This window comes from Carassius auratus, unplaced genomic scaffold (assembly GCF_003368295.1).
Source record: "Carassius auratus strain Wakin unplaced genomic scaffold, ASM336829v1 scaf_tig00000441, whole genome shotgun sequence".
NCBI lineage: Eukaryota > Metazoa > Chordata > Actinopteri > Cypriniformes > Cyprinidae > Carassius > Carassius auratus.
Genome location: NW_020523300.1, coordinates 9601 through 81689, shown reverse-complemented (window position 1 = coordinate 81689; position 72089 = coordinate 9601). Strand labels below are relative to the sequence as shown.

The 72089-nt window shown below is 37.9% G+C and overlaps 1 protein-coding gene and 1 long non-coding RNA gene across 3 annotated transcripts; both read right to left on the bottom strand.

The window, feature by feature from the left end:
• Positions 1–46335: 46335 nt before the first annotated feature.
• On the bottom strand, positions 46336–47103 carry LOC113068991 (uncharacterized). Its single transcript, XR_003279640.1, has 4 exons — positions 47066–47103; positions 46899–46964; positions 46545–46613; positions 46336–46371 (listed from the first exon to the last, which is right to left on the bottom strand). It is a non-coding gene; the product is annotated as an uncharacterized LOC113068991 (long non-coding RNA).
• Positions 47104–54120: 7017 nt separating this feature from the next.
• Positions 54121–57242, bottom strand: LOC113068990 (proenkephalin-A-like). 2 transcript variants are annotated; one of them, XM_026241952.1, is made up of 4 exons: positions 57161–57242; positions 57029–57076; positions 56589–56726; positions 54121–55497 (listed from the first exon to the last, which is right to left on the bottom strand). In XM_026241952.1, exons 3-4 carry the CDS (start codon positions 56721–56723, stop codon positions 54907–54909), a joined length of 726 nt encoding a protein of 241 aa, XP_026097737.1. In that variant the 5' UTR covers positions 56724–56726; positions 57029–57076; positions 57161–57242; the 3' UTR covers positions 54121–54906. The 2 variants fall into 2 exon arrangements, with proteins under 2 accessions (XP_026097737.1, XP_026097738.1); XM_026241953.1 differs by having other exon boundaries at positions 57029–57073; positions 57161–57200.
• Between the last annotated feature and the right edge of the window lie 14847 nt (positions 57243–72089).

Below are 72089 nucleotides of genomic sequence, written 5' to 3'. Positions count from 1 at the left end.
AACTCAGACACACAATGTCCAATCTGCCCCAAACTTCACATGGTTGATAAGACTCTGGAACTGAACAGATTGACATGCCCATATTCAGTTATAGTCATAGCGCCACCTATTGGCAACAGGAATTGTCATGTTGTATGCTCCGAATAACTACTCCTAGAAATTTTATGACATCAATGTCTTTTTTGTGGTCAGTCTAATCTAAAGGCCTGTGCAATGTTAAATTGTGAAGATCTTGAGTTTTCGTTAAAGGGCGTGTCCATGGCGCAGTGACAAAGTTCGATGTCTCGCCATGGGAGTAGAAGTTGTTGTAACTCAGGCATAAAATATCAGATCTTGCCCAAACTTCACATGTTTGATAAGACTCTTGACCTGCCCACATCTGGTACACATATGTAACACACCAATAGCTACAAAAAAGTCTCCTGGTACGAAATCCGAATCCCAACAGGAAGTCGATTATTTTGAATTTTCCCTGCAAAATTGGTGTTGTTTTTGCCATTTTCAGGGGTTGTACTTTAACGAACTCCTCCTAGAGATTTATTCAGATCAACACCAAACTTGGTCAGTGTAATCTTAAGCCCTTTGCGATGTTAAATTGCGAAGATCTTGAGGTTTCGTTAAAGGGCGTGTCCATGGCGGCCTGACAAATTTCGATGTTTCGCCATGAAAAAGGAAGTTGCTGTAACTCAGACATACAATGTCCAATCTGCCTCAAACTTCACATGTTAGATAAGACTTCTGCCCTTAACAGATCTGCATGCCCATATTCAGTCATAGTCATAGTGCCACCTGCTGGCAACAGGAAGTGTCATGTTTTACACTGCAAAGAACTACTCCAAGAAATTTTATGTCATCAACATTTTATTTTGGTCAGTCTAATCTAAAGGTCTTTGCAATGTTAAATTGTGGAGATCTTTAGATTTTGTTAAAGGGCGTGTCCATGGCGCCATGACAAAATCTGATGTCTCGCCACAGCAAGAGAAGTTGTTGTAACTCAGGCTTGAAATGTTCGATATTCCCCAAACTTCACGTTCGATAAGACTCCTAGCCTGAACACATCTGAAGGCCAATATTCCATTATAATGATAGCGCCACCTATTGGCAACAGGAAAATTGGCACATATAAATGACTTTGACATATTCCACTTATATTAATGATTTGAAATGCATATTTCTCACCTTCACCTTTTTACTAAAGCCACACGATTGCAGTAAGCCCGGGTGCGAGGGCCCGTTCATCGCTGCTTGCAGCTTTAATTAGGGCCCGAGCACTGCAGTGCGAGGACCCTATTGGAATTGCTCCGTTTACTCTTTTTCTTCTTCTTCTTCTTCTCCGTCATGAAGCGCATTTTTGAGGGCCTAAACATGCTCCAAAACTCACGAAACTTTGCACACGCATCAGGACTGGCGAAAATTTACATCTGATATAGGTTTCAGAAGTGGGTGTGGCAAAATGGCTCGGTAGCGCCACCTGGTAAATTTCAACGGAGTGCGCCTCGAGCTGTGTTTCACGTACATTCATGAAAATCGGTACACACATGTAACACACCATTACCTACAAAAAAGTCTTTTGGTACCAATTCCAAAACCCAACAGGAAGTAAGTTATTTTGATTTTCCTGTATGATTTTTGTGCAGTTTTTTCCATTTCCATGCCTTGTACTTTGACGAACTCCTCCTACAGTTTTAATCGGATTATCTTAAAATTTGGTGAGGGTCATCATAAGACCTTTGTGATGTTAAATTGCGAAGGTTTTGAGTTTTCGTCAAGGGGTGTGTCCCTGGCGGCCTGACAAAGTTCGATGTTTTGCCGTGAAACAGGAAGTTGCTGTAACTCAGGCATGCAATGTCCGATCTTCCCCAAACTTCACACATGTGATAGGTGTTCTGTCCTGAACAAACACCCATGACCAAATTCAGTTATAGTCATAGAGCCACCTGCTGGTAACAGGAAGTGACAAGGTTAACACTGTTATGGAATCCTAGGAACATATTAAAAAGCATCAACAAGTGTTAAATAGGCTGGCAACATACTAGATACATACTAATACATGCTAGCAACACTTGGCTAAGTGCTAAAGCATGCTAATAATGTAGTGAAAAAGGAAGTTGCTGTAACTCAGGCAAGCAATGTCTGATTTTCCCCAAACTTCACACGTGTGATAGGTCTTCTGTCTTGAACAAATAACCATGACCAAATTCAGTTATAGTCATAGCGCCACCTGCTGGTAATAGGAAGTGACAAGATTAACAATGTTATGGACTCCTAGGAACATATTAAAAAGTGTAAACAAGTGTTAAATAGGCTGGCAACATGCTAGAAACATAATAAAACATGGTAGCCACACTTAGCTAAGTGCTGAAGCATTCTACTAAGTCAGTGAAAAGGGAATTTGCTGTAACTAAGGCAAGCAATGTCCGATCTTCCCCAAACTTCACACGTGTGATAGGTTATCTGTCCTGAAAAAACACCCATGAAAAAATTCAGTTATAGTCATAGCGCCACCTGCTGGTAACAGGAAGTGACATGGTTAACACTGTTACAGACTCCTAGGAACATATTAAAAAGTGTAAACAAGTGTTAAATAGGCTGGCAACATACTTGATACATACTAATATATGCTAGCAACACTTAGCTAAGTGCTAAAGCATGCTACTAATGTAGTGAATAAGGAAGTTGCTGTAACTCAGGCAAGCAACGCCCGATCTGCCCCAAACTTCACACGTTTGACAAGGGTCCTGTCCTGAATACATCAACATGCCCAGATTCGGTTATAGTCATAGTGCCACCTGCTGGCAACAGGAAGTGGCATGTTTAACAATTTTATGAACTATTAGCAACACAATAAAATATGCCATTGTGTGCTAACCATGCTAGAAATATTTTCAAACATTCTAACAACACTTACTGTGTGCTAAAGGATGCTATTAATACTATGAAACAGGAAGTTGTTGTAATTCATGCATACAATTCCCAATCTGACCCAAACTTCACATTTTTTATAAGAGTCCTGGCCTGAACACAACTAATGGCCAATATTAAATTATTATAGTTATAGCGCCACCTGCTGGTAACAGGAAGTGACATGGTTAACACTGTTACAGACTCCTAGGAACATATTAAAAAGTGTAAACAAGTGTTACATAGGCTGGCAACATACTAGATACATACTAATACATGCTAGCAACACTTAGCTTAGTGTTAAAGCATGCTAATAATGTAGTGAAAAAGGAAGTTTCTGTAGCTCTGGCAAGCAATGTCCGATCTTCCCCAAACTTCACACGTGTGATAGGTTTTCTGTTCTGAACAAACACCAATGACCAAATTCAGTTATAGTCATAGCGCCACCTGCTGGTAACAGGAAGTGACAAGGTTAACACTGCTATGGACTTCTAAGAACAAATTAAAAAGTGTCAATAAGTGTTAAATAGGCTGGCAGCATGCTAGAAACATAACGAAAGATGCTAGCAACACTTAGCTAAGTGTTAAAGCATTCTACTAAGGCAGTGAAAAAGGAATTTGCTTTAACTAAGACAAGCAATGTCCGATCTTCCCCAAACTTCACACCTGTGATAGGTTATCTCTCCTGAAAAAACACCCATGAAAAAATTCAGTTATAGTCACAGCGCCACCTGCTGGTAACAGGAAGTGACATGGTTAACACTGTTACAGACTCCAAGGAACATATTAAAAAGTGTAAAAAAGTGTTAAATAGGCTGGCAACATACTTGATACATACTAATACATGCTAGCAACACTTAGCTAAGTGCTAAAGCATGCTACTAATGTAGTGAAAAAGGAAGTTGCTGTAACTCAGGCAAGCAATGTCCGATCTTCCCCAAACATCACACGTTTGACAAGGGTCCTGTCCTGAATACATCAACATGCCCAGATTCATTTATAGTCATAGCGCCACCTGCTGGCAACAGGAAGTGGCATGTTTAACAATTTTATGAACTATTAGCAACACAATAAAATATGCCATTGTGTGCTAATCATGCTAAAAATATTTTCAAAAATTCTAACAACACTTACTATGTGCTATAGGATGCTATTAATACTATGAAACAGGAAGTTGTTGTAACTCATGCATACGATTCCCAATCTGACCCAAACTTCACATGTTTTATAAGAGTCCTGGCCTGAACACAACTAAAGGCCAATATTCAATTATAAGTATAGCGCCGCCTGCTGGCAACAGGAATGACTTATTTCATACTAACTTAAACATGAGATGTCTGATCTGCCTGAAACTTTGCATGTTTGGTAAGAGTCCTGGCCTAAATACATTTACATGGCGATATTCAGTTATAATCATAACGCCACCTGTTGGCAGCAGAAAATGTGCCAAAAATAATTTACTATTTTATAAGCATATGGCCCAACGTTCACGGTTCCTCCTATGGGCACCGGGTGGTGGTGAGCCTGGTTGCGAGGGCCCGTTCAACGCTGCTTGCAGCTTTAATTAGGGCCCGAGCACCGAGGTGCGAGGACCCTCTTGGATCTGCTTTGTTTATTATTATTAGGGCTCGAGCACCGAGGTGCGAGGACACTCTAGTATCAATCAATCAATCACCTTTATTTATATAGTGCTTTAAACAAAATACATAGCGTCAAAGCACTGAACAACATTCATTTGGAAAACAGTGTCTCAATAATGCAAAATGATAGTTAAAGGCAGTTCATCATTGAATTCAGTTATGTCATCTCTGTTCAGTCTAAATAGTGTCTGTGCAATCAAGTCAACGATATCGCTGTAGATGAAGTGACCCCAACTAAGCAAGCCAGAGGCGACAGCGGCAAGGAACCGAAACTCCATCGGTGACAGAATGGAGAAAAAAACCTTGGGAGAAACCAGGCTCAGTTGGGGGGCCAGTTCTCCTCTGACCAGACGAAACCAGTAGTTAAATTCCAGGCTGCAGCAAAGTCAGATTGTGCAGAAGAATCATCTGTTTCCGGTGGTCTTGTCCTGGTGGTCCTCTGAGACAAGGTCTTTACAGGGGATCTGTATCTGGGGCTCTAGTTGTCCTGGTCTCCGCTGTCTTTCAGGGCAGTAGAGGCCCTTTCTAGGTGCTGATCCACCATCTGGTCTGGATACGTACTGGATCCGGGCGACTGCAGTGACCCTCTGATCTGGATACAGACTGGATCTGGTGGCTACGGTGACCTCGGAATAAGACAGAAACAGACAAATATTAGCGTAGATGCCATTCTTCTAATGATGTAGAAAGTACGGTGTTATGTGAAGTGTTTCCGGTTTCCAGTTTACCTAATTAATGCAGCCTAAAAATCTTTTAACGGATTTGGATATTAAAAGCATATTAGTATGTTATGTGTATGCCAGGTTAAAGAGATGGGTCTTTAATCTAGATTTAAACTGCAAGAGTGTGTCTGCCTCCCAAACAATGTTAGGTAGGTTATTCCAGAGTTTAGGCGCCAAATAGGAAAAGGATCTGCCGCCCGCAGTTGATTTTGATATTCTAGGTATTATCAAATTGCCTGAGTTTTCAGAACGTAGCGGACGTAGAGGAGTATAATGTAAAAGGAGCTCATTCAAATACTGAGGTGCTAAACCATTCAGGGCTTTATAAGTAATAAACAATATTTTAAAATCTATACAATGTTTGATAGGGAGCCAGTGCAGCGTTGACAGGACTGTGCTAATATGGTCATACTTCCTGGTTCTAGTAAGAACTCTTGCTGCTGCATTTTGGACTAGCTGTAGTTTGTTTACCAAGCGTGCAGAACAACCACCCAATAAAGCATTACAATAGTCTAACCTTGAAGTCATAAATGCATGGATTAACATTTCTGCATTTGACATTGAGAGCATAGGCCGTAATTTAGATATATTTTTGAGATGGAAAAATGCAGTTTTACAAATGCTAGAAACGTGGCTTTCTAAGGAAAGATTGCGATCAAGTAGCACACCTAGGTTCCTAACTGATGACGAAGAATTGACAGAGCAACCATAAAGTCTTAGACAGTGTTCTAGGTTATTACAAGCAGAGTTTTTAGGCCCTATGATTAACACCTATGTTTTTTTCTGAATTTAGCAGTAAGAAATTACTCGTCATCCAATTTTTTATATCGACTATGCATTCCATTAGTTTTTCAAATTGGTGTGTTTCACCGGGCTGCGAGGAAATATAGAGCTGAGTATCATCAGCATAACAGTGAAAGCTAACACCATGTTTCCTGATGATATCTCCCAAGGGTAACATATAAAGCGTGAGGAGTAGCGGCCCTAGTACTGAGCCTTGAGGTACTCCATACTGCACTTGTGATCGATATGATACATCTTCATTCACTGCTACGAACTGATGGCGGTCATATAAGTACGATTTAAACCATGCTAATGCACTTCCACTGATGCCAACAAAGTGTTCAAGTCTATGCAAAAGAATGCTGTGGTCAATTGTGTCAAACGCAGCACTAAGATCCAATAAAACTAATAGAGAGATACACCCACGATCAGATGATAAGAGCAGATCATTTGTAACTCTAAGGAGAGCAGTCTCAGTACTAAATCCTGACTGGAAATCCTCACATATACCATTTTTCTCTAAGAAGGAATATAATTGTGAGGATACCACCTTTTCTAGTATCTTGGACAGAAAAGGGAGATTCGAGATTGGTCTATAATTAACAAGTTCTCTGGGGTCAAGTTGTGTTTTTTTATGAAAGGCTTAATAACAGCCAGTTTGAAGGTTTTGGGGACATATCCTAATGACAATGAGGAATTAATAATAGTCAGAAGAGGACCTATGACTTCTGGAAGCACCTCTTTTAGGAGCTTAGATGGTATAGGGTCTAACATACATGTTGTTGGTTTAGATGATTTAACAAGTTTATACAATTCTTCCTCTCCTATAGTAGAGAATGAGTGGAACTGTTCCTCAGGGGGTCTATAGTGCACTGTCTGATGTGATACTGTAGCTGACGGCTGAATGGTTGCAATTTTATCTCTAACAGTATCGATTTTAGAAGTAAAGTAGTTCATAAAGTCATTACTGTTGTGGTGTTGGGAAATGTCAACACTTGTGGAGGCTTTATTTTTCGTTAATTTAGCCACTGTATTGAATAAATACCTGGGGTTATGTTTGTTTTCTTCTAAAAGAGAAAAAAAGTAATCAGATCTAGCAGTTTTTAATGGTTTTCTATAGGATATGCTACTTTCCCGCCAAGCAATACGAAATACCTCTAGTTTTGTTTTCCTCCAGCTGCGCTCCATTTTTCGGGCTGCTCTCTTTAGGGTGCGAGTATGCTCATTATACCATGGTGTCAAACTGTTTTCCTTAACCTTCCTTAAGCGTAAAGGAGCAACTGTATTTAACGTGCTAGAAAAGAGAGAGTCCATAGTTTCTGTTACATCATCAAGTTGTTCTTAGGTTTTGGATATGCTAAGGAATTTGCAGTCTTTTGTGGTAGAATTGATGGTTCTTCGATACTTGTAACAAGAAGTAGAATTTACAATTTTGGCTATATATTTTTTACACAGAACTAAATAATGATCTGAGATATCATCACTTGGCTGAATAATTTCAACACTATCAACATCAATTCCATGTGACAGTATTAAATCTAGAGTATGATTTTGACAATGAGTAGGTCCTGAAACATGTTGTCTAACACCAATAGAGTTCAGAATGTCTATAAATGCTGATCCCAATGCATCTTTTTCATTATCGACATGGATATTAAAATCACCAACTATTAAAACTTTATCTGCAGCCAGAACTAACTCGGATGTAAAATCACCAAACTCTTTAATAAAGTCTGTATGGTGCCCTAGTGGCCTGTATACAGTAGCCAGTACAAACATAACAGGGGATTTATCATTAACATTGGTTTCTCTGGATAATGTTATATGAAGCACCATTACTTCAAACGAGTTATACTTGAAGTCTGCCCTCTGAGAAATCCTGAAAACGTTGTTATAAATTGAAGCAACTCCTCCCCCTTTGCCTTTTAAACGCGGCTCATGTTTATAACAGTAATCTTGGGGGGTGGACTCATTTAAAATAATGTAATCATCAGGTTTTAGCCAAGTTTCTGTCAAACAGAGCACATCTATATTATGATCAGTTATCATATTATTTACAAAAAGTGTTTTCGTAGAAATGGATCTGATATTCAATAAGCCAATCTTTATCATTTGTTTATCCATATTGCATTTGTTTTTTATTTGTTGAACCTCAATTAAATTGTTAACCTTGGTTTGGACGTTTTTTGTATTTTCTAGTTTGGGGAACAGACACAGTCTTTATAGTGTGATATCTAGGTGAAAGAGTCTCTATGTGCTGAGAATTAACTGACCTCTGTGACGGGAGGCAGCTAGCAGACGGTCGGTTTGGCCAGTCTGTCTGCTTCCTGACCTGGGCCCCAGTTAGTCAAGTATAAACACTAAGACTATGTGCCATATTTCTAGACAGAAGAGTGGTGCCACCCCAGGAGGGATGAAGACCATCTCTTTTAAACAGGTCAGGTCTGCCCCAAAAGCTCGTCCAATTGTCTATGAAACCTATGTTATTCTGTGGGCACCACTTAGACATCCAGCCATTGAGTGATGACAATCTGCTATGCATCTCGTCACCACGGTAAGCAGGGAGGGGACCAGAGCATATTACAGTGTCTGACATCGTGCTTGCAAGTTCACATACCTCTTTAAAGTTATATAATAACTATGAATAACAATCTTACTGTATTTACGTTTAGCATTAGCCAGCACTTTTAAATTTGCCAAGATGTCAGGCGCTCTGGCTCCCGGTAAACATTTGACTATGGTGGCTGGTGTCTCTATATTCACGTTCCGTACAATAGAATCACCAATAACTAGAGCACTTTCATCAGGCTCATACGTACGTAATGGAGCACTCTGAGAGCAAGTGAAAACCCGAATTCTCAGACCGAAAATCGCAGCTTCAGTCAAAATCACACTGCTCTGCTCTCAATGCACTTTAGTCCCATTCGCAGTTTTTGGGGTGGCAACCAGGGTGGCAACTGTACCCTTGTGGACATGCCACTGGTCCACGGTTCAGAAATGTCCCAGTGCTCCCGATGGCATTTGAGCGGAGCTCTTTCACTACAGCGGACACGCGCACTCAGTAGACGGGGAGAGGTAGAATGACAGAAGTGATAATGCACCTATTACAAAAAAAAAGAATCACGAGTTTCACACAACTGTATACACCATTAAAGGGGAAGCTATAGCCTACACTATACACTATAGATTACGGACTTGCGAAACAACAAAACAAGTGGTTATACCGAGGGTATATGCAGATATTGATCCTTAGAATTCGTAATATGCAAATGACCAGGGGAAAAAATAAACATACGGCATATCCTTAGCGTGTGGCCAAATTACACCACTGGTGTTAACACGATAAAATTTCATGCATTCCGTTTAAAGACTTTTGACCCCGTCCACCTTCCATACAGCCGGCCTTTCAGCAATCTATAGCTATAGCGCAGGAGGACTTAATGTCAAATACTGATCAAATCAATCCACCATCGCAAACAGTGATTTTTTTGTTCTGTTAAATGCATTTAAGATGTTGGGTTTTCCTCAGTGTTGATATTTTTTATCTGTAAATGTTAGAAAGTCATACATATATTTCAATTTTGCTGTCAGGATTGGGCGAGGCTTACTTGAGTGAATGAGTGCTACTACGTGCATGCAAACTAAACAGATGGAATGCAATAGAATAATGGCGCAATAATTCTGGATAAAATTTGGATCCTGCTAAATATGTGTTGTTGGACATTAAATGTGACACATTTCGAATTTTAATCCTACATATAAGTTATTATTATTATTATTATTATTATTATTATTATTATTATTATTATTATTATTATTATTATTATATCAAAGCAGCAGTGGTGAAGTAGGGGCCATATGCAAGTATACGACGTATGCTTACTTTTCCCCCGTGGGATTTGCGTATTACGACTTTAAGGATCATTTTAAGACTTAAGACTTAACCGACCTTGGGGAAAAATCCATAAAAGAGGAGCTGACAGAGCCTGCAGATCCTATTCCTCTAATTGAGAATAGATGACTTAAAAGTTATCTGACAAACTTAAACAGCTTAAATGGATGGCCTGCCAGGCCTTCCAATCGAAATAAGTCGCAAAATGAATCTGTGCTGGGTGGAAAGGCCTAAGCCGTCTCATGCCTGCATAATTGAAAACCAGAGGGTAACCTCCTTCTGAAACACCTCTATGGTAACGCTCAGCAGATATGGCAGCCACATAAACCTGTGGCAGGTCCTTAAGGGTAATGGAGATGTTCACTCAGACCAACCTTACTCTGAACCGAATCGTTTGGAAGCAAACAGGTTGACTGGAAGGCAGAAGATTGGTCCTGGGCTATTCTTGGCTAGAGCGTCCCCACCCAGAGGCGACGGAGGAGACAAGGAAACCAGAGCGGGCAATGCGCAAGCTCGTAGCAAACAATCCACTTCCGCTCAGCCGAACCTTGCCATATGAGACTCACCCAACTGAGGGTGCAAGAGTAAGTCCACTCCTGAGGTCAGATGACACGGGACATGAACTGCTTTGATCAACAGGAACCTGGTCTGCATCCAAAGAAGAACACATCTCACCAACCTGACAGGGGGCGAGAGTGTAATCCTCTCTGACCAATGTATGAGACCACCATGTTGTCAGTCCTTGACCTAATGTGACAGCCACTCAATTGGCGTTAAAGACCAGTTCAATGGAATAAAGTATTGGCAAACTTCATTCAAAAGCAAACCTAAGGAACTTCCTGTGTCTCCTGACGATCTGGATGCAGAAGTATGCATCCTTATAAGAAATATTCTGAAGCAAGTGAATTTTTTGACTTATTTGTTTCAGCTCAATGCAGCAGCGGAGCTGAAATAAATAGTAATTAGTCGGGCAAAGTAATGTTTGGTAGCTTGAAGCGCCAAAAATCACAGTGCACAACACGTCTGTGTGGGACTCAGAGTCTGCGTCTAAAACAGTACACGAACAAGAGTTGGAAGCGTAAGCGCCAAATCAAATGAGCATGTCTGCATCAGTGCAGCGCAGCCGATAACAGAGAGAGAGCAAACCCCGCCATCTCACTGTTATAGCTTGCTATAATCACGTTAGCTCTTCCATTTGTTTCATCTCGACGCAGCAGCGGAGCTGAATGAAGTAGTCAGGCAACTATTATTGGTAGCACTAAGCGCCAAAATAATAGTGCGCTACACAAGCGCGGTAAAGTTAGTTTTAGGTTTGATATTCGCTGGATATTCGCCTAGGCTTGCTTTAGGGACCGTCTGCAAATATACCTCTCAGTACAGAACTAAGTCCAATAATTAATACAAAGTATGTTTCCAACATCACAGTAAATGTCTTGTGGGCAAACTGACACAAAATATTTAGCCAATATGTCCCTACTAACAACATCTCCCTTACTGTATGTACAGTACAAACAAATTATTTTCTTTAAAAATTTACTATCATTCACCAAAAGTTTTTTTTTTGGTTTTTATGTTAATGTTTCAAAGGTTGTAGGACATTTGTAGTTACAAGACTGACTTACTACAGGTGAAATTTTATCTCCCTTACTGTATGTACAGTAAATAATTATTCTTATAAAACAATTACTGTAAATCACCAAAAGGATTTTTTCATGTTCCAATGGTTGTAGTAAATTTGTGTTTACAAGACTGAAATACTACAGGTGAATTTTTGCCAATATCTTCCTTACTGTACGTACAGTACATAATAATTATTTAAAAACAATTACTGTAAATCACAAAAAGGGTTTTCTCATGTTCCAAAGGTTGTAGTAAGTTTGTAGTTACAAGACTTACTTACTACAGGTAACATTTTGCCATATGTTTCAAACGTTGTAGTACACTTGTAGTTACAAGACTGACTTACTACAGGTGAATTTTTGCCAATATCTCCCTTACTGTACGTACAGTACACTCTTATTCTTAAAAAAACAATTACTGTAAATCACCAAAATTGTTTTTTCCTGTTCCAAAGGTTGTAGTAAGTTTGTAGTTACAAGACTTACTTACTACAGGTGAAATTTTGCCATTATCTCCCTTACTGTATGTACAGTATATAATAATTATTTAAAAACAATTACTGTAAATCACCAAAAGGGTTTTTTTCATGTTCCAAAGGTTGTAGTATGTTTGTAGTTACAAGACTTACTTACTACAGGTGAATTTTTGCCATTATCTCCCTTACTGTATGTACAGTATATAATAATTATTTAAAAACAATTACTGTAAATCACCAAAAGGGTTTTTTTCATGTTCCAAAGGTTGTAGTATGTTTGTAGTTACAAGACTGACTTACTACAGGTGAATTTTTGCCAATATCTCCCTTACTGTATGTACAGTACACTCTCATTCTTAAAAAACAATTACTGTAAATCACCAAAATGTTTTTTTTTTTACTGTTCCAAAGGTTGTAGTTACAAGACTTACTTACTACAGGTGAAATTTTGACAATATCTCCCTTACTGTATGTACAGTATATAATAATTATTTAAAAACAATTACTGAAAATCACCAAAAGGGTTTTTTCATGTTCCAAAGGTTGTAGTAAGTTTGTAGTTACAAGACTGACTTACTACAGGTAACATTTTGCCATTATCTCCCTTACTTTACGTACAGTACACACTCATTCTTAAAAAGAAATTACTGTAAATCACCAAAATTGTTTTTTCCTGTTCCAAAGGTTGTAGTACGTTTGTAGTTACAAGACTTACTTACTACAGGTAAAATTTTGCCATTATCTCTCTTACTGTATGTACAGTATATAATAATTATTTAAAAACAATTACTGTAAATCACCAAAAGGGGTTTTTCATGTTCCAAAGGTTGTAGTAAGTTTGTTTTTTCAAGACTGACTTACTACAGGTGAAATTTTGCCAATATATCCCTTACTCTATGTACAGTATATAATAATTATTTAAAAACAATTACTGTAAATCACCAAATGGGTTTTTTTTCATGTTCCAAAGGTTGTAGTAAGTTTGTTTTTTCAAGACTGACTTACTACAGGTGAATTTTTGCCAAAATCTTCCTTACTGTAAGTACAGTATATAATAATTATTTAAAAACAATTACTGTAAATGCCCAAATGGGTTTTTCTTCATGTTCCAAAGGTTGTAGTAAGTTTGTTTTTTCAAGACTGACTTACTACAGGTGAATTTTTTCCAATATCTCCCTCACTGTACGTACAGTACATAATAATTCTTAAAAAAAATCTGTAAATCACCAAAATGTTTTATTTTCATGTTTCAAACGTTGTAGTACACTTGTAGTTACAAGACTGACTTACTACAGGTGAATTTTTGCCAATTTCTCCCTTACTGTACGTACAGTACACTCTTATTCTTAAAAAACAATTACTGTAAATCACCAAAATTGTTTTTTCCTGTTCCAAAGGTTGTAGTATGTTTGTAGTTTCAAGACTTACTTACTACAGGTGAAATTTTTCCATTATCTCCCTTACTGTATGTACAGTATATAATAATTATTTAAAAACAATTACTGTAAATCACCAAAAGGGTTTTTTCATGTTCCAAAGGTTGTAGTAAGTTTGTTTTTTTCAAGACTGACTTACTACAGGTGAATTTTTGCCAATATCTCCCTTACTGTATGTACAGTATATAATAATTCTTTAAAAACAATTACTTTAAATCACCAAAATGGTTTTTTTCATGTTCCAAAGGTTGTAGTAAGTTTGTTTTTTTCAAGACTGACTTACTACAGGTGAATTTTTGCCAATATCTCCCTTACTGTATGTACAGTACATAATAATTCTTTTAAAAAAATGCTGTAAATCACCAAAAGGTTTTTTTCCTGTTCCAAAGGTTGTAGTACGTTTGTAGTTACAAGACTTACTTACTACAGGTGAAATTTTGCCAATATCTCCCTTATTGTATGTAGAGTATATAATAATTCTTTAAAAACAATTACTTTAAATCACCAAAAGGTTTTTTTAATGTTCCAAAAGCTGTAGTAAATTTGTAGTTACAAGACTTACTTACTACAGGTGAAATTTTGCCATTATCTCCCTTACTGTACATACAGTACAAACTTATTCTTAAAAAAAAACAATTACTGTAAATCACCAAAATTGTTTTTTCATGTTCCAAAGGTTGTAGTACGTTTGTAGTAACAAGACTTTCTTACTACGGGTTAATGTCTGCCAATATCTCCCTTACTGTATGTACAGTATATAATATTTCTTTAAAAACAATTACTGTAAATCACCAAAAGGGTTTTTTCATGTTCCAAAGGTTGTAGTACGTTTGTAGGTACAAGACTGACTTACTACAGGTTAAATTTTGCCATTATCTCCCTTACTGTACGTACAGTACATACTTATTCTTGAAAAAAAATCTGATGAATCTTTTTAATCTGATGAAAATTGCTTTAAATTGTTTTATCATAAACCTCTTTTACTGAGTGTTTATTGAAGTACTTTTTACCGTACAAGTTTTTCTTTTATTGATGTGACCAAATAAATTTTCCAATAAAATAATGTGTGAGATTTCATCTGTTGATTAAATTAGTAAAAATGTTTTCTAAATTACTTTAGGAAAGCATATTCAAGTAATGGAACATTTTCTTATTTTTTGACCCTGGAACACAAAACCAGTCTTAAGTCGCTGTGGTATATTTTTAGCAATAGTCAAATAATCTGTGTATGGTCAAAATTATAGATTTTCTATGCCAAAAATCATTAGGATATTAAATGTGAAGATCATGTTCCATGAAGATATTTTTTTTTTACATTTCCTACTTTAAATACTTCAAAACTTAATTTTTGATTATTAATACTGATTGCTAAGAATTCATTTGGATAACTTCAAAGGTGATTTTTTTTACCCTCAGTTTTCAGAGTTTCAAATAGTTGTATCTCGGCCAAATATGGTCAGATCCTAATAAACCATACATCAATGCTTATTTATTCAGCTTTTGTATTATGTAGAAATCAAAATTTTGAATAATGAACTCTTAAGACTGGTTTTTGGGTCCAGGTTCACATTATGTACTTCTTTATTGCATAATGAATTCAGTTAACGTACATATATCTTAATGTTTTATTATATAGTCAATTCTTATGTTTGCTTTAGGGTTAGCCCTAACCCTAACCCTTGCATGCTTAGCAAGGGTAGACATACATTCAACAAGTAGGACCAGCTAAATTGAACAGATTGGGGCTTATAAACAAAGGGGAATGAGGATAATAAACTCAACACAGCTGGGATAAAAATGAAGAACTAATCAAGGAACATAATGGTAACAGGAAGGACCAAATAAGGGCATAAGGAAACACATTTGGTGTGCAAAACATGGAACAGGGTCTGACCATAGTCTATATAAAAATAGGGGTCTGACATGTTCCATTATGCGCACAAACATACAAATTATGCTTAAAATATTTGGTTCAAAGGATCACAAACTGAACTGAGTCAGTTCAAAGTAAATGATCAACAGAAACTCAAAATGGCATTTTATCTGAACAACATTAATTATCTACGTTGAGTTCACAAAAAAAGTTGTGTTAAACATAATGAAAATGTAGATATCTCAAAGAATATAAAGAAAGAATGAAAGAGGAGAAAAGTTAATAAAAGGTTACCTTATTACAAGCTTACTAAATGTGCTGACTAAATATCATAGCACATTCCATATATATATATATATATATATATATATATATATATATATGTGTGTGTGTGTGTGTGTGTGAAAAAAGCTTCACAGTAATACACCTTTTTTCATATATGTACTGTATACACATGTGTGTAAAAGTACTTCTTGTAATTACTGTTTTATTTTGTATTAGTAATCAAATGTTTTAAAGATTTAAAATTCAAACTAAAATGTATTTATTTATTTTTAAATGCATTTATGTGGCCGCATTTAGGCCTAACTAATTTCATTTTGAAAGATGTGCAGTGCCTGAGGGCTTTTAATTTGAAATCAACAGTGCATCATTCTGTTGCTTTCTCAATCGACTCGATTTTTCCACTTACATTACCGCAAGTAAGATTTTTATTTAGAATTTTACTTTTGACATTCATTAATTTGTCTTACCTTCAGAGATCATAACTGGTGAGTATAACAACAATTGCTAATCATGACTTTCAGTTGACTGTCAGCAGCATAAAAACTTGTGATTTTAATATCAAAGAGATATTGCCCATTATGTTAACATAAAAGCAACCAAGAATATATTATCGATTACTGGGGTTCAAAAGTTGCTTATTTACCAACGGAAAAAAGTGATGCAAATGTTTTTTATAGTCTATTTCTAAACCATTGTATTTTTATGGCAGTCATCAGTCTTTACCCTTAACTGACAATGTAGGTTAGGGTTTGATTAAAATTCTTATAAAAATGGAACGTTACAAAAAAAGTCAACTTATTTGAATAAGTACATAAAAAATGTACCTTACATTAATACTGATTTAAAAAAATTGACGTTAAGCGGTACATTATCTGTATCTCTTGTGGATAATATTAGTATTACAGCCCTTATCGTTCACTTGACAAAAGCATCAGAAGTTAAGGAAAATTGACATGTTGCAAGATATATGCAAATATATATATATATATATATATATATATATATATATATATATATATATATATATATATATATATATATATATATATATTTTATATAACATTATTTCATGAGGGTCTGAGTATGATGTTTGCAAATTTTTGTTCAATCTGGACGAGGGGCATTGGGAATAAGGCTCTGAGAAATAAATCATTATTAATAATTATTATTATTAGTAGTAGTAGTAATAGTAGCATTTTAATATGAAGAAAATACAATTTATTGAAAATGTCGTTTCTACTACATACAGTACAACTGTATTTCTTGTAAACTGTTTCACATTGTAAATAATTGATTTCTTAAGTTAAGTTAGTAGAGCGGGTATTTATTTGTTAGTTTTTAAGCCTTCAAATTCAACAGTACACATTATTTTTCTGTTTTATTTTTTTTATTGTCATATTTTCTATTACATTTTTTTTTTTGTACTTTAACATTGTCTATTTAATAACTTTATAGAAAATGACTGGCGGTAGGAAACAAAAGGCAGCAAAGGACCTGTGGGCTTTAGCAGGTGGTTTCAGTGTTGTTGTGAAAGAATTCTCAAAACAGAATGTAGGACATACCATTCCATATAACTCTGAGATCTGGACCAATCTGTCTCTGTCCATTTTTGGAAAGACATCAAACAATACAGACATTGGTTGTGGGTTATTTGGCATGACAACCGCAGGGGACTTAAAGACCAAGTGCTGCTATCAAGGAAACTAAAAAGCCAGCCTCCAGATCCTGTGTTAAGATGTTCTGATACTGAAGAAAAGCTCCATGGTGACACCAACATGACAAAAGAAAGGCCTACAGAAAGTGGAACACTTTGCACTTCACAAGACTCAACACACAGTAACAGTCAAATACAAGTCAGTGAAGATGATGTTGATGATACATCATGGGAGAGTGCTGATTATATTGAAAAACCATTGTTACAAGAGATTGACACTGACAAAACAAACATCAAGAATGCTGCTCAATCTTGTGCTGTCGTTCAGGAAACTGTTGGAACTGCAGTTAATGAAAGTGAAATTCTTGAAGAACTAGTCAGCGAAGAAAGTGGCATACATACTACTACGATGGAGTTGAGTGAAATGGTAACAGATTTTGCCAAAGAAAGGACAGATAGTGAACATGTGTCAGTAACAGTCAAAGATTATTTTGACTCATTGGTTTACAGCAACAGAAAATGCTGAAAATGACAGTCAACCACAGAGAAATACAAAGAAGGTTAGAAAGGTTTACTCTGTTCCAAAAACCTTTAAGATTTCACTCAGCAAAAAGAAATGGAGAGCAGTAAAACCAAAAATAGGTTCAGTGCAATTAAGAAAACCATGGACTCATATCGTATATGAGGCATTCAGCAAAGTGAACCCTAACTGTGTACTTGCCTTCAAGTACCAACATGTCAGATTGATGCACAGCAGGAAAAGGAGTTCTGCTTTTGTAAATATCCGTGCAGTTTGCACATTTCCAACGTGCAATGCTCAGTACATCTTTCTGATGAAGAGAAAACCTTCAAACATGCAAAGAAAGGTTTTCATGACTGTTTATCATCGTGGACAAATCTGCCATTTAAAAGAACACACTCGAAAACGCCAGGCATCCAATGTCCGTAGGGGAAAAATTGCAAAAGTCATCCATAAAGGAGTGAGCCAAGTTTACACAGAAAGCTCCGGAGGACTCCTGTGGAAGAAATTATGGCAGGAAATGTAACGAGGTCTCTTAACAGAGACATCTTAAAAGTAATTTCCTCTGAGGTAAAAAAGGCTGCATCACTACATGACAATGTCTTGTTAGAAATGCATTTAACACAAAAAATTATGAAGGAATGTGACACCAGTTATAGACATTTGCCAGGTTACATTCAAAACTACCAGGTGGATCCTTTCAGCTGTCACATGCACACTGAAAAGGGAATTTCAATCTTATTGACACATATGAGGAAAAAGTCACCAGTAACCCTCTATTTGGATGCCACTGGTAGTGTCGTGTCTAAAATACCAGAACAGAAAAAGAGAGTTTTGTACTATGCCCTTGTTTTGGCAGGTCAGGGCCATGGCACACCACCTTTGCCCATTGCTGAAATGCTGTCAAATGACCACACTGTGCCATCTGTTTCTTTCTGGCTGATGCAGTTTGTGCACAACCTGTCAAAGTTCACTACACTGACAATCAGGTATTTGGAAACAGATTATAGTTGGGCACTCATACAAGCTGTTCTACTGGCTTTCAATAAAGAGAGCATTCTGTCATACCTTGACAGATGTTTTGATGTTTGCCAGGGCAAGAATGATGGGATGGACAGCACAAGCTTCACAGTGATACACCTTTGTTCAGCCCATGTGCTTAAAGCTGTGGCCCAGGCAATTTGCAGGCATGTGACGGACAAGGGACACAGAGAGTTTGTGATTTTTGTGTTCGCAAGATTGCAAAATAGCCAGACTCTAGATGAAGCAATTAGGATCTTTCAGGCTCTTTGCATTGTCCTTAATACAAGGACAAATACTGCTTCTGTACAGGACAGTATTAAGGCTCTTCAAGAACTCATTCAGTTCTTCATCCTTGAGATACCCATGCCTGAAAACAGAGTCCAGGTGAACACTGCAGATGACAAGGATGAGCAGTCTAGAACAATTGTGGGAAGTTCTCGCTTCTCAACTGTGTTTAGAAGAGCGTTTGATGAGGCAACCAAAGTAGTCACTGAAGAGGAAGAGTCTTCGGAAGAAAATCTGTACTACTGTCCAAGCATCATTCGAACACTTTTCAACACATACATGGCTATCTTTCCCATGTGGAGTGGAGTCATGCTGGGTGACCTAAAAAGACATGCAGCAGACAAAGACATAACATCAATGGAGGATGGAGGACAAAGACAAGACAACAAGACACGAGAAACGAATTGCCATGTTGAAGGATGGTTTGCCATTGTAAAGCAACACATCCTAATGAAAGCTCGTAGACTGCGGCCAGGCAACTTTGTACGCAAAATGTACTCTTCTTTGCGAGGAAGATACATTGAGCATATAATGCAGCATGGCTTTCCTCTAAAACTTCTCCAAAAACCTCTGAATTTAAAGGATATTAAATTTGCAGAGGAATCATGGGCCAAAAAAGAAAAACTGACTGCTTCAAAGATGGGAGAGGCTATGTTTTACTCCGTCCCAACATCAGTACCACATCCTAAAAGGAAGTAAAGGAAGGCCAAAAGGCATGTCACAACTACCATGGATCAAGCAAGTGAAGAGATATTTATAGTCTCAAACAATCAAATGCAAGATATCTCAAATACCACAAGTACCACAAAAGACTGCAAAACAGCAAACTACTACTACAAACTTTGGAGAGGCATCTGCTCCCAAAAAGAAGCAGCAACGAAATGAACATTCAGCACATGAAAGTGAAACACAATCCAGAACATTCAACTTTGAGAAGGTAGACTTGTCCTCCTTAACCACCATAAGACCTACTGGACTTAAAACTCACACTCATAAGGATGTTGCAAATACTTTGGAGACAACACCACTAAATGTACATGATGAAGTATGTAAAATTCACAATGTAATAAAATAATGTTAGTCTGAAAATAGCATACTACAATATTATAAAATAATTAATGTAAAATCACAGCTTGTCTTGACTTTGTTATTACAGACAGAAAAACTGTGGGGAAAAAGGAATGTGAAGTGATTGTAGCTGTCCAAAAAATGGCACACAAAAATACTTGGATGTCTCTGAGACAGTGTGACTTTATTACATTGAAGCCTCACAATCTATTGAATGGAGAGGTTAGTACAACTTTTCTGTACTTAAATGATAAATGATTTTCAAATTAACCAAATTTTAATACTGGAACTACAAAAATGTAAACATTTTAATATTTTATATTTTCCAGACAATTGAGTACTATATTCATGCTTCTATGAATAAAAGTGCAAGCACAAAAAAAATGTACATACTAAATCACTACACGATCGGGGTAATCCTGTTTGGAGAACAACAGCAAATTACCCGCCAAACCTTGAGGAAAGTAAGTAAAATTCAAAAGCCTAGGACATGACCCATACAATATCTGCTTCAACAGATCATACTGAAGTAAAGACTCACAAGTCTATAATAAGACTAAAACATTCAGAATGAATTGTTAAAGGGGGGGGTGAAATGCTCGTTTTCACTCAATATCCTGTTAATCTTGATTACATATAGAGTAGTACTGCATCCTTCATAAATCCAAAAAGTCTTTAGTTTTATTATATTCATAAGAGAAAGATAGTCTGTACCGATTTTTCCCGGAAAAACACGAGCGTCTGGAGGCGTGATGTGTGGGCGGAGCTAAAGAATCACGAGCGCGAATAGGCTTTTGCGTTGAGAGCATGTGGAAGCTGTGACATTACCGTGAGGGAAAACCCATCATCCAAAACGATCGTGACCCTTTTTCCTTGGGATTGCATCATCCTTAAGAAATAAACGATACGCAAATCCGTCGTCAAACTGGGCCTTGTGAACAAGCATCTTCGAAATGCAGAGAACAAACAAAAACACTTGTACAACTCCTTTGATGCTCTGTAAAAATAAACTCCATCCACTGGTCCCTTAATGCTGTTTTTTTTTGGTAATCTGTGCAGGGTTGTCTTGCCCTGGCAACCAAAAACACACTTCTTTTGTGACTTTTCGCGACGCTCTCGCTCTGATCACTGAATCGCTCTGATCAGTGAAATGTCTGTGCTGCTCAGCCTCGCTGTACGGGAGCGCGCGCTCTTCCGGCAGAAGTGCCTTAGGACCCATGTAAGGAAATTCCGCTCCATCTAACGTCACACAGAGCCATACTCGAAAAAAACTTTCCGAAACTTGTGACAAACCGGAAGGAGTATTTTGGGAACAAAAATACTCCTTCAAACGTACAACTTAATTTTTGAAACTTTGTCCATGTTTAGCATTGGAATCCAACTCTTTAACAGTGTAAAAAACTCAGTATGCATGAAATAGCATTTCACCCCCCCCTTTAAAATGTATTATGTTGTCCATTAGTTGCGGTTAACATTATGTTTGTTTAGGGTGAAGTGTTTGTAGTACTGATTAGACTTCACATTAAATATGTTACAACAGCCTGTTAATCTGCAAATGTATAACTGCTTTTATTTTATTCATTGTAAATGTTTAAAATGCTTTAGAGGAAAACTTTGAAAATTATGATGGTGCAGTGGGATTTGTAATTGTAAATGGCAATCACTGGAAGTTTGTGGTAAGTAAAACCAGTTGTAAGTTGAAAATTGTTGTCATTCCTTAGTTTTAGTACTGTTAATTCAATGCTAACAATAATACTGTAGAGAACAGGTGAAAATTGTTTCATTTAGGATTGACTGTGGTTACATTACAAAAAATAATAATACATTAAGATATTTTTCCTTCTAATTTTCTGTTATGGGACCAACCTGGGAAATGAATCTGTAGTTCCTTCATGCCACGTCAGAGAAGATATTTGTTGTTGACCCAGCTGATGTCTCAAATGACATGAAAGACTCAAAACTAGCCGCCAGACGTTTTCAGTAAGATAAATGAGACAAAAACGACTGGCAAGATCAACTCTGAATATCGTGTGCAATCTGTCCAATGGAAGGGTTTGACGTCACGAGCGGGGTGACGTAGCGACCAGGAAGCTTTAAAGGCACGTGCCACACAGCTGACTTCAGCTTCGAGTAGAGAAGCAAAACCCAAAAACCCTTTTTAGGAGGACCGTAGCAAACAAGCAATTGGTCAGATTTTCTCCATAGGGCAGCTCTGTGGACATATGCGTCCAGCTCTCGAACTTGACACATACAGTTTAGCTTCTCCTGGTCTGGCTCCCGAAAGGGAGGAGGACAGAAGGCCTGCAGTACGACAGGTTGTGGCGTAACAGAGGGAACTTTAGGAACATAACCCGCTCAAGGGTATAATAATGCTTTGGCCATACCAGGGGCAAAGTGTAAGTAGGTAGGGGCCACCGAGAGGGCCTGAAGATCTCCAACTCTCTTTAGAGAAGTAATAGCCAGTAACAGGACAGTCTAAAGGGTCAGATATCTATCTGAGATGTCATGAATCTCCAATGAAAATGAAAATGGAGCTTTACAAAGAGCCTCTAACACCACAACCCAGGTCCCAGGGGGGAACACGGGACCATACTGGAGGTCTCAGCCTCAGCGCACCGCGGAGGAAACGTGTAACTAGGGGGTGTCTACCCACTGACTGACAGTTGAAAGGGACATGGTAAGCAGCTATGGCCGCCACGTACACCTTTAAGGTGGAGTGAGTTAACCCTGCAGAGAGCCTAGACTGGAGAAACTAGACTGGAGAACTGTAGCAACTGGGCAGTTAACAGGGTCAAGCTGGTGGTCTCTGCACGATGGGGGGAAAGGTGTACAGACAAAGCCTCGGCCAGGTCTGTGTCATGGCATCTAGTCCCAGTGGAGCTGGGTGAACTAGAGAGAACCAGAGGGGACATTGCGATGTCTCTTGTGTCGCGAAGAGGTCCACCTGAGCTTTGCCAAATATCTACCTAGCTGCTCCACCACCTCAGGGTGAAGCATCCATTCCCCCGGGCCTCGGCCCCTGTCTCGACAGCATGTCTGCTTCCACATTCAATCTCCCAGGAATATATACTGTTCTTAACAAGAGGAGTTTGCCCTGGGACCACAGGAGGATCGGCTATACCAGCTTGTATAAGGAATACCTCCCTGGTGATTGATATAAGAGACCACCGATGTGTTGTCGGTGCGCACCAACACATGGCGGCCTCTCAGGTCTGGGAGGAAATATCTCAATGCTCGATACATCGCTAGCATTTCTAGACAATTGATGTGCCATGTCAGATGGCGACCACTCTACAGACTGCAGGCAGGGTGGCCACTCATGACCGCACCCCAACTGATGAGGGACGCTTCTGTTGCTAGCATTACACAGTGACCAAGAGCTCCCAGCACCAGGCCCTGATTCAAGAACCAAGGTCTCTTCCATATGTCTAAGGCACTAAGGCATCGCCGCGTGACCTTGATAGTTCGTAATGGATTCCCCCTCGGGGGAAAATCCCTTGGTCTTGAGCCACTACTGCAGGGGTCTCATGTGCAGGAGGCCAAAAGGTATCACGTTGGACGAGCCGTTTAACATCAAATCTGCGCTGGATATTAATATCCGAAGTATAGTGAAAACACAATCAATTAGCACAGTAACAAGATCGGCAGTTTAAGACATTAACTTGTAAGCACAAAACACAAGATACTTCTCTTTTGAATATGAATAAGGCTTTATTAGATAAATCTAAGACATATAAACTAATCTAACACATAAACGCACGTACGCACACATTCACACAAGTTGCAGGAAGATCGAAAGTTAGGGAAAGATGAGTTTAAGAGAATAGAAATATGGAATCCCAGGTTTACAGCAATACGTTAAATTGCATAGACATGAACAAATATCAATCACGTAATTAGCCCTCGCATTTAGCTCCTCAATGAGGTTAAAATTATATTAGATACACCAGTAAAGGTCACAGTCTGGAGGTTATTTGTGTCTCCTGTGAAAAGGGAGTCCCCTTTGTTGTCCGATGTCGCTGATTGGCTGGAAGTTCAGTAGTCGCTGAAGTGACATCTTGGGAAGCCCTGGTTGGGCATTGGCTGAAGACGGAGTTGTGTGCGGGTTGAAGTTGAAACTCGACGTTACAAAACTTAACTGAGAACACGAAACTCTCAAACGGAAAAGAAAAGAAGTAAAGTTTGATGAGACTAAGTTGTGTTTCTTCTCATTGTGGCTAAGTAGCAGCAGGCGTGCAGACTGAAACACGCTGGAACCGTGCTCAAAGAACAGTGATGGCAAACAGCATGGCTAAAAGCTAAAGCTAAGAAGCAAAGCTAAAAGCTGGCATGACTGATAGCAAAGCAAGGCTAGAACTAAAAGCAGACATGACTAATAGCAGAAGCATAGCTAGAGACTAAAAGCAGGCATGACTAGTATCAGAAGCAAGGCTAACATCTAAAAGCAAGATTTTATGGTGTCCTGAGTATTTAAACTGGCCTGTTGGCCACACCTCAAATGTTGTCTTGACCAATCAGATATTGTCTTGGCTCCAGGGCATCATAAATCATATGTTTATCTTACCAAGCATGTGGTCAGAATTTTCCCGCTCTTGCAGGGTATAATTTTGGACATGATTCCTATAACCAGAATATGATACATGTGACAAATAAATGATTGTCTGGACTATTTCAAGCAAGCAGATTCGATTACATAGATACTAGACATGACTATGTATCCTTAAGCTATCCCATAGTTATTAAAAGACATACACAATAAGTGATTATAACATGATAGGCAAATGTGTGGGTTACACATTAATGAATATGGAGTGAAGCGATGGACTGATTCATTTATAAGTCTTTTTGAGTTCATTCTGGTCCATATATATGCACAAAAGACAGTTTTTTTGTCATTCTCTTAACAAAAACTTCTGTGAAGACCAGAGGTTCAAAGCCCCCCCTCCCCTTTAGGAATTTCTGTCTGGTTCTGCAAGGTGGGGGGGAAGTCAATGGAACTGTTTAAATCTCATAGGTTTACATTTGATGTCCAGCGCTGCATTTCCATTACGAACAACAAATTTGACACCAAATTTCTCTTCTTCGAATTGAAATTGTAAATAATTGTTCTAGTGGTGTTAATGTTGAAAGCTGTTCTGTGAAAGCATTGGTTGGTTGGTTATCTTGCTTGGGACTTGTGACACAGAATGTTTTATGACTTCCTGTTGCCTCTTTAATTTGTCTGGTTTGAGTCATTTCTGCTACAACGCGAAGCTGAAGTCAGCTGCGTGGCACGTGCCTTTATTAGCTTCCTGGTCGCTACGTCACCCCGCCCGTAATGTCACGCCCTTCCATTGGACAGATTGCACACGATATTCAGAGTTGATCTTGCCAAAGGCATTTCCTCAAAGCGCTCGAGTTCCTGAAGAGGAACGTCATGTTTCCACATTTCTTTTTTAATTTTTCCTTTAATTTTTTCCTTTCCTTTTAGACAATATTTCAAGACAAGGTTCAATCTACATAGCAAAAGGGACTGGTTGAAAATCAAATGGAAACCAAGCACCATTGACCACACAGTGGAACAAGATGCAACAAGTTGTGGGGTGTTTGTTGCACAGGTGATTTTTATTGTTTGTTTAAATGCATTTATGAAGTCAATACAAATTATTCATTATTTATACTTACATTTTTATGATGAAATATACATTTTTTATTTGTCTACAGACAATTTAAAACTTTTCTCCCAGATAAGTTGCAAGGTATATTTAACCTGGTACGCCAAACTTAACCATTTTTCATTTAACATTTACTTCTTTTAAGATGGCAAGAGAGGTGATCGAAAAATTTCCATCAATTCCACATGCTTTCAACATTGATCCAAATGAAAATAGTATCAAGGAAGTGGGACAACAGATGGCACACGATATTCTTAATGGATCAGGTAATGTACCAAGCATCTAGTAATTGAAATATTTAAATTAAAGTAAAAAAAAAATATATATATATATATATATATATATATATATATATATATATATATATATATATATATATATATATATATACATATTAGGGCCGGGACTCGATTAAAAAAATTAATCTAATTAATTAGAGGCTTTGTAATTAATTAATCGAAATTAATCGCATTTTAATCGTATATAAATATTTGATCTGAGAACAGTGCAAAGTAATTTTTCACATGGATTTATAGTATACCATTGAATAATGACTGAATACATAAGCTTAAGCAACAAAATATTGTTTATTTTTGTTCAACCAAGCATATTTAGAAACAATTTAGAAATAGTACATTTCAGAAATTCTGGTAGCTTATAGGTGCTGGAACCTTTTGTAAAGTGTTTTGTAAGTAATACACAAAACTGTCAATTACATTCAGAACATTGGAAACCATGACTATTAGATAACATCTCTCTGTTGCTTCAGATGCCATAACAATAACCTCAATAACCTTGGCCAAAACAATAAAGAGTTTAACATAAACTGCCAGTTGCACCAACAAAATAATACATAGTTCAACATAAAGTGTAAAGTCCACGCTAGCTGCTATATGTTTTGCGTTGAGGTGATACTTGAGGTTCGATCATGTGCTGCGGTGATATGCGAACGCTAGTTGGTGCTTCAGTATAATCGGTCCACCGAAACTCATCCAGTGAGAATCGTTCCGCGGTGCAAAAATAAGTTATAAAAATGCGGCAAATTTTTTTCTGTAATTAATTAATCTTAATTAACGCGTTATTTTTTTGTGTAATTAATTAATCTCAATTAACGCGTTAAAGTCCCGGCCCTAATGTATATATATATATATATATATATATATATATATATATATATATATATATATATATATATATAGTAACATTTCAAGCAACTTATTGAATTGTATTAGTGTAAAAATAAGAGGGCTAAATAACAGTTTAGTACATTATACAAATTATTGTTCAACATGCATGCATACATACATGCATGCAACATGCATTATTAAATAAATAAATAAATAAATAAATAAAATCTGCTGTAGAATCCAAGGAGGAGTACTGTTCGTACTGTGGATGTAAGGAGGCAAAATCCAACACTCTTTGGGTATGTATATTGAACTAAAATTTGATTAAACATGTACTAAACATGTACAATCAACTGTGCATGTGTTTACTTTTTAATGGTACATTTCTGTTTACTTTTGAAGATACAGTGTGAACAGTGCCAACGATGGTTCCATGCATGCTGCCTTGGACTGTCTCAGGACAATATACTTGGAAAGGATACCCAGTGGTATTGCACTGCACAATGTGTGTCTAGTTTAAAAAAAAGTCCACTTAAATATTGGTAATGTGTTACAATATGGACATTTGAAAGGTAACTTAAACTTTGTGAAAAAGTATGTGTCATTTTGCACTTTAAGATTTGAAAAGGATGTTATAACGGTGAGAATGTGATTTAATTTTTGAATAAAAAAATAATCTTTTGTGTATTGTTTTTGTTTTATGTATCAATTAAGAAAATATGTTGTAGAAACAACAGCAGTTCCAATACCTACTCGGGGCTAATGTATTTACCAAAAAAATATTCAGTAGTGACCAGTAGACAGTATACAGTATATAGAGTAAGTGTGATAATGGCAAAATCTCACCTGTAGCAAGTCATTCTTGTAACTACAAGTGTACTGCAACCTTTGTAACATGAAAAAACCCTTTTGGTAATTTACAGTATTTTTTAAAAATAATTATTATGTACTGTACTTACAGTAAGGTAGATATTGGCAAAAATTCACCTGTAGTAAGTCAGTCTTGTAAATACAAACTTACTACAACCTTTGGGACATGAAAAAACCCTTTTGGTGATTTACAAAATATTACTGTTATTGTGTCATGAAATTTAATTTTAAAAGTATTTCAGGCGAGAATGTGGTTGTTTAAAACTCAAATCAGTGGTTTATTTATAAAGATCGACAGCGCCTATTTAAAAATGTGTTTCGTCGATCTCTGCGACGGTGAGCTCCACTCGATCAGCGGGAGCTCAGTCCTCATGTATCCACAGAGAGCAGCCTCTCCTGGGATAGACCTTCTGATGTGTGCCGCTGGCTCTGATGTGTCTGTAGTGGTAAAACATAAAATATAATTCAGCTGCGGGGTCAATCTAACAGGTTTTCTTTGGTCTGTATTCAATTTATCCATATGTTAAAATGAAAATAAAAAAGGCAAATTTATATAATATTTCGTTTCATTGTAATGGCTGCATATATCCCTGAACTAAGTACATTTCTGCAGCTGTTATTATGCTTAAATGAAAACCAAAGAGGACAGTGGTATTTGATATCCTATTTCGTTGTATTGTAAATACACAGTAAGGAAAATTGCAGTAGCCAAGACGAGCTGACTGAAGTTATCAAGAACGCTGCTGTTTATAGATTTACCGGACTTGCATCGTTGTGGACATCACACTCCCCTGTCGAATGCACAAAGTCTGAACTAACTACCGATGATGCACGTCCAAAATCAGTGTACTTTTTTTTTTTTTTTTTAAATCAGCGGTACTTTGTATTGAGAAACGCGCATGGACCTACGTCACCAGTCATTTGCCTAATCTTCCCGGTACTTTACACTGCGGTGGAAACGCAGAAAGCAACAGGTCTGGGGGGAAAAAAGTTCCTGGGAAAAAAAGTTCCTGGTAAAAATGTTCCGGGTAATTTTGGTGGAAACGTGGCATAAGTCTTGTAACTACAAACTTACTACAACCTTTGGAACATGAAAAAACTATTTTGGTGATTTACAGTAATTTTTTTTTAAGAATGAGTGTGTACTGTACGTAAAGTAAGGGAGATAATGGCAAAATTTTACCTGTAGTAAGTAAGTCTTGTAACTACAAACTTACTACAACCTTTGGAACATGAAAAAACCCTTTTGGTGATTTTCAGTAATTGTTTTTAAATAATTATTATATACTGTACATACAGTAAGGGAGATATTGTCAAAATTTCACCTGTAGTAAGTAAGTCTTGTAACTACAAACGTACTACAACCTTTGGAACAGTAAAAAAAAACATTTTAGTGATTTACAGTAATTGTTTTTTAAGAATAAGAGTGTACTGTACGTACAGTAAGGGAGATATTGGCAAAAATTCACCTGTAGTAAGTCATTCTTGTAACTACAAGTGTACTACAACCTTTGAAACATGAAAATAAAACATTTTGGTGATTTACAGAATTTTTTAAGAATTATTATTTACTGTACGTACAGTGAGGGAGATATTGGCAAAAATTCACCTGTACTAAGTCAGTCTTGATAAAACAAACTTACTACAACCTTTGGAACATGAAAAAAAAACATTTGGGGATTTACAGTAATTGTTTTTAAATAATTATTATATACTGTACATACAGTAAGGGAGATAATGGCAAAATTTTACCTGTAGTAAGTAAGTCTTATAACTACAAACATACTACAACCTTTGGAACATGAAAAAAAACCCTTTTGGTGATTTACAGTAATTGTTTTTAAATAATTATTATATACTGTACATACAGTAAGGGAGATATTGACAAAATTTCACCTGTAGTAAGTCAGTCTTGAAAAAACAAACTTACTACAACCTTTGGAACATGAAAAAAACCCTTTTGGTGATTTACAGTAATTGTTTTTAAATAATTATGATATACTGTACCTACAGTAAGGGAGATATTGGCAAAAATTCACCTGTATTAAGTCAGTCTTGTAACTACAAGTGTACTACAACCTTTGAAACATGAAAATAAAATATTTTGGTGATTTACAGAATTCTTTAAGAATTATTATGTACTGTACGTACAGTAAGGGAGATAATGGCAAAATTTCACCTGTAGTAAGTAAGTCTTGTAACTACAAACATACTACAACCTTTGGAACATGAAAAAACCCTTTTGGTGATTTACAGTAATTGTTTTTAAATAATTATTATATACTGTACATACAGTAAGGGAGATAATGGCAAAATTTCACTTGTAGTAAGTAAGTCTTGTAACTACAAACATACTACAACCTTTGGAACATGAAAAAACAATTTTGGTGATTTACAGTAATTGTTTTTTTAAGAATAAGAGTGTACTGTACGTACAGTAAGGGAGATATTGCCAAAAATTCACCTGTAGTAAGTCAGCCTTGTAACTACAAGTGTACTACATCCTTTGAAACATGAAAATAAAACATGTTGGTGATTTACAGAATTTTTTAAAGAATTATTATGTACTGTACGTACAGTGAGGGAGATATTGGCAAAAATTTACCTGTAGTAAGTCAGTCTTGAAAAAAACAAACTTACTACAACCTTTGGAACATAAAAAAAAAAAAACATTTGGGGATTTACAGTAATTGTTTTTAAATTATTATATACTGTACATACAGTAAGGGAGATAATGGCAAAATTTCACCTGTAGTAAGTCAGTCTTGTAACTACAAACATACTACAACCTTTGCAACAGGAAAAAACAAATTTGGTGATTTACAGTAATTGTTTTTTAAGAATAAGAGTATACTGTACGTACAGTAAGGGAGAAATTGCCAAAAATTCACCTGTAGTAAGTCAGTCTTGTAACTACAAGTGTACTTCAACCTTTGAAACATGAAAATAAAACATTTTGGTGATTTACAGAATTTTTTTAACGAATTATTATGTACTGTACGTACACTGAGGGAGATATTGGCAAAAATTCACCTGTAGTAAGTCAGTCTTGAAAAAACAAACTTACTACAACCTTTGGAACATGAAAAAAAAACAATTTAATACAGTAATACAGTAATTGTTTTTTAAGAATAAGAGTGTACTGTACATACAGTAAGGGAGATATTGGCAAAAATTGACCTGTAGTAAGTCAGTCTTGTAACTACAAGTGTACTACAACCTTTGGAACATGAAAAAAACCTTTTGGTGATTTACAGTAATTGTTTTTAAATAATTATTATATACTGTACATACAGTAAGGGAGATATTGTCAAAATTTCACCTGTAGTAAGTCTTATAACTACAAACGTACTACAACCTTTGGAACAGGAAAAAACATTTTGGTGATTTAAAGTAATTGTTTTTTTTTAAGAATAAGTGTGTACTGTACGTACAGTAAGGGAGATAATGGCATAATTTCACCTGTAGTAAGTCAGTCTTGTAACTAAAAACTTACTACAACCTTTGGAACATGAGAAAACCCTTTTTGTGATTTACAGTAATTGTTTTCAAAGAATTATTATGTACTGTACGTACAGTAAGGGAGATATTGGCAAAAATTCACCTGTAGTATTTCAGTCTTGTAAATACAAATTTACTACAACCATTGGAACATGAAAAAATCCTTTTGGTGATTTACAGTAATTGTTTTATAAGAATAATTAGGTAGCACTTTATTTTACAGTCCTGTTCCTCATGTACATACTATGTACTTATTATAGCAATTACAATAACTATGTAATAACTAGGTACTAACCCTGAACCTACCCCTAAACCTAACCCTACCCCATGTAGTTACTGAGAGGTATATTTGCAGACGGTCCCTAAAGCAAGCCTAGGACAAGTACACGGTACACGGACAAGATTTGGAAGCATAAGCGCCAAACCAAATGAACGTGTGTGCATTAGTACAGTGCAGCAGTTAACGTTAGGGAGAAAGGGGAATTTTTAACCTCCTGCCTACTCACCGTTGTAGAGAATATTCTAAAGCACGTGATTTTATTATTATTTTTTACTTATTTGTTTCAGCTCAAGGCAGCAGCGGAGCTGAAATAAATAGTAAGTAGTCGGGTAAATTAATGTTTGGTAGCTTGAAGCGCCAAAATCATAATGCACAAACACCTGCTGCAGGACTCCTTAGAGTCTACATTTAAAAACAGTACACAAACAAGAGTTGGAAGCATAAGCTCCAAATCAAATGAACGTGTCTGCATTAGTTCAGCTAAGCAGATAACAGAGAGAAAGGTTAAAAACGCCTGCTCATTGTTATAAACACATGAGCTCTTCCACTTATTTGTTTCAGCTCAATGCAGCAGCGGAGCTGAAATAAATAGTAATTAGTCGGGCAAACTAATGCTTGGTAGCTCTAAACGGCAAGTTCGTAGTGCACGACTAACGTCCTCAAATCAGTGCCATATTATATATATATATATTAGTGCTGTCAATCGATTAAAAAAAAAAACTAATTAATCACACAATTTTTTTTAATTAATTAAAAGACTGAAACTTTTTGGATATGTAAATGTAAAATGTAAATAATTAATGTAAACTCAAGACAAAGAAACTATTTAAATTCAAAATATGATTGTTTATTGGAATTTTTGTTTAACTTGTAACAAAGATTTTCTCATGTAAACAACATACCTGCAATAAACCATCAATATCCTCCAAATTAACTGTTGGCTTGAAAGCCATATTTATTACAGAAATAAAAACACAGGCATGTAAGTACCATTTGAATTTCAAAACAATCAATGCCAATAAAAAACAAGAATGATTTCCATGTTGAATTCTAAGTGGACTGCAAAAAAATTCCAAATTATAGTCATTGCCAGTGCTTTAAGTGGGCCGGTACGCACCTGTACTCAGTACCGCCACTTCCAAATATAGCTCTTGAGCGTACCGCCACCTCTCCGTGCGCCCAGAACGTGCTTGTACCTTACTGGTACGCTCATTTGGACATCTGTTTTAATAGAGGTTTTAATCGTTTACCTGCACTGCCGATTTTCAGAGCGCCCTTCACAATGCAAGCTTCCTAATTCATCCCACCCAGAGCAGAAACTACATTACCCATTCACCCTTAAGTTATACAAGTGAATAGCGCATGTGTCGCTTTTCCCACTGTTAAGTGTCAACAACTCAACGTGGCCGGAGAAAGTGTGTGAAACTCGTTATGAGTGTACACCACACTCGGTTCGGTTAAAAATCAAGTACAGTTAACAACAACACTTAATATGTTTTCTTGGCTTCAGACTCTGAATACTGCAAGAACAAGACCAGAATCAGATGATTCGCTGACTGACACCTCACCCAATATGAATCCCATCATTGCTGGTCAGACTCAAGCTAATGAAGCCGGCAGCCATATCACCCTGGAGCCCAAGACCGGTTGCCCACTGAAGCTAAGCAGGGCTGAGCCTGGTCAGTACCTGGATGGGAGACCTCCTGAGAAAACTAGGTTGCTGCTGGAAGAGGTGCTAGTGAGGCCAGCAGTGGGTGCTCACCCTGTGGTCTGTGTGGGTCCTAGCGCCCCAGTGTAGTGATGGGGACACTATACTGTCAACAAGCACCGTCCTTCGGATGAGATGTTAAACCGAGGTCCTGACTCTCTGTGGTCATTAAAAATCCCAGGATGTCTTTCGAAAAGAGTAGAGGTGTGACCTCGGCATCCTGGCCCAATTCGCCCATTGGCCTCTGACCATCATGGCCTCCTAACAATCCCCATATCTACTGATTAGCTTCATCATTCTGTCTCCTCTCCACCAGTAAGCTGGTGTGTGGTGGGCGTTCTGGCGCACTATGGCTGCCGTCGCATCATCCAGGTGGATGCTACACACTGGTGGTGGATGAGGAGACACCCCCTGACTATGTAAGCGCTTTGAGTGTCTAGAAAAGCGCTATATAAATGTAAGGAATTATTATTATTATTATTATTATTATTATTATTATGAAGTAATGCAGCTCTTTCAGGAAGGGTGACCAGACGTCCCGAAAAATTCGGGACAGTCCCGAAATCTAAACTGTTGTACCGACTCCGGAATCTGGCCCTAATTGTCCCGGAAGTTATACTAAAGCAAAATCTTGAGTATTTATTGTCTGATAAACATTAAAAACTGTCCGCGGAGGTTGAGTCGTCCTGCAGCCCCTGCTGGCTGCTCATTGGATGCAGCATCTTTTTTCTAAGTTCTAAAAAAATACCGTAGACGGCAAGGCACAAATTGAGATATTTATTTATCTAATCAATCTATAGCCTATGCACAAAGACAATATGATCTTTTTGTCCCCTTTTTGTTTTAAAGCTTGATGAAGAGAGAGAGCGCAAGTTGCTGCAGCTGCGAGGAGGACAGTGATGCACGCGTACAGGAGTGATTGACAGTTCGCGGCACTGTGTACAAAAAATACTCCGCTACATAATTATTTCGTTATTTTCGTTTAAGCTTATTAACGTTAGCGTTACAGAAAGGTCTGATTTACGCACTGTTACAACAGTCATTGTTTTTTTTTTGTTATTTTAAACAATGACATTTGAGTTCATGATTTTAATGTTGCTGTTTCTTGTGGCAGACTGAATGAAGAGTAATGTTTCTTGTGGCAGACTGAAGAGTAATCCGGCAGAGTTTTATACTGAAACTTTCTGTCTAAAAGTCCTTCCTTGGTCTTATCCATATTTCTTTGCACGTTGAACACACATAGGCCACAACCGGAAATAAAAAAAACTGCAACCGCGTTAATTGCGTTATTTTTTTTAACGCGTTAAATATTTCAAATTAATCGAATGCGTTAACGCGCTAATTTTGACAGCACTAATATATATATATATATTACTTTTATACATTTGAGAAAACACTTTATCCAGGTTGTTACGAACCTCACTGTTAGTCTAGGGGTTAAATGACTTCGTAACAAAATATAAATAAATAAAAAGTCTGACGGTCACATCAATCCCCTGATCCAGAAAAGCACAGACACTAAATTAAGCAAATAACTTAATTTATTAATAACAAGAGGAAGCAAATCTTCAGGAGAGGGCCAGGCCAACATAACAAACAAAAAACCCTCTAGCTAAACACAGAAACTCTAAATAACCTTAACTAAAAAGAAAGAAAATAAATGACAGAGTCTTACCTATCTCCCTGTCTACCATAAACAATATTATATATTCAAAACAAATGGCACCCTCTCCCTACCGCTTCCTAACAAAGACAAACAAAGGTATTTACATAAATTAGAAAATAACACAAAAGAATCATAAACACACCCACCATAACGTTCACACACTCTCTCCTAGTTTGTAATTGACAAGTTCATTCACAAAGTTAAGAGGTAATAAAGACCACACTTGGTCCCACTGAGATACACAAAATAACACCAATCTGGATCAGGAAAAAGAGTGAGCGCATAGCCGTCAGTCCTCCAGCATTATTTCTTTGCCATCTTATACACCTTGGATCTCTGTAGCATTCACTCAGTACTGATGAATGATGGACATCAGCTGGAATCCAATTAGCGATCTATAGTGGAGAGAGAGACAGAAAGAGCAAGAGAAGAAAACATGCAATGCCGAACTTGCCCAGTAGGTGAAGTCACTCTCCCAAGAGCGCACAATCCCCAAATACGTCCACAGGACGTAACACAGGTGTAACGAACCACTGGACGCACCACAGGATCAGCCCAAATAAAGACAGACACCAACAAGCTCCTTTTGCTTTTGTGTGTTTACTGCAAGCATAAAATGGGACAGTGTTACAATCACTTGTTCTGGATCAACAATCTCTCTTCAGAGTGCTTCCCGCAAACTGAAGAGTGAAACACGTGAGGAATGTACCACTGGTTAAAGAGGGGGGTTATACCAAATCAGTAATACAAGAGAACACAACACATCTTTATCGTTAAACTTATACAGTACAGGGCAGTAGTGCAATTATAATGTTCAAGAAGCACAAAAACGAAATGCTGGATAAAACAATTACAATTTCCATCCTGAGTGAATTTAATATTCCAACCTTCCCTACTTTAATGAGATGTGGATCATCTCTCATTATCAAGCTCAATCTCTCCCTGCAACTGATTGGAAAGCAGAAGTTTGATGAATTATACATTTTTCACACTATTACATTCACCCTTCCCAATTTCATCAAACTTTATGGGACAAGAGAAAAAGTTATGAAAGGGGACACATTTTTCCTTAAAACATGACCGTAAAACCATGACGTGAAGTCGTCTGTGAAGACTGCAGATTAATCTACCAGGTAGATAAATGCCCATATACATATATCCACAGATCAGTTAAATATTTTTTCCCCTTTTTTTTCTCTTTTTCTTTTTTTTTTTCTCTAAAGATCATATCACATTTTAGTTTTCAACAAAGGTAGAGAGCATCTGCATCAAAGCAGTAAGAGTCTCTTTCTGACCAGGTTCAGCAATCAATATACTCATGGACTCAATTAATCTCCTGACTGGCTTTACCATTCTACCAGACCGTGTATGCAAGGTACCACCCTCCAATCCTACAATGATATCTTTCTCTCTAGTGTCCATCTCTGCAACACTTCCAGGACTATCCAGACTAGAGTAATGGCTTAAACGGGCATGCGTGCCACTGATACTGCTTAGAGCACAGTCTGATGCGGTTGTGTCGCCCAAAGTATCTTCCGCCTGATTGTTTTCACTCCATTGTTCACTTGGGTCTCCCCTGTCAGATTTATTCCCAGGGTGTTCGAAGAAAACATTAGGTGGATCTTGATTATGTACCGGATCCTGTGTGGGTTCGCTTTGTACATCAACTCCCGAGATTCATAGGATTGGATCTCAGGGCCCTCAGTTTGAAACACCCAAGCAGCTGTCCTTTGGTCATCATAGTCTTCATCAGCATACACCGGTGTTCCTTCCTTCTCCGTCCATTTCATATCTAATCCGTCATTTGACAAGGTTGAAAGAACAGTTGATTCTGCATCACTTTGGCTGATCGGAAGGAACTGAACAGGCAGTATGAAGTTCCTATGAACTACTTTGTTCTTCTTTGTGACAGGATCCTCAACTCTGTAAACATGCACATTAGGATATTTCCATGTGATTACATAGACAGTTGAATCCCACAGGTCTGCCAACTTCCCTCATGCCCGTCCCCTACGATTGGCCAACAGAACCTTGTCTCCAATCTCCAAGGCAACGCCTTTGACTCGCTTGTTGTACTGTTCAGCTTGCTTCTTCTGAGCCTGTGTTGTGTTGCTTTGAGCGATCCTGATGGCTTCCTTTAGGTCTTTCTCGAATGAATGGACGTAGTCATTATAATCCAATACTTCATTGTCTCTCAGCACACTCCCAAACATGATATCCACTGGTAGTCTCGGAACTCTGCCGAACATGAAGTGGAAGGGGGGAAAGCCAGTAGTCTCATGTATTGTGCAGTTGTATGCAAAAGTTAAAGTTTGTATCATCTGGGGCCAATTCACTTTTGCTCTAGCAGGGAGAGAACGAATCATGTTGCCGAGTGTTCTGTTAAACCTTTCTGTTTGGCCGTTCCCCATAGGGTGATAGGGGGTGGTGTGAGATTTCCTTACTCCTGATACTTCCAGCAGCTCAGCTATAAGTCTGCTCTCAAAATTTGCTCCTTGGTCGGAGTGGATCCTATGAGGAAAACCATACACGCAGAAGAATTGGTTCCAAAGTTTTTGGGCCACCACTTTTGCCGTCTGATTAGGGCAAGGGAACGCATGTGCCAATTTGGTAAAATGATCTGTGAGAACGAGTACATCCACATTGTCGTTATTTCTCCCCTCAGCAGACCAAAAATCAATGCACACTAGTTCCAGTGGCTCACAAGTTTTGACCGATTCCAAAGGTGCTCGGGCATCTGGCTCAGGCGTCTTACTAAGAACGCATTGCTTGCATCGTGTCACATACTTCCTCACCTCGTCGTCCATGCCACTCCAGAAAAATCGTTGACGAACTAAATGGAGGGTTCTAGTTTGGCCCTGATGGCCTACATCGTCATGGGTTCCCCTTAAGACGGTTGACTTCAGAGAACTGGGCACTACAAGCTGATACCTTCTCTTTCCCATTTTATCTTTAGATCTCCTATAAAGGACTCCATCTCTTATCTCAAACCTTTCCCAATGCTTCAACATACGGAGTACCTGAGACGTCTCGTGAACCTTCTCCCTCCGTGATGGCCGTCTTTTTCTCTCAAGGAAGTAGATCACCTGCACCACCACATCATCTTCTCTTTGCTTCTTTCTTATTTCTGCAACAGTAAACGCTGGAAGAGTGGACAGACCACATGACATATAGCTTGAGAATTGGGACCACTGAGCTGTGCACACCGGTAAGGTGGAATCCCAGTCTAGAGTAGACTCTATAATGGCTTTCACCTCCTCCCTCCCCACTTCTTCTTTGAATTTACACTCATTCTTGCAATTATGTTGCTCTTGAGTATTGACAGATAGCTTGAATGCATTCTGAATAGATTCAGGACTCATGTGATTTGTCTTGTTGCCTGGTTCGGTAATTCTAACCCCTTTTGCAAATGGCTCACGACTAAAGAGATCGGCTGGGAGGTTCTGTGATCCTGGAATGTACTTGAGATCAAAGTCAAAAGGCGCTAACTTTGACACCCACCGTTGCTCGCAAGCGTCTAACTTGGGCTTGGTCATTATGTATGTTAACGGATTATTATCAGTTAGCACTGTGAAATGAGCTCCTTTTAACCAATGAGTAAACTTATCACACACTGCCCATTTAAGTGCAAAGAACTCTAACCGATGTGCTGGGTACCTAGCTTGAGAGCGGGACAAGGATTTGCTTGCGAATGCAACTGGTCTTGGTTTGAGCTCGCCATCAACTATTTGACTCAGAACCGCTCCCAAGCCGTCCATGGATGTGTCAGTAGATAAGAGAAATGGCCTTTCAAAGTCAGGATGAGCCAAAACAATGGTGGTGCTTATAGCCTCCTTAAGCTTTTCCAATGACATTTCACAATCTGGTGTCCAATCTTCTGGCTTGAGGCATCTGTGTGGCTTGGCACTAAACTTTGCACCTCTGCGCTTTACTCTCTGTCCTACCGTTAAGTGGAATAATGGTTTTGCCAGACGCGAAAAGTTCTCAATAAAGTGTGAATAATAATTGGCCATACCCAAGAAGGATTTGACCTTGGTGTAGGAAGGTGTTTTACCATCTTCTCCCATTAGATCCTTTGCTGTGATCTCATTTATTGCAGAAACTTTTGCAGGATCTGCAGCAATGCCTTCTGCTGTGACTATATGGCCTAAGAATTTGACAGACTTCCTTAGGAAGTAGCACTTCTTTGGGGCTAGCTTCAGATTATGTTCTTTCAAGCTTGAAAATACCAACTCGAGACGATCCAGGGCTTCTTGTTCACTCTTGCCAAAAACTAATAGGTCATCCAAATAACACAGGAGTGACATGTAATTTTGATCACCAAATATTGAGGTCATCATCCTAGCAAACGTTGCAGGACTATTACACAATCCTTGTGCCATTCGATTGTACTCGTAGAGCCCTACAGGTGTAGTACACGCTGTGTATTTACGATCATCTTCGTGTATAGGTATATTATAGAACCCAGATGTAAGGTCCATGGTACTGAAAAAGCAATTGCCCCCTAAGGCAGCAAGGGCATCCGCCTGATGAGGTAAGGGATAAGCATCCTTTTCAGTTCTCTGGTTCAACCATCTGAAATCCGTACAAATTCTCAGCTCACCTGAAGGTTTCCAGACTAAGACAAGTGGAGAAGCCCACTCGCTGCTGGACTTCCTGATGATTCCCTTCTCCTCCATTTCATCAAGTGTCTGCTTAAGTTTCTGAAATTGTGATGGTGGGACTCTCCTGTATGGTAACCTGAAGGGTTTCTCATCTTTCAGTCTAATCCGATGTACTACGTCCTTTACTTCACCACAGTCAAGTCTATCCCGTGAGAAAATTGATTCGTATTTACCAACAAGGTTGACCAGTTTTTCCTTCCATTCCTCAGATACATCACATGACTGGATATCTATTTGATGTAGACCCAAATCATGAAGCTTTCCTGAGTATCCAGACCCAACCAACGGCTCCTCTACTGCATTGACGGCACATGTACATTGAATCACCTCTGGATCGTTTTCATTGCCACAAGTTAGTTCTAGATCTTCTAATGCTAGGCAAGGGTAAACCTGTGCAACTTTAGCATTTCGCCTGAGTGTAAGAGGACGATCTAGAAGATTGACTACCTTCATTGGAATTCATTTGTCGCCCCATAAAGGACACACTGTACGTGCAACTAGGACATTTCTTGGTGCAGACTTGGATGTTGTGGGCTCTACAACAACAGTGCTACCAATGGATAAGGGTACTTGCTCTTTCAATTTCCCCCATACCAGGTGCTCATGTCGGGGGGCCAAGGTAATACACTGTTTTAAAATTACTGTACCCACTCTCTTGGGTATTTCCTTGCCTTGCCACCGATCCACATTGGCTAATAAGTTCATCAAGAGTCCTTCTGAATCATCTGTGGCAGGTTGAGAAAGGTTGTCCCAATACCACTGTTTTTTTCAGATGTTGGATCACATGCTTTATGACATTTGACCCTACAATCATGTCATCTACTTGGCCAGGTACTACAAGCACGGGCACTGCTATTTTGCATTTGAATAGGTCAACATTTAATTCATATTCACATTTGGGTGGTGTCTGCTTTCCTCCACACCCAACAAGTATTATCTTAGAAGGTTTGCTTGACTCTCTTTGTAAAACCCCTTCATGGATTAACTTATCTTCGGCTACTTCACTTAACGTGCAGGCCATGGATCCACTATCTATTAGAGCCTTAAGTTCAACAGAACCCTGCACTAATATGGGTGCATAGAAGAGACTGTCATTCCCGACGACTCTCTGATATACAACATTACTACTGCTAGTGGGTCTTTCTGCTTGGGATAGATGATCATTGATTGTGGCATCTGGGGGAATTACTGCTTCGCCCACACTGACCCCCTCCTTGTATGGGCGATTTAGTTTAAATTGTGACTCTGTCCAGAAGGAGTGGGTTTTCTTGCTGTGCCTGATTTTCTCTCTGGACACTCGAACCCCCTGTGGCCGGGTTTGTGACAACTAAAACAAAGGCCATCTCTAAAACAGTGTGATTGTGTAGTATGACTCTGCTCACTACACACCTTGCATGGAAAATCATCAGTGGGTCGACTGTTCCCTTTCCCTCGGCTCTTCTCTTGTGTGGACAGCAGTTTCTCTAGAAGGAACACCACTCTATCCATTGTAGCATATTCACTGTTGGAGGCTTGGGGAGCTGGGAGAGCAGACTGTTGAGGCATGCACCACGCACCATAATTTTCTTCCTCTTCAACTTTTGTGACACGTTGAACTCTGCTAGGTTTTGTTGAAAGTGTGTCCCTGTGATGACTGTCAACCATTTCTTGAACTTCTCCAGCAGTCCATTTCTCAACTGGTTTACTCCGAAAAGCAGTGTAAAGGGCTGGTTCGGGACAGTGCTTTACAAACATCATAGCTGCTTCATGGCCTGGATCTTCAACCCTCTTCCCTTGTCTCTGCAAACATTCATTAGCAAGATCAATGGTTTTATTAAGTCTTATCCAGTAGTCCAGGCTGCTTTCTAGTTGTCTAGGCAAAGTTGAGTAAAAGTCAGCTAGAGGGGTTGTTGTAGAAATGGACTCTCCAAAGTGCTGTCTGAGAATATCATAGATAATATCAGGGTCTCTGCTTATGTTCACTAATGGGCTATTGCGAATCCCTTAGCACGCCCAAGTAGTCTGTCCATTATTTCTGCACCACGTTCAGACATGCTACACCCTTTCTTGGTTAAGTACAGCTGCATAATTTCTTGCCATTCAGTCACTGTACATTTGTCTGAACCATCACCGCGGAAAAAAGGTGGTTCCTTTATTTCTGGCTTTAGAATCAGATTTACTTTTGACCAGTCGTGATGTTGCCCTGTAGTGCTTGAATATGGCGGGGTCATTGCAACATTAGGTTCTTGAATCCTTGGGCTTGCCAAACTTGAGGCTACTTGTGCTCCTATTTCACCACCTAGTTGTTTGACTAGATCTACTAAGGTTTGTTTTAAATCCTCAGGCTGACTTTGGCTGAGGCTGGGGGCTTCATCTCTTTGACTTACACCATCACCTGGTCTGTGTATTGCCAATGGGGACATTGTAGAAACCTTAGCCTTGTGTTCTATCATACTAATCTATCATACTAATATCATCTATCATACTAATTGGGGAAGTCGTGGCCTAATGGTTAAAGGGTTGGATTCCCAGTCGAAGGGTTGTGAGTTCTAGTCTCGGGCCGGATGGAATTGTGGGTGGGGGGAGTGCATGTACAGTTCTCTCTCCACCTTCAATACCACGACTTAGGTGCCCTTGAGCAAGGCATCGAACCCCGAACTGCTCCCCGGGCGCCGCAGCATAAATGGCTGCCCACTGCTCCGGGTGTGTGCTCACAGTGTGTGTGTGTGTGTTCACTGCTCTGTGTTTGTGCATTTCGGATGGGTTAAATGCAGAGCACAAATTCTGAGTATGGGTCACCATACTTGGCTGAATGTCACTTCACTTTCACTTTCACTTTCACTTTAATCAACTGCTTCCCCCGTCCTATACCTGCAACATTACCTGCTGGTGTTTGGGGGGTGCTCATTTTACCAGTAACAACAATGCTACTATCCACATTTTCCCCACTGTTAATATTACATTCAGCAGCTACGCGCTCCGGGAATGTCTGATCACTGTCTTGAAAGTCATAATTCACTGACATTTTCGTTACAATTTCTGTATATCTGTCTATTAAACTTTGCGTTGTGTTTGCACAGTCTATAATGTTCCCTGCTGAGTTAATTCACAACTTGGTCACCTTCCTTTTTAGGATAACCGGATGTAGCCTTGGAGTCCTAGTTGTTTCTGGGTCCCCGGTGATCTGCTAATGCTGATCTTTGATCCAGGTCACGGCACCAATCTGTAACAAACCACTGGACGCACCACAGGATCAGCCCAAATAAAGACAGACACCAACAAGCTCCTTTTGCTTTTGTGTGTTTACTGCAAGCATAAAATGAGACAGTGTTACAATCACTTGTTCTGGATCAACAATCTCTCTTCAGAGTGCTTCCCGCAAACTGAAGAGTGCAACACGTGAGGAATGTACCACTGGTTAAAGAGGGGGGTTATACCAAATCAGTAATACAAGAGAACACAACACATCTTTATCGTTAAACTTATACAGTACAGGGCAGTAGTGCAATTATAATGTTCGAGAAGCACAAAAACCAAATGCTGGATAAAACAATTACAATTTCCATCCTGAGTGAATTTAATATTCCAACCTTCCCTACTTTAATGAGATGTGGATCATCTCTCATTATCAAGCTCAATCTCTCCCTGCAACTGATTGGAAAGCAGAAGTTTGATGAATTATACATTTTTCACACTATTACACAGGGAGGAAGTAGAGCAATATTGTAGAGCTTATATAGTAAGCTCGCCCCTTAACCCATAGCTTATATCTACAGCTTGTGTTGCCTGCGAGCTCATGAGCCAGGGGCTGCTGAGTATGCGTCATCCACCGCAGCTGAGAGAATTGATTACGAGCTTCCGGAGTGGGACACAGATATGACTAACCACCTGACTCACAAGGTGCTCTTCTGCTAAGCGTGCGCGATCCAGGGAATAGAGCTAGAGAAAAGGGGGATTAATTCCGCTCTTTCACTCACTGAACACTCGGGCTCATCGCCGTTACCCCAAGCGTCGAGCTCGTGCGGCGCCTCGGCAACTGCAGAACTAGAACAGCGGGGGTTGAACGAACATCTCTCCTTCCTCAGAAAGAGAGCGAGCCCAGAGCCCAGAGATAAAATATAAATGTCAGTGTCTTTTATAAATAAGGTGTGTATTATTTACAAATAATAAAGTTCTTAAAGGGATAGTTCACCCAAAAATTTAAATAACCACTTATTCATCATCATGTAATTCCAAACCTCTATGAATTTCAGACACACTCTCTGTTTAAATCTAGATTAAAAACACATCTATTTCGCCAAGCATTCAAATAATGCATGTCTTAAATTATGACTGCAGTTGCATCTGATCAAATGTGCATTCCCAGATAGCAAATGACATGTGGCCCAGTTCTGGCCCACATCTCCCATATTCTTCTGGCCCACATACCGCGCGGAATGACGGCGATGACTCAACCTGAGTCTGGCTGACATATGTCAGCCACAACTGAACCAGATCTGGGCCACATCTCAGAAATGGTGTGGGTGACATCTGGGCCAGATCTGGCCCAGTTTTGTCAGACAGAAGTCAGCCACAACTGTACCAGATCCATGCCGCATCTCACAAATGGCATTGGCGACACCTGGCCCAGATGTCAACCACGCCATTTCTGAGATGTGGCCCAGATCCGTCCCAGTTGTGGCTGACTTCTGGGTTAGATATGTCCCATATTTACCCTTTCTAGACACAAAATAATATGTAATTCATCCAGAATAAAGAAAACACTCATGTAGTCTAAACTGCTTTATTAAAATATAAAAATTAGACAAATAAATATACATACATGAATACAACTGCATGTATAGATATAAAACAAATACATTTACATTATTAAAAAATAAAAAATACAGATAAATATTTATAAATATAGTTAAATACAAATTAACATTACATTTACATTTAGCAGACACTTTTATCCATAGCAACTTACAAATGAGGACAATGGAAGCAATCAAAATCAACAAAAGAGCAATGATATACAGGTGCTGGTCACATAATTAGAATATCATCAAAAAGTTGATTTATTTCTCTAATTCCATTAAAAAAGTTAAACTTGTATATTATATTTATTCATTACACACAGACTGATATATTTCAAATGTTTATTTCTTTTAATTTTGACGTTTATAACTGACAGCTAAGGAAAATCCCAAATTCAGACGCGGTAGAGAGGAGTGAGTATGAGAAACATTCAGATACACAGGCTGATTCAGTCTTCTGAATTGGTAGTAGCGAACATGCATTATAAACTTTCAAATTAGAATCTGTTGGGGAGATAAAATGTGCAAGATAACGTATATGTACTAATAAAAACATCAAACAAATTTTTTTTTTTTATCTTTTACTCTCCAGTACTGAAAGCAGAACTGATAAGGGATCCCTTGATACTGTGACACAGCTCTTTCAAGTTAACATTACCTTTTTTGTAGTGGCAGTAGTTTGTATGTCCATCTATAGTTGCCATCATCTAAGGTCTTTTGAGTACTGGTATCATCTGAAGTCCTCACAAGTCCTGCAAGTCCTGTGCTGTGCAGTTTCTAATAACCCTGGGATGGACATTTGCAGAAACAGGAAGGCAAAGGGAGACAGATTAGCATAGCTGCTGTTCATATCATTTCAGGCAATGTGCACTTTTTACTATTTCATCAATGGAGTACATTGAGTACTATTTTTAATCTAGTAGGTTTAAACTGAAATATTTTCTCTAGATCCCTTAATAAACATATTATTTGTTGTCTGTTGTTGGGGAACAGACACACTCTCTATAGAATGGACTGCATATGCCAGAGTAACATTTAATACATTTTAATAAAATTTAACTGGGAGGAACATCATAACTGTAATTTACACAACCATTCAAGAGTTTGGGGTCTGTAAGATATTTTATGCCTTTATAAAAAATCTCTTATGCTCACCACGGCTCCATTTATTGAATCAAATTACAGTAAAATAGTAACACTGTGACTGTTACAATTCAAAACAACTCTTTCATTCCTTTGATCAAAGCTGAATTTTCAGCATCATTACTTCAGTGTCACATCTTCAGAAATCATTCTAATATGATGATTTACTGCTCAAGAAACATTTCTGATTATGATCAATGTTAAAATACAGACGTGCTGAATATTTTTTGGATTCGTTGTTACAGACTCCAAACATTTAATGTTAGTGTTACATGCATCAAATTGTTCAAAATCATCTGTTTAAAACAAATGCAGGTCTTTTGAACTTTGTATTCATCTGTGAATCCTGAAAAATAAAATGCATCACGGTTTCCACAAAAAAAAAAATGAAGCAGCACAACTGTTTCAACGCTGATAGTTAGTTTCTTGAGCAGCAAATCAGCATTTCTGAGGGATCCATGTGAGACTGAAGACTGGAGGAATGATGCTGAAAATACAGCTGCACATCACAGGAATAAATTAGTTTATAATGTATTCACATGGAAAACAGCTATTTTAAATTGTAATAATATTTCACAATATTACTCTTTTTACATATTTTAATCAAATTATTACTACAGAGGTGAGCAGAAGATAATTATTACAAATTGTATCAACTTCAAGCTTTTGAACACTAGTGTACTGTATATTTGAGGTTTGACTTACTGTACTAGTCTTGTGGTCAATAGCATCTTGGAGATGTTGTCTTACAGTAGGTTCACTGCGACTCTGCTGGATGCAGCAGGCCATCAGCACTGAAGAATCTAGGAACAAAACAAGCAATTTGACACAGAGCCAAACAATATTTAGTCCGCAGTTCCAGGTTTATTAGATGGAAACAAGCTAGAGCAGGTGAAATGCAAAAAAATAAATAAATAAAATAACAGATTCATTGCGATATATGTTGTGAAAAAAAATGCATATTAGGTTACTTAACCTTTTCAGCGCTTCCTACATCTCTGTCAGCAGCTACCTTCAGAAATATCGAAATCTTGGACACTCCCTTCTGTTGTAGAAGGATTATTTTGTCACTCTTGAAATCGCAGAACAGTTTTATGTTTACCATAAAAGATCAAAACAACTTTAGTTTTCTGCCAATTTTCGCGCTCCTTGATAACGTGACGTCATCGATAAACAGTAAAGTGTAAATGTTAAGGTTAAATAAATTAAGCAATTTCCAATCATCCATTGAAAGATTACCAACAAAACAGTCAAAACCTATCATCTACAGATGAAGATTTGATTAAAAGCCCAAACTTTCATAAATAAGAGAACAATAGAGTTATCATACCTGACGATATGTCGTCTTAAAACGGTAGAAATGCTAACAGATTTTTTCGAAGACATTAAACCATTCCTATAAAGTAAATAAGCCACAGAAGCGAGTCAAATACAATTAAGAGAAGTGTCAACAACAGTTATAAGTAATATTTGTGTGATTTTATGGACTTAACTCACCTGAAAACAGTGAAATCAGCGAGAAACAGGGTGTTTCCTCGTGACATTTGCAGTGTTGCGCTCTGTTTCCATGGCAACTCCATCCGGTCCACGCGCACGCCCATGAAAGCACGTCACGAATTAAAAGTCACACGCTTAAGTTACATTAATAAACATATGCCCCTTATTTTTCTTCATTTGTAAATTTAATGTGTCTGGCTTTCGGTGTCATTCCAGCTATATTAGCTGTACAAACAGCTGTACTGTTGCAAACTGCTGTATCTTACTATGTTATTTTTAATGTATTGTCTTAATTATGAACGTACTGGTTTGTAGTGCAAACAGTTTTACCGTTTACTGCACTTTGTTCTTCTTGTTATTTCCCTATAACCATGACCATAATTCTCACACATTCACATACAATTGTTTGGTGGATAGAATTAGATCACTACATAATTCAAAATGTCATTCAATTATGATATTGCTAATTTAAAATTCATTTTGTAGTTCTATAGCCCAGTGCAAAATGCCAGGCCTGCACATAATAGTGGGACAAAGTGGCACTTTTATAGTTTAAGATTTTGTATTGTTGCTTTTACGAACACTCATATTTATATTTATATGTGTGTGTGTGTGTGTGTGTGTGTATAAGGTGCATCTTGAAGAAATGTGAATATCATGAAAAAAGTGAATTTTTTGTAACTTTTTTTTATTAAAAAGTGAAATTTTCATATATTTCATTCTAAAGATTCATTTTTTTTTTGATGATTAGAGCTTAATTTAATGAATGTAATTATTGCATTTAAAAGTATAAAAAAGGAGTTAAACAAATATTATTTAATTATTTAAAATTATTTTTAAAGAAACTTTGTCCTGTGGTGTGACCGTACAGGTGTCACAATGGAGGACTTTTTTTTTTTGTTTTTAATCACACCAAAGGACGTTTCAGCCTTTTCTGTCAATTAATGACCTTGCTATTCCAAGCTAACCTGTCATTAGTGGCAAGCAAGACACATTTGCAAACTTTTCTAGGATTATGTAGCTTAACATGCACTTTTAAATAAAAAATATATATATATATAATTTAGGGGTGTCATATTAATGCACAACAAAGCATAAAAAAATTGTAGTGGTTCCGAAAAAGTTCGTGCAAAATGCCAGGCCTGCACATAATAGTGGGACAAAGTGGCATTTTTATAGTTTAAGATTTTGTATTGTTGCTTTTACGAACACTCATATATGTATGTATGTATGTGTGTGTGTGTGTGTATAAGGTGCATCTTGAAGAAATGTGAATATCATGAAAAAAGTTAATTTTTTGTAACTTTTTTTTTTTATTAAAAAGTGAAGTTTTCATATATTTCATATATTCTAAAGATTCTTTTTTTTTGATGATTAGAGCTTAATTTAATGAATGTAATTATTGCATTTAAAATTATAAAAAAGGAGTTAAACAAATATTATTTAATTATTTAAAATTATTTTTTAAGAAATTTTGTCCTGTGGTGTGACAGTACAGGTGTCACAATGGAGGACTTTTTTTTTTTATCACACCAAAGGACGTTTCAGCCTTTTCTGTCAATTAATGACCTTGCTATTCCAAGCTAACCTGTCATTAGTGGCAAGCAAGACACATTTGCAAACTTTTCTAGGATTATGTAGATTAACATTCACTTTTAAATAAAAAAATATATATATAATTTAGGGGTGTCATATTAATGCACAACAAAGCATAAAAAATTTGTAGTGGTTCCGAAAAAGTTCAAAGGACATGGTGTCACACCAGAGGACATGGTACAAAAATGTAAAAAACAAATAACATTGCAGCTTCATAACAGGTCCATTTAGGTCAAATAAATGTGTGTATGTATTTATATTACGTGTCCTAAAATATTATGGGCATCCAGTACTCAAAATAGTTTTAGAACCACTGACCGGTAAAGTAAGGTGATCTGCCAGGACGTGTCTTTAGAAAATGGCACATCTGGTCACCTGGTATAGGCCATATCTGGCCCACATACACCAAGCCAGAACTCAGCCTAAAACCGGTTTGTCACACACGGGCCGGATCTGGCCCACACACAGCAAGCCACGACTCAAATTAAAGCCGGTTTGTCACACACGGGCCAGATCTGGCCCACACACAGCAAGCCACGACTCAAATTAAAGCCGGTTTGTCACACACGGGCCAGATCTGGCCCACACACAGCAAGCCACGACTCAAATTAAAGGCGGTTTGTCACACACGGGCCAGATCTGGCCCACACACAGCAAGGCACGACTCAAATTAAAGCCGGTTTGTTGCACATGGGCCAGATCTGGCCCACACACAGCAAGCCACGACTCAAATTAAAGCCAGTTTGTCACACACGGGCCAGATCTGGCCCACACACAGCAAGCCACGAATCAAACTAAAGCCGGTTTGTCGCACACGGGCCAGATCTGGCCCATAAACAGCATGCCACAACTCAAACTAAAACCGGCTTGATGTGTGTGGGCCAGAGATGGCCCATATAACCTCTGCCGCTGCCAGAACTGAGCCAGATGTGCCATAGTTGGCCCAGATGAGGCCCGGATATGTATGCTATAATGTGCATTCTTATTCTTTAGCTTGGGTTAAACTAATTAATTTTACTTTGTTGGAACAGCAGCTATGCTAATGAAGTCTCTATTTGTTTCTCTGTTTTGCCATGGAACATACATCCTGTGGTAACTAAGATATATACAAGCTCCAGTCTGGATCCAGAACACCTGAGAAGAGATGATGCTGACCACTCAGAGGACCCCAGATGATGCTAACCCTGAATCAACAAAGAGAACTAACAAATATTGCTACAAGTGTGATTGCATAATAATTGCTGTTAATAATGTTCATCGTCTGGCTGACCACGTCTGGTATTAATTTTATGAAAAATCCTGTCATATGCACACAAACTGACAGTCACTACTTATAAGCTACTAATAAATATTGTAGAAATTGAATTTTCTGTAGAGTTGCTTTGTAATTATTTGTATCGTAAAAAGCGCTATACAAATAAACTTGAATTGAATTGAATGAATTTCTTTCTACTGTGGATCATAATAAATAATATGATTTGAGAAATTAAATAAATTTTTTGTTTATACAGTAGTGTAACGGAAACAGGTCAATTTAGCTCAAAGGGAATCATTTTAAAGATTTTAAAGGGAATTTGAACAGAATCACTGTTTCACGGCTGGTCACTGAGACGCCCTGCGATTCAATGAACGAGCCGTTTAACATCAAATCTGCGCTGGATACTAATATCCAAACTATAGTGAAACACTATCAATTAGCACAGTAACAAGATCGGCAGTTTAAGACATTAACTTGTAAGCACAAAACACAAGATACTTCTCTTTTCAATATGAATAAGGCTTTATTAGATAAATCTAAGACATATAAACTAATCTAACACATAAACGCACGCACACACACATTCACACAAGTTGCCGAAAGATCGAAAGTTAGGGAAAGATGAGTTTAAGAGAATGGAAATATGGAATCCCAAGTTCACAGCAATACGTTAAATTGCATAGACATGAACAACCATCAATCACTTAATTAACGCTCGCACTGAGTTCCTCAATGGGGTTAAAATTATATTAGATACACCAGCACAAATGTCAGAGTCTGGAGGTAAAGTTACTTGTGTCTCCTGTGAAAAAGGAGTCTCGGTGAAAGGGCTATCCCGAGGTCGTTGATTGGCTGGAAGTTCAGTCGCTGAAGTGACGTCTTGGAAAGCCCGTGGTTGTTGGGCGTTGGCTGAAAGTGCAGAGTCGTGTGCGCTGGTTGTAGTTGAACGGGCACCCGAGGTCAGGCGTCGGAGACTCGACGTTACAAAACTCAAAACACGAAACTCTCAAACGGAAAAGAAAATAAATAAAGTTTGAAGAGACAAGGTTGTTTTCCTTCTCATCGTTGCTAGCAGCAGGCGAGCAGGCTGAAGCACGCTGCAACCGCGCTCAAAGAATAGTGATGACAACAAACATGGCTAATAGCAGAAACACAGCTAGAGACTAAAAGCAGACACTAAAGGCAAGATTTCATGGTGTCCTAGGTATTTAAAGTGGCCTCTTGGCCACACCTCAAATGTTGTCTTGACCAATCAGATATTGTCTTGGCTCGGGGGTATCATAAATCATTTGTTTATCTTACCTAGCCTGTGGTCCTAATTTTCCTGCCTTGCAGGGTCTAATTTTGGACATGATTCCTATTACCAGGTTATGATATATTTTACAAATAAATGATTGTCAGGACAATATCAAGCAAAAAAAATCAATCACACACATACCAGACATGACTATGTATCCTTCAGCTATCCCATAGTTATAAAAAAAACATACACAATAAGTGATTATAACATGATAGTCAAATGTGTGGGTTACACATGAATGAATATGGGGTGAAGCGATGGACTGATTCATTTATAAGTCTTTTTGCGTTCATTCTGGTCCATATACATGTACAAAAAGCAGTTTCTTTGCCATCCTCTTGACAAATACTTCTGTGGAGACAAAATTCCTTCCCCCTTAGGAATTTCAGTCTGGTTCTGCTAGGTGTGGGGAAGTCAATGGAAGTGTTTAACTCATGGGTTTCCATGTGATGTCCAGCGTTGCATTTCAATTACGAACAACAAATTTGACACCAAATTTCTCTTCTTCGAATTGAAATTGTAAATAATTGTTCTAGTGGTGTTAATGATGAAAACTGTTGTGTGAACAAGTTGGTTGGTCATCTTGCTTGGTTCTTGTGGCACTAGAACTGATTTATGACTTCCTGAGGAATTCGGCTCGTGTTTCAACGCACAGCTTTGATAGACTCTTTAAGGGGGGGGGGGGGGGCGTGAAATGCTCGTTTTCACTCAATAGCCTATTAATCTTGAGTACCTATAGAGTAGTACTGCATCCTTCATAACTCCAAGAAGTCTTTAGTTTTATTATATTCATAAGAGAAAGATAGTCTGTACCGATTTTTCCCGGAAAAACACGACCGACTGGAGGCGTGACGTGTGGGTGGAGCTAAAGAATCACGAGCGCCAGTAGGCTTTTGCGTTGAGAGCGTTTGGAAGCTGTGACCGTGAGGGAAACAACATCATCCAAAACAAACCATGGCTAACAGTCAGATTCAGGAGGCTGAAACTGAACGAGAGCAGCAGCAGCAACGACTCGCTCCGAGCGGGGCTCGAACCCGGGTCTCTGATGGGAGGTGGACGCACTAACAAGGAGGCAGAGATATTTTAAGCAGTTTTACTCACCGCCTGCAGTTCCAACACATGATCGTGACCCCTTTTCGTTGGGATTGCATCATCCTTAAGAAATAAACGATACGCAAATCCGTCGTCAAACTGGGCCTTGTTTGTAAAAAAAGCATTTTCGAAATGCAGGGAACAAACACAAACACTTGCACAACTCCGTTGATGCTCTGTAAAAATAAACTCCATCCACTGGTTGTCTTGCCCTGGCAACCAAAAACACACTCCTTTTGTGACATTTCGCGACGCTCCCACTCTGATCAGTGATTGTCTGTGCTCAGCCTCTCAGTGCTTTGCTATACGGGAGCGCGCGCTCTTCCGGCAGACGCGCCCTTAGGACCCATATAAGGAAATTCCGCTCCATCTAACGTCACACAGAGCCATACTCAAAAAAAAACTTTCCGAAACTTGTGACAAACCGGAAGGAGTATTTTTGGAACAGAAATACTCCTTCAAACGTACAACTTAATTTTTGAAACTTTGTCCATGTTTAGCATGGGAATCCAACTCTTTAACAGTGTAAAAAACTCAGTATGCATGAAATAGCATTTCACCCCCCCTTTAATTTGTCTGGTTCGACTCATTTCTGTTACAGTAGAAATCAAAGGCATAAGCAAAATTGTTTGGCAACATTCTACAAAATATCTTCTTTTGTTTTCCACATAAGAAAGTAAGTGATACAGGTTTGCAAAATCTTTTTTTTTTTTTTTTTTTTTTTTTTTTTTGGCATTCTAGCTCAAAATCATTGCTTCAGTGGCAAGCGCATTTCTACCTGACAAAAAATGCATTTGCTTAGAATTTCAGTAATAACTATCATTATTTGTTAATATCCTGTTTTATGTATTCATTTATTTAGTCCAATTGAAGGCCCTATAACCCAGCAGAACATTCATGGGGGAACCTGTGGGCTGGATATGTCCAGGGCCGAATTTGAACCCCAGTCCAGCCCTGCCTACATGCTTAAAAATCCCCTTGCAGGAAGAATAGTTTCCTTCTTAAATAATACAAAAAGTGTATAAAAGCATAATAAGACATAAAAAATCAAATTAAGAAAAATAAAATTATAAAATATATATATATATATATATATATATATAATACAAAAACAACATTAAACTCAGATGTATCTCTAAAGCACTTTTCACAATGAAGATAATTCCAAAGAAACATGTTGAAATTATAAAGAACTGTAATAAATAGAAAACCACTTTTTTCTTTGGGATTACACCACTGCATAGCAGTAACTGTAAATCAAATTTAAGCTGCTAATACAGCCCTACTATCTCAAATGAGTTAATGTGTGTTCTTATCAATGTAGTCTGATTTCTATTATTTATTTTCATCTTTAATTAAGTGGGTTTAACTTTTAATCTAGTGTTTTAAATGGTTTAATGCTTTAAAGTGCAATTTTAGATGGTAATGTCTTAATGTTCTACTAATAACCATAAAAGGTACAGCTGTCATAAAACCTGAGAGAAAGGCTGCATGGCTAGAAACTGCTGATCAACTGATTGGGCAAATGGCAACTATATTTTCATATATATATATATATATATATATATATATATATATATATATATATATATATATATATATATATATATATATATATATATATATATATATATATATATAATAAATAAAAAAAACTTACCTTACATTACATTTTGGGCACAATACATTGAATATAGTTGGTCGTACCCTATTTTACAGTATATTTATTTGTTTATTTAAGTTGCATTTACTGTATACTTTTAATTTTTGGACTTATAATAAAGTAAATTAATTGTAGCATATGTGAGAGAGTCTGTGGTAATATCAATGCGTTCCTATTGGTCAGTGTTAGAGGAGCTCAGCTTAGCCTGACAGTAAGCCTGCTCAGGACAAGGTTAGTTTCCCAGCATAAGTTGCCACAGTGACTGAGCTTGGGCTATGGTAATTTTTCTTTACGAAACCAAATCTAGTGAAAATAAGTCAGACTAACTGAAATAAGCCTGGTTTATTTGGTATACTTGTTTTATGATACAGACACCCGGTGCTCCTGATTAGCTAATGCAGACATGGATTTGTGAGAAATAAATATGTCAATGAGCCATTTTACTTCTGCAGTTAGATTAATTTATTGTATTATACTGTATTATATACAGCTAATAGCTCAGAAATGTTGATTTGATTTAAACATGAACAAAAGCTGTTGAAAAGTTTTCTAAAAGAAATGCATCAATCAACAACATATCAACATATCAAGTGCAGACAGCAGATTTAACCTCATCTACAATATTTAAGGACTGAAGCACACTAGTTAATGTGATGAGATACAATGTGAACAATTCTAAAAGGTGATTGGGTGATTCCACTGTTAACACAGAGGATGGGGAAATATTTTCAATCCTTTTTTTTTTTTTTGACACAAACCCTATTCACTGAGAACACACATGTAACTGTACTTCACATTATGGAGGCATATTCAGCCTAAAATAAATATTCATTAAAATGGCATCACATTAAATTACAGTGCAAGTACAATACAGTGCATGCTCTACATAAAGTAGGAACAGATTGTTGACGATTGGTGTCCATGTTTACATTCTAATCCATGAATCCACCATATCTCTTCTGCATGTTGGGCAGGACAGTCTCGCCTCCATCCTCCCAAGTGTGTTTTAGAAACCCACTGCTTTTCTGGTTGTCCAACCAGTCAGGCCTGCCCACTCTGCGCATAAACCCCCCATATCTCTTGTGCAAGTCTCTCCCTTGCTCCCCTAGACCCTGTACACTCCTCATAAATCCCCCATAGCGCTTGACCATATCCCTATCATGATGCTCATCTGACTCTGAGGTGAGACCTACCCTGAGGATCTCTCTCAACAGCTCCACCTGTTGGTCTTCCACTCCACCTTCTACCTTGTCCTTCTTTATAAAGCCTCCATATTTCTTACTAATGACCTCTATGCCGTCATTCTCAGGTGGGGCTCCCATGCCAATCTCTGCTGCTTTCTTGATCATGAAGCCCCCATAACGCTTCATGAATCCACCATATTTTTTGGTGAGAAGATGGTCTGCACTCTCTTCCTGTTGTCTGAGGGTGTCCAATGCAAGGCTATCCTCTTCACTGAGGATTTTTTTGCAGATTTCTAGTTTTCTGGAGTCCACTGTCCCTTCACACTGTAATGAGCAGGTCTATCGGAGACATGAATCCAATCAATGCAAAAACAAAACAAAAAACAATTGGTCCACCAGAGGGCATAAATGTTCATTCTGCTGGTGTTCAATGCAACTGCACATTAAGGAGTGCTAGTAGCCTACTTACAACTGACAATTTGAACAGTGGAAAACACAAGATTTGGTAACACAAGATTTGAAGATATTGCTTTGAATTGCTTTTGAAAACTATTATGCTGCAGAACAAATATCTCTAAGTAAAAACTATCATGCTATATAGATTAAAATTACATCACTTGTGCATGTGTACTGCATTCACATAAATATACAAAATATGAAAATAAAGTACACTTGTTTTGAGATAAGTGGTTAAAACACATTTAACTAATAACTAATTGGTTAAAACACATGCAAAGTACTTAATTTTTTTATTGTAAAGTGTTATTCAATATTATATTTAAAATTTATATATTTTAATTGTACTAAACATCATCATGACAAATATGTAATTACAAATAGATTTAAATACATGACATACATGTTTAAATAGAAATTGCATTATATTTTAGTTTTCCATAAATTGTTGTACACTCTGCAGTCCCATTTTACACCATATTAAAAAGACAAAAGAGGTAATTATGAAATAAATAAATAATAATAATATGTGTTAAACATTTAAACTATAATGTATTTAATTTTGCACTTGCACTTGCATTTATAAAATTAGTTTTATATTACGTTTTATTTTAAGTATGCTTTTCTTCTTCTTCTCAATTTCTTTTTTTTTTTTTTTTTTTTCTAAAGGGAAATTAATTAAGAACAATGTTTGTTAAGGCTTGTCTACAAAAAGCTAAACAGCAAACACGTCAAATATAACATTATTTGAACAAATTGTAATTAAAAAAAATGTATGATTTATTTTTCTTAAATCACGTGACAACTTGCCCCGACCTGACGTTTATGAAACATGCACAGTGCAAACTTTTAGTTATATCTAGCTTTATTAGTTGACTTTTATATATATATATATATATATATATATATATATATATATATATATATATATATATATATATATATATATATATATATATGGAGTTGAATCTCACCAGTGTGTCCATTTCTGTCCGTTGACGGAACAGCCGGTAAACGCAGAGCGCACAGTCTCTGCTGCATTCGGCGCGAACCATCAGCACGAGACAGGCGCTCAAAGCCAGAGTCCACCAGTTCACAGTTAACGCCATGGGCTGTAAACAAGCATTTAACATTTACTTTCATGAGGAAAATAAAGCAATCTCTGTCAGACATTGCATATTGGACAGAGGCTTAATGTGGTAAACTATATAATATATTACAAAAATAGTCTATAATACGCACGCTCACAATTTATTTAGTACAATAATCGCAATTGTTTATGAAATAACCCGTCAATAGACCAAACTACGTATCCAGTATATTAAATTAGTATATATCCAGTGTATTACATTAATCATTTTCAATATGCTACTTTAAATTCTGTACAGAGTTTTTTTTTTTTTTTTTTTTTTACCTGTTTACAGTTTTCTTTTGCAGTGTCCACTGTAGTGCTGAACAGCTTCTTACAGGGAGCAAAAAAAGAGAGAAAAATATCACTAGCCAGTCGCTTTTCACTGAGCGTTGAAGCCTCTGAGTGTTGAAGTACCTTTTATCTCACAGCGCGAGGATAAACTCCAGACCTGCTCTGTTCAGAAACGACCGTCAACTTAAAAGCAGCCACAACTCATGACACCATGCCGTTTGCAATCTGACGTCAGCAGGAAGCTTCATGCATCGAGGGACCACATAATTAATTAATGAGTGATATATATATATATATATATATATATATATATATATATATATATATATATATATGTGTGTGTGTGTTCTCTAATTATACAGTATCTACTTATGAGTAGACCAAGTGCATTTGATCCTAGATCCTAGTAAAATACTGTGAATACTGTGAATATTTATGTCTGTGGGTAATTAATAAGCCAAATAACCATACATACACACACAATCACAGGGTAAAATAAGTATTGAACACATCACCATTTTGCCCAGTAAATATGTTTCTAAAAGTACTGCTAATTTTTTTTTCTTTCTTTCTTTTTACCAGATGTCGGTAACAACCAAAATAACCCATACATACAAATAAAACAAAACAAATAAATTCAGAAATTAAGCTATGTGTAATAAATTGTGTAATAAAATGGAATGACACAGGAAGAAAAAAAAAGAATTTAACTACTGTTACAGTGCCTGGTCTGTGTTTCCCTGGGTGTCCACTAGTGTTCTCACTTCCCCATAGTCACCCCACTGCAAGCACTACATTTCCCACAAGCCTTTGTCCCATTCATCACTGTTAATTGACACCTGTTAATTGCACTCAGCTGTCTCCACTTTCATCGTTTTCACCTGTCCATATAAACCAGCCTGTCTGTATCTGTTTCATGGAGTCCTTGTTTTCCCATCACCTGGCTTTCTCCTGTTCCTTTGTGGTTTTTCTTGTTTCTGGACTGATTTTGTGTGTTATGACCTCTTGCCTGCTTTTGGATGTGATTTTTGGATTGCCCATTAAATTGGATCTCTTGTTTCTTGTGTGCATTTGTTAAAACTACTGAAATGTATTTAATACTTTGTATTAAAAAAAAAAAATGTATACAAGTCTTTGTTGGTAATGACATCTTCAATATGCCTCCTGTATGGAGGAACTAGTCGCATACATTGCTCGGATGTGATTTTCAAATCTTGAAGGTTCTGTGGGCCTCTTCTATGAGCTCTGATCTTTAGTTGTTATTTTCTATTGGATTCAAGTCAGGTGATTGGCTGAGCAATTTCAGCAGCTTTATTTTATTTTTGCTGGAAACAATTGAGTTTCCTTGGCTTTGTTTGGGATCTTTGTCTTGCTGAAATGTCCATACTTGTTTTATCTTTATCATATTGTACTGTAGGGGTTGGGATTGAACCAGATAATACTATTTTTTTCAACTGACTAAGGGCAGGATTGCTTTCTTACTATTGATAGATTTTAGCTGGTGTCTTGGCTTTCCATGCCTTTTTGCACCTCCCTTTCTTCATGTGTTCAATACTTTTTGCCTGTGTCATTCCATTTTATTACACATAACTTAACTGCTGAACTTAATTTTTTTTTTTCATTGTTTATAAAGGATCACTTGGGTTGTTACCAACATCTGGTGAAATCAAAAAATTGTGAAACTCTTGTATTAAATAAATTCAGTGGACACAGATTGAGGTAATTTAAGTCTTTGGTTCTTTTAATTGTTATGATTTTGGCTCACATTTAACAGAAACCCACCAATTCATCTCACCAAATTCAAGTATGCTGACATGCCAATCAGCTATTCAACTCAAAACACCTGCAAAGGTTTTCTGAGCCTTCAAAGAGGTCTCTCAGTTTGGTTAACCAAGCTACACAAATAAGGTGAAGACTGCTGATCTAACAGTCTACGACACTCTTCACAAAGAGGGTAAGCCGCAAACATTCATTGCCAAAGAAGCTGGCTATTCACAGAGTGCTGTATCCAAGCATGTTAACAGAAAGTGAAGTGGAAGCAAAAAGTGTGGAAGAAAAAGATGCACAACCAACCGAGAGAACCACAGCCTTATGTGGATTGTCAAGCAAAATCGATTCAAGAATTTGAGTGAACTACACAAGGAATGGACTGAGGCTGGAGTCAAGGCAGTGGCGGATACAGAACGTCATTAATAGGTGGGCCTGGTGAATATACGGAGGGGCCTCAGGTTTTTTATACACCTGATTCCAGGGCTCCGTATTATAGAGCTTTCACACTGCGCGCGGATGCGATTTTAATATAAGTACTACATGGTTAAATATTTTACCACTTTTTTGAGCAACTTAATATATAAATCTATATAAGTAGCGCTGAATAATACGTTGTTTAAATTGTATTAAAACATCTATGGAGTGTATAAGAGTGTGTATGTACAAAGAGAATCGCAATGCTGACAAACCTTTTTTATTTTATTTATTTTTTTTACTTTTTTTAATAAAAGTTTCTGATAACTTCTGTATTTGAAATACAAATAGTGAGTATGTGTTTGTGGTAGCCTACAGTCGTGGATCAGTCACGCACTGCACACACGGAGTAGCCTATGTGTGTTTCACAGTGTAACAGTGGCATGTGGCCGGCCCGTGCAGGAAAAAAAAATCACAAGAGAACGAGCTGATTCTGTGTTTTAAAAAGAATCATGACAGAAGAAAACAGGTATGCTATGTGTTATATATTCACAAGGCAAACAATCAAATGCTATCAAACATGTTTTTACTGGTGTTCAGGTCACACACAGATTACATACACAGATATTCTGATTGGGTGGGCCACCAGTCAATCCTGCCCACCCAGGCCCACCCATAAATCCGCGCCTGAGTCAAGGCATGCAGAAGTGTCAAGAAATTTGGCCACAGTTGTCCTATCCTCTTGTTAAGCCACTCCTGAACCACAGACAACATCAGATGCTTCTTACCTGGGCTAAGGAAGAACTGGACTGTTGCCCAGTGGTCCAAAGTCCTCTTTTCAGATGAGAGCAAGTTTTGTATTTAATTTGGAAACCAAGGTCCTAGAGTCTGGAGGAAGGGTGGAGAAGCTTATAAATAATAAAACAATAAAGGTTGCTTGAAGTCCAGTGTTAAGTTTACACAGTTTGTGATGGTTTGGGGTGCAATGTCATCTGCTGGTGTTGGTCCATTGTGTTTTTTGAAAAGTCACTGCACCCGTTTACCAAGAAATTTTGGAGTACTTCATGCTTCCTTCTGCTGAATAGCTTTTTGAAGATGCTGAATTCATTTTCCAGCAGGATTTGGCACCTGCCCACACTGCCAAAAACACCAAAATAGGAGAACAGCAAACATTGGGCCATATGCATATAAAATGGGTAATATTTGTGCCACATTTCCACAGGTGGCGCTATGAATATTGGCATGTAAATGTCTGCAGGCCAGGACTCTTAGGCCGGGCATACACTGTGCGAATGTCATCTGATTTTGAGCCGAATTCTGACTCGTGCGACTCTTTTTCGGGTCAGGTATCAAACTATTGAAGCAGGGCTACGAATGATTTTCTGCATTTCCCTCAATGTGCATGCGCGAAACCATAAACGAAACCATGGCGACACAGCGTGTAGTATGGACTGAAGTAATGGAGGGAAAACTTGTGGAGTTATGGCAATAAAATAAAATAAATAAAAGAGGGGAGAAAATGCCTGCTTACCTCCAGTTTGCGTTGCAAAATGGATAAACCATATTGGCCATGTCTTCTGAGCCACCTGCGCGTCCAGATAGGCCGACGCCTGTTCTTTATTTTTATTTTATTTATTTTATTTTTTTTCTTGGATGTTTCAACACACTTCTTGCACATATCACCAAAGGAGTGAATTTATCCCGGGAAATTGCACAGTGTATGCCCGGCTTTACCAAACATGTGAAGTTTGAGGCAGATTGGACATTGCATATTTAAGTTGGTGTAAAACAAGTAATTTCCTTTTGCCAGCAGGTTTCAGTGTATTTATAGCATGCTTTAGTTAAGTTTTGCTAGCATGTTTTAGCATGCTTCTAGAATTTTGCCAACTTATTTAACCTATTTAACACTTGTTGATGATTTTTATTATGTTGCAAGGAGTCCATTACAGTGTTAAACATGACACTTCCTGTTGCCAGCAGATGGCGCTATGACTATAATTGAACACGGGCATGTTGATGTGTTCAGGACAGGACTCTTATCAAGCATGTTCAATTTGGGGCCGTTTGGAAACCGCATGCCTGAGTTACAATAACTTCCTGTTTTACTGCATTAGTTGCATGCTTTAGCACTTAGCTAAGCATTGCTAGCATGTTTTACTATGTTTCTAGCATGTTGGCAGCCTATTTAACACTTGTTGATGCTTTTTAATATGTTCCTAGATGTCTATAACCGTGTTAACCATGTCACTTCCTGTTGCCAGCAGGGGGCGCTATGACTATAACTGAATGTGGGCATGTTGATTTGTTCAGGACAGGACTCTTGTCAAATGTGTGAAGTTTGGGGCAGATCGGACATTGCTAGCCTGAGTTACAGCAACTTCCTTTTTCACTGCATTAATATCATGCTTTAGCGTTAAACTAAGTGTTGCAATCATGTTTTAGTATGTTTTTAGCAGCAGGTAGTGCTATGACTATAACTGAATTTGGGAATGGGTGTTTGTTCAGGACAGATTGTATGGGGCAGATCAGATATTGCTTGCCTGAGTTACAACAACTTCCTCTTTTAAGGCGAAACATCAAAATTTGTCCCTTGGCGAAAACTCAAGATCTTCGCAATTTAATGTCATAAAGGTCTTATGATGACCTTCACCAAATTCGAAAATGATCAAATTAAATTTGTAGGAGGAGTTCGTCAAAGTAAAAAATATAATAATATGTCAATAAAAAAATGTAAATGTCATTTAAATGTGGAAATCTTCCTGCTGCCAGCTGGTGGTGCTTTGACTATAACTGGATTTTGGCATAGATTTCTTCAGTTCAGCATTTTTATCAACCAAATGAAATGTGTGTATGACATGTAAATATATTCAGGTCTGGAGTCTTATCAAACAAGGGCAGACTGGACATTGTATGTCTGAGTTATAGCAACTTCCTTTCGTATGGCGAAACATTGAAATTTGTAAGGCCACCACGGACACGCCCTTCAATGAAAATTTAGCATTGCAAAGGCCTTAAGATTTCACTGACTAAATCTGGTTTTGATCTGAATAAATTTCTAGGAGGAGTTCATTTATGTACAACCCCTGAAAATGGCAAAAAGTACACACATTTTGTGTAAAATAACCAACTTCCTGTTGGCTTTAGGATTTAGGTACAACAAGTACATGAAACTAAGCTCGAGGCGCACACTGTTGAACGTGTATAGGTGGCGCTGTCGAGCCATTTTGCAACGCCCACTTCTGAAACCCATATCAGACGTAAATTTTCGCCAGTTTGGAGGTGTGTGCTAAGTTTTGTGACTTTTCAAGTATGTTTAGGCCCTCAAAAATGCGAGAAAACTGAATGACGAGTAATTTCTACAGCTAAATTCTGAAAAAACAGAGGTGTTAATTATAGGACCTAAAAACTCTGCTTGTAATAACCTAGAACACTGTCTAAGACTTGACGGTTGCTCGGTCAATTCTTCATAATCAGTTATGAACCTAGGTGTGCTATTTGATCGCAATCTTTCCTTAGAAAGCCACGTTTCTAGCATTTGCAAAACTGCATTTTTCCATCTCAAAAATATATCTAAATTACGGCCTATGCTCTCAATGTCAAATGCAGAAATGCTAATCCATGCATTTATGACCTCAAGGTTAGATTATTGTAATGCTTTATTGGGTGGTTGTTCTGCATGCTTAGTAAACAAACTACAGCTAGTCCAAAATGCAGCAGCAAGAGTTCTTTCTAGAACCAGGACATATGACCATATTAGCCCGGTCCTGTCAACACTGCACTGGCTCCCTATCAAACATTGTATAGATTTTAAAATATTGCTTATTACTTATAAAGCCCTGAATGGTTTAGCACCTCAGTATTTGAATGAGCTCCTTTTACATCATAATCCTCTACGTCCGCTACGTTCTCAAAACTCAGGCAATTTGATAATACCTAGAATATCAAAATCAACTGCGGGCGGCAGATCCTTTTCCTATTTGGCGCCTAAACTCTGGAATAACCTACCTAACATTGTTCGGGATGCAGACACACTCTTGCAGTTTAAATCGTGAACGCCCTGATCCATTAACATGGGCTCGGAAAAAAAGCGCATCACAGTCAGTGTGTGAACCTGGAGTTAGGCATATGCCGAGTCTGTTCTGTTCTCGCGCTAGCCGCATTGCATTCTGATTGGATCGGATAGCATTCTGCGGGAGGTCAGGGCCGCTGAAAATCGTGATATAAAGGCATTTAGAAATCGTGCACGCTCAAATCGTGATTTTATGAAGATTTCTATTAATCGCACAGCCCTAGAATGAACAGGTAATGAACAGAAAATAACTGGGGCTGGCACCGCTATTCTAAACAGATAGAATAAAAAAATAAAAAATAAAAGAACAAGCTAGTTAGAGGTCTTTACACATACACACACACATACATATAAAATTGCATAATAAATTAAAAGAAAATAGAACACAAAAAGATTAGAAAGGTAGTTAGATTTTTTTAAATAATAGAATTAGAATATTGAGTGTTAAAGTTAGAGGGTCAAATAAAGATGGAAGAGATGGGTTTTAAGCCGATTCTTGAAGATGGAATCTTCAATATAACAATACAATAATATATATATTGTTAAATACAACAATATATATATATATATATATATATATATATATATATACATATATATATTGTTGTATTTAATTATATATATGAAATGGTGTTATTATGTTATGACTTAGACATTTTTTACATATATTAACAACATTATTATTTCTTTTAATAGTAATTGGCGGCCCACCTGCAATACCACCGCAACCCACTAGGGGTCCATGGCCCATAGGTTGAAAACCACTGGTCTAGATATCATTAATACTGATATGTGTTCTGAGTTTCATGTATATCTGAGCTTGTTATCTGCCTCAAAATCACCATAACAGAATATTCAAGTTTGACACGTTGCCATGGCAACACTATATTAGATATCAATATCCCTCAACAGATTTACATCAGCTGTGTATTTTTCATTATTCTGATGAAGTTTGAAGCAAATCAAGTAAAAATAAGATGCTGAATTCAAAGCGTTTTGAAAATGACTCACTTCCTTCTGTCAGTTGGTGGCACTATAACGTTGACTCTTAATAGTCAATGTCAATGTCACCTTTATTTATATAGCGCTTTAAACAAAATACATTGTCTAACGCATATGCAGGTTATCGATTCATCGGTTAAATTCAGGCAAATAACATGAAACCTTTTTACACTAAATGCCTGGCCTGGCGCCAGCCTGGCTGGACTTAAATTATTTACGATACCTGTACGAGCCTCAAAAGAGACATGAAACCCCCAACCACATTCCAACACATACACAAAAAGAAACCTTCCCATATAAATTGGGACTATCTGCAATTTATTAGCGTGTGTTAATCGTTAAATGTGTTTAATTCTGCATTTGAATGTAACTTCATGTTTTGATCATTTATATATATTATTTTTGGTATTTGTTTAATCGTCATGCTTTGACAGACCCATTTATCTAAAGCAAAGTAATGAAAAATGTATTAATCTGGAATTACGAACTTGCTAGAATATCACTGCTGAAATCTGATAAGCCCCAAAGTTAGTAGGGTGGGTGTTTCCACAGAGACAAAGGAACTTTTTCCCACTTCAGATGGCAGACGTTCATTGGTTGTTCACGCGAACAGAGGCGTGAACCATCTCAAGCCATAAGAGCTGACCGAACAAGGTCCGCTCTCTCTTCCTTCTCTCACACGCTGCTAACCGGCTGCGACCCTCGTCGCTCCCGCTCGTCCCTCTCATATCGCCGTCCCCCTCAGCACAGGGGCTGAGAGAAGGAGCCATTCTCATGGCTCCTTCGGAAGCTTTCGTTTTCGTTGTTTTGTTTTGTTTTCTTTACTAAGTTTATTCAACTATTCGCCTCTCCACACAAGGAAGACGAATTCTGGAACATTCAGCCCACGTGCGCGCCGGTCTGGCGTCACACCGAGACTTTGCAAGTATCGTTTTCTATGGAGATTTAAATGCTGCTTAAAGTGTGCCTATGATTTGATTCGTTTGGTGTCTTTCAAGGGTACTGTCTGTGATTCCCTTACGAAAAATAACCATGGTTTTATTATAGTAAAACTGTAGTAACCCATGTTTTTTGGCGTGTTGACCACCATGTGTACAACCACAGATTTACTACAAATACCATGGTTAAACTATGGTTAATATAGCGAAACCGTGGTTATTTTCTGGTTACCATGGTTTAACTATACCAACCATGGTTTTTTGGTTTCATTTGTAGTAAAACCATGGTTAATTTTCGTAAGGGTTGTCATACCTGAGCTCATTCTGTGATCTCTCTCTCTTTCTCTCTCTCTCTCTCTCTCTCTCTCTCTCTCTCCCTCATTTGGATTCCGTTATGTCTTGTACAAAGTTTACTGTCTGTATTGTTGTACGCGTATTTACTCTGTGTGATTTGTAGTTTGATGTATTATTAGTTCAATTATTAAAAACCCATATATTCATAATTGCCTCCACACCACTCACATTATGAGTCACTGAAGTGTCTGATCTTTAGCTACAAGCTTTATTTTGAGAAACTAAATTTATCATAATGAAAGGATAATGTTTTCATGGCCAGAGAATATTTTTCCTTGAATTATAAGAAGTGATAACTTTATTGAAAATTGATAAGTTAATCTTATGGCCGTGATTTGCAGTAATTTACAGTAAGAGATATCACAATAATTGATATGAAGAATGGAATATTGACATATTAATGAGTAAATTAAAGTGCCCTGTAATGAGTTATTGATGAATGCAATTGAGCTATTTTTCATAATCAATAAAATTTAGTGTAACTGTCATATGAGATATATATTAATCATATTCCTGATTAATTATTCAAATTACCTATATATCATTTGAGTTAATTATTATGTACAACCCAGTGTGGTTACAATTGCGTCAAAGCAACTGAAAAACAACTGAACACAGGAAAACAGTGTGTCAATGATGCAAAATGATAGTTAAAGGCAGTTCATCATTGAATTCAGTGATGTCATCTCTGTTCAGTTAAATAGTGTCTGTGCATTTATTTGCAATCAAGTCAACGATATCACTGTAGATGAAGTGACCCCAACTAAGCAAGCCAGAGGCGACAACGACAAGGAACCGAAACTCCATCGGTGACAGAATGGAAAAAAAAAACCTAGGGAGAAACCAGGCTCAGTTGAGGGGCCAGTTCTCCTCTGACCAGACGAAACCAGTAGTTCAATTCCAGGCTGCAGCACAGTCAGATTGTCCAGAAGAATCATCTGTTTCCTGTGGTCTTGTCCTGGTGCTCCTCTTAGACAAGGTCTTTACAGGGGATCTGTATCTGGGGCTTTAGTTGTCCTGGTCTCCGCTGTCTTTCAGGGCAGTAGAGGTCCTTTCTAGGTGCTGATCAACCATCTGGTCTGGATACGTACTGGATGCAGGTGAGTGCAATGACCCTCTGATCTGGATACAGACTGGATCTGGTGGCTACGGTGACCTCGGAATAAGAGAGAAACAAACAAATATTAGCGTAGATGCCATTCTTCTAATGATGTAGCAAGTACATAGGGTGTTATGGGAAGTGTTTCCGGTTCCGGTTTACCTAATTAATACAGCCTAAAAATCCTTTAACGGATTTGAATATTAAAAGCATATTAGTATGTTATGTGTAAGCCAGGTTAAAGAGATGGGTCTTTAATCTAGTTTTAAACTGCAATAGTGTGACTGCCTCCCGAACAATGTTAGGTAGGATATTCCAGAGTTTAGGCGCCAAATAGGAAAAGGATCTGCCGGCCGCAGTTGATTTTGATATTCTAGGTATTATCAAATTACAAAAAATAAAGTTTTTTATATCGACTATGCATTCCATTAGTTTTTCAAATTGGTGTGTTTCACCGGGCAGCGAAGAAATATAGAGCTGAGTATCATCAGCATAACAGTGAAAGCTAACACCATGTTTCCTGATGATATCTCCCAAGGGTAACATATGAAGCGTGAAGAGTAGCGGCCCTAGTACTGAGCCTTGAGGTACTCCATACTGCACTTGTGATCGATATGATACATATTCATTCACTGCTACGAACTGATGGTGGTCATATAAGTACGATTTAAACCATGCTAATGCACTTCCATTGATGCCAACAAAGTGTTCAACTCTATGCAAAAGAATGTTGTGGTCAATTGTGTCAAACGCAGCACTAAGATCCAATAAAACTAATAGAGAGATACACCCACGATCAGATGATAAAGCAGATCATTTGTAACTCTAAGGAGAGCAGTCTCAGTACTATGATACGGTCTAAATCCTGACTGGAAATCCTCTCATATATTCCCTTTTTTTCTAAGAAGGAATATAATTGTGAGGATACCACCTTTTCTAGTATCTAGGAAAGAAAAGGGAGATTCGAGATTGGTCTATAATTAACTAGTTATTTGGGGCTTTTTTGATGAGAGGCTTAATAACAGCCAGTTTGAAGGTTTTGGGGACATATCCTAATGACAATGAGGAATTAATAATAGTCAGAAGAGGATCTATGACTTCTGGAAGAACCTCTTTTAGGAGCTTAGATGATATAGGGTCTAACATACATGTTGTTGGTTTTGATGATTTAACAAGTTTATACAATTCTTCCTCTCCTATAGTAGAGAATGAGTGGAACTGTTCCTCAGGGGGTCTATAGTGCACTGTCTGATGTGATACTGTAGCTGACGGCTGAATGGTTGCAATTTTATCTCTAATAGTATTGATTTTAGAAGTAAGAAGTAGTTCATAAAGTCATTACTGCTGTGGTGTTGGGAAATGTCAACACTTCTTGAGACTTTATTTTTCGTTAAATTAGCCACTGTATTAAATAAATACCTGGGGTTATGTTTGTTTTCTTCTAAAAGAGAAGAAAAGTAATAGGATCAAGCAGTTTTTAATGCTTTTCTGTAGGATAGGTTACTTTTCCGCCAAGCAATACGAAATACCTCTAGTTTTGTTTTCCTCCAGCTGCGCTCCATTTTTCGAGCTGCTCTTTTTAGGGTGCGAGTATGCTCATTATACCATGGTGTCAAACTGTTTTCCTTAACCTTCCTTAAGTGTATAGGAGCAACTTTATTTAATGTGCTAGAAAAGAGAGAGTCCATAGTTTCTGTTACATCATCAAGTTGTTCTGAGGTTTTGGATATGCTAAGGAATTTGGATACATCAGGAAGATAACTTAAAAAGCAATATTTTGTGGTAGAAGTGATGGTTCTTCCATACTTGTAACAAGAAGTAGAATTTACAATTTTGGCTATATGAAGTTTGCACAGAACTAAATAATGATCTGAGATATCATCACTTGGCTGAATAATTTCAACACTATCAACATCAATTCCATGTGACAGTATTAAATCTAGAGTATGGTTTCGACAATGCATAGGTCCTGAAACGTTTTGTCTAACACCAATAGAGTTCAGAATGTCTATAAATGCTGATCCCAATGCAACTTTTTCATTATCAACATGGGTATTAAAATCACCAACTATTAAAACTTTATCTTCAGCCAGAACTAACTCGGATGTAAAATCACCAAACTCTTTAATAAAGTCTGTATAGTGCCTTGGTAGCCTGTATACAGTAGCCAGTACAAACATAACAGGTGATTTATCATTAACAGTCACATATATACGATCGGTATCATACAATGAACAAACCGATGAAGTTTGATGAAACTCAGGCAATGTATGTGGATGTTATTAGGCATTTCCTGTTTCTCATATTTTGCCTTAATTTCAACACCTCGCCAAGGGCAAACCATTCGAGATATCAAAAATCCCCTCACAATTTTTCATCCCCAATGTCTTGAGATCATGTTCACCGTGTTTCGTGGTGAACGGGTGGAAAACCTCTAAGGAGTATTTCAAATTCCAGAGCATGCTATTTTTAAACAGCACTGAATAGCTGACTTCCTGTTGGGCAGAGCCTATGACATAGAGAATGAAAGATGTTCAGCTCAATGAGATCTATATATGTACAGAGTTTCATATAAATACATGCAAGTATGTGTGAGCTATGGTTCAAGATTTCTGACTGCATTCCAAGGGGCGCCAAAGAGCCCCTATGCCTGGGTGCTGATGGCCACAGGTTCCAACGTGTGTGCCATTTTTTTTTTTTTAAATAATAATAATAAGAAAAAGAAGAATTAAAGCTGCAAGCAGTGATGAACGGGCCCTCGCACCCAGTCTCACCGGCAGCGAGTGGCTGTAGTAAAAAGGTGAACTATGAGAAATATACATTTATATATTCCACTTATATTAATGACTTTAAATGCATATTCCATATATGTGCCAATTTTACTGTTGCCAGCAGGTGGCGCTATCATTATAATGGAATATTGGCCTTCGGATGTGTTCAGGCCAGGACTCTTATCGAACATGTGAAGTTTGGGGAAGATCGAACAATTTATGCCTGAGTTACAACAAATTCTCTTGCTGTGGCAAGACATCAAATTTTGTCATGGCGCCCTTTAACAAAAACTCAAGATCTCCACAATTTAACATTGCACAGGCCTTTAGATTAGACTGACCACAAAAAAATACATTAATGTCAAAAAATCTCTAGGAGTAGTTTGTCTCAGCGTAAAATATGTCACTTCCTGTTGCAAGCAGGTGGCGCTATGACTATAACTGAATATGGGCATGTAGATCTGTTAAGGGTAGAAGTCTTATCTAACATGCGAAGTTTGGGGCAGATTGAACATTGTATGTCTGAGTTAAAGCAACTTCCTTTTTCGAAATTTGTCAGACCGCCATGGACACGCCCTTTAATGAAACCTCAAGATCTTCGCAATTTAACTTCGCAAAGGCCTTTAAATTACTCTCACCAAGTTAGGTGTTGATCTGAATAAATCTCTAGGACGAGTTTGTTAAAGTTCAACCCCTTGAAAATGCCAAAAACAACACCAATTTTGCAGAGAAAATTCTAAATAACTGACTTCCTGTTTGGATTCGGATATCGTACCAGATACTTTTTCGTAGATATTGGTGTGTTACATGTGTGTACCGATTTTTGTACATGTTCGTAAAACATAGCTCGAGGTGCACTCCGTTGAAAGTGTATAGGTGGCGCTATCGAGCCATTTTGCCACACCCGATGGAATATTGTCTTTCAGATGTGTTCAGGCCAGGACTCTTATCACACATGTGAAGTTTGGGGAAGATCAGACATTTTATGCCTGAATTAAAACATCTTTTATTCCCATGGCGAGACATCGAAATTCGTCACGGCACCATGGACACGCCTTTTAACAAAAACTCAAGAGCTTCACAACTTAACATCGCACAGGCGTTAAGATTAGACTGACCACAAAAAAGACATTGATGTCATAAAATTTTCTAGGAGTAGTTTGTCGCAGTGTAAAATATGTCACTTCCTGTTGCCAATAGGTGGCGCTATGACTATAACTGAATAAGGGCATGTGAATCTGTTCAGGTTCGGAGTCTCATCAAACATGTGAATTTTGGGGCAGATTGGACATTGTTTGTCTAAGTCGTAGCAACTTCATTTTTCAAGGCGAATCATCGAACGTGGGGCCATATGCTTGTAAAATAGTAAATATTTTTGCCACATTTCCTGCTGCCAACAGTTGGCGTTATGATTATAACTGAATATCACCATGTAATTGTCTTTAGGCCAGGACTCTTACCAAACATGCAAAGTTTCATGCAGATCAGACATCTCAAGTTTAAGTTATTATGAAATAAGTCATTCCTGTTGCCAACAGGTGGCGCTATACTTATAATTGAATATTGGCCTTTATTTGTGTGGCCAGAGGTATAAATACGGATGCTAGCAAGGATGGTTTAGGTGCTGTCCTTTACCAGCAGCAAGGTGACTCTAGGAGAGTGATTGCCTATGCAAGTCGCCGGCTACGTAATGCAGAGAAAAATGAGGTGTTTTCAAGTGGACTGTCTTAGAAAAATTTAGGGGGTACTTGTTGGGTGCAAAATTTGTGGTTGTCACGGATAACAACCCATTGTGTCATCTGAAGACAGCGAAGTTGGGTGCCATCGAGCAAAGATGGGTGGCTCAATTAGCTTTTTTGATTTTGAGGTGAAGTACCGTCCTGGACGGCATAATCTTGCAGCAGACGCCCTCTCAAGGCACCCGTTGGAAGGGGAGCCTGACAGTTCTGAAGAGTTGGATGACTGTGTTGCCATTTGTAATGTAGTCAACAAGGGTACACCTTTAGACCCTGAATTGTTGATTGTGGGTGACCAATGCTGTAGGGTTAGACAGATCCGTGCACAAGAGGGTAGTCCCGGTAAAAGTGACGTCCAGGATTGTATGTTTGCTCTTCCAGGTTACACCAAAGCTCAGTTGAAATAATTCCAGCTAAGTGACCCTGTTTTGGGCTGCTTCAATGAGTTTTGGGGTAATCAGAGAAAGCCCACGAATCAAGAGAGAAGCAGCTTACCTAGGCCTGTGTTGTCACTGCTGAAACAGTGGAAATATATCCGGGTGATGGATGGTTTGTTTTACAGGGTTGTGAATGACTTTCGCTTGGGTGAGTGCAGACAGTTGCTTTTGCCAGCCTGTTTAAAAGAACAAGTCCTGAGCAGTGTCCATGATAAGATGGGACATCAAGGCATTGAGCGTACACTCGACCTGTTGAGACAGCGTTGCTTCTGGGTCGGTATGTACAAGGATGTTGAGAGGTGGATTAAAAGGTGTCAAAGGTGCATCCTAACCAAAATGCCACAGCCGCGAATCCGTCCGCCTATGAAGCCATTTTTAGCATCCAGACCACTGGAGGTGGTGGCCGTGGATTATACTGTGCTTGAACCTGCCACGGATGGTCGTGAAAATGTGTTGATTGTC

Coding starts and splice junctions, on each gene's coding strand:
- LOC113068990 (XM_026241952.1), bottom strand. CDS start 56,723: ATGGCGTTAACTGTGAACTGGTGGACTCTGGCTTTGAGCGCCTGTCTC. Junction 55,498..56,588: donor GGACAGAAATGGACACACTG/GTGAGATTCAAC, acceptor TGTCTCCGATAG/ACCTGCTCATTACAGTGTGA.